Source organism: Ranitomeya imitator, chromosome 3 (genome assembly GCF_032444005.1).
Source record: "Ranitomeya imitator isolate aRanImi1 chromosome 3, aRanImi1.pri, whole genome shotgun sequence".
NCBI classification, from domain to species: domain Eukaryota; kingdom Metazoa; phylum Chordata; class Amphibia; order Anura; family Dendrobatidae; genus Ranitomeya; species Ranitomeya imitator.
This window is the reverse complement of record NC_091284.1, coordinates 311,274,057-311,346,145: the sequence shown is the minus strand read 5'-3', so window position 1 is coordinate 311,346,145 and position 72,089 is coordinate 311,274,057.

The window sequence follows — 72,089 nt, the reverse complement described above, 5'->3', positions numbered from 1 at the left end:
TACCCCCACATATTGGGTATCAGCGTACTCAGGAGAAATTGCACAACAACTTTTGTGGTCTAATTTCTCCTGTTACCCTTGTGAAAATAAAAATTTGTGGGCAAAAAGATCATTTTTGTAGAAAAAATGCGATTTTTTTTTTCACGGCTCTACGTTATAAACTTCTGTGAAGCACATGGGGGTTCAAAGTGCTCGCCACACATCTAGATAAGTTCCTTAAGGGGTCTAGTTTCCAAATTGGTGTCACTTGTGGGGGGTTTCCACTGTTTAGGCACATCAGGGGCTCTCCAAATGCGACATGGCGTCCAATCTCAATTCCAGCCAATTCTACATTGAAAAAGTAAAACGGCGCTCCTTCACTTCCAAGCTCTGCGGTGCGCCCAAACAGTGGTTTACCCTCACATATGGGGTATCGACGTATTCAGGAGAAATCGCACAACAACTTTTGTGGTCTAATTTCTCCTGTTACCCTTGTGAAAATAAGAATTTGTGGGCAAAAAGATCATTTTTGTGTAAACAAAAGCGATTTTTTTATTTTCACGGCTCTACGTTATAAACTTCTGTGAAGCACTTGGGGGTTCAAAGTGCTCACCACACATCTAGATAAGTTCCTTAAGGGGTCTAGTTTCCAAAATGGTGTCACTTGTGGGGGGTTTCCACTGTTTAGGCACATCAGGGGCTCTCCAAACGCGACATGGCATCCAATCTCAATTCCAGCCAATTCAACATTGAAAAAGTAAAACGGCGCTCCTTCACTTCTAAGTTCTGCGGTGCGCCCTAACAGTGGTTTACCCCCACATATGGGGTATTGGAGTATTCAGGAGAAATTGCATAACAAAATTTATGGTTACATTTCTGTTTTTACACTTGTGAAAATAAAAAAAATGGTTCTGAATTAAGATGTTTGCAAAAAAAAGTTAAATGTTCATTTTTTCCTTCCACATTGTTTCAGTTCCTGTGAAGCACGTAAAGGGTTAATAAACTTCTTGAATGTGGTTTTGAGAACCTTGAGGGGTGTAGTTTTTAGAATGGTGTCACACTTCATTATTTTCTATCATATAGACCCCTCAAAATGACTTCAAATGTGATGTGGTCCCTAAAAAAAAATGGTGTTGTAAAAATGAGAAATTGCTGGTCAACTTTTAACCCTTATAACTCCCTAACAAAAAAAAATTTTGTTTCCAAAATTGTGCTGATGTAAAGTAGACATGTGGGAAATGTTATTTATTAACTATTTTTCGTGACATATCTCTCTGATTTAAGGGCATAAAAATACAAAGTTTGAAAATTGCAAAATTTTAAAAATTTTCGCCATATTTCCGTTTTTTTCATAAATAATCGCAAGTAATATCGAAGAAATGTTACCACTAACATGAAGTACAATATGTCACGAAAAAACAATCTCAGAATCAGCGGGATCCGTTGAAGCGTTCCAGAGTTATAACCTCATAAAGTGACAGTGGTCAGAATTGCAAAAATTGGCTCGGTCATTAAGTACCAAATTGGCTCTGTCACTAAGGGGTTAAAAAGCAAAAACGATGCCAATTAAAAAGCATGAGAAACGAGATCAGAGGAATGGGGCAAAACTTAGAGTCTCGTTGAGACCATGGGGTTGCATCGTCTGAAGTTTCCAAATCCAACGTGATTCCCTCTGCGCCAAAAGGCGACTCAAATTGCCACCCCGTAAATTAACAAGCAAGCGGTCTATGCCTTTGATCCTGAATCCAGAAGGTTCACAAGTGTGGTGTACCTTAAAGTGCCTGGGAACAGTTTTAAGACTGTCCACATTGTCTTCTTTTGCTGCCGCCAAAATGTCCCGAACATGTTCACGTGCCCTAATTTTCAGGGCACACGTTGTAAGCCCAATATAAATTTTGTTACAGGGGCATGTCCCATGATACACCACCATGGTGGTCAAGCAGTTAATTGTATGAGTGATAGAAAACTCACGACCATCTGATATATGAAAATGGGTTGCATGCTCAATATTCGGAAAGGCTATACAACTACCACAAGGTTTGCAGCCCCACCGTGGGCGATCAGTCCTTGATCCATTTGAAATAATTGGAGGGGGGTTAATGGGAGGCAAGTAACTCCTCACCAAATGATCACCTAAGTTCTTTGATCTGCGGGCCGTGACAGAGGGGTGAGAAGGCAAATATTGCTTCAAAACACGGTCGGCAAGCAGTATAGGCCAATGCTTAGCCATAATGTCTGACATTTCCCTCCACCTAGAGTGATATTGAGTGACCAATCTCACCTGATTAGTAGCTTTAGTTTGTTTAGATGAAAAGAGAAGTTGATGGCGATCAGAATGTTTGTTGTACGCCTTCTTAACGCTCCTTTTACTGTATCCGCGATCCAAGAAGCTGTTTTCCAAGTCATCAGCCTGTATTTCAAATGTTTCTTTAGAGGAGCAGATAATTTTAAGATGGAGGAATTGGCCGGTGGGAACAGCTCCAATCACATGGGGTGGGTGGGAAGAAGACGCGTGTAAGACTGCGTTAACAGCTGTCTCCTTACGGAAAACACTGGTCGTCAATAAGCCATCAGCCCCTCTCTCCACCATGGCGTCTAGAAAATCAATACGGGTGAAATGGAACTTTCACGTAAGATGTATGTTCAAATCATTATTGTTAAGTTCCCGAACAAAAGACTGTAACTCAAGAGGTGTGCCGCACCAGATCAAAAATATATCGTCGATGAAGCGGGCCCTTAATACGACCCGCTCTATCGACATACAGTGGTCTGACATGAAAAAATCCCTCTCCCACAGCCCCAGGAACAGGTTGGCATAAGAAGGCACACAGGCCGCACCCATTGCTGTTCCCTGGAGCTGCAGGAAGAAGGATCCGTTAAAAATGAAAAAATTATGTGTCAAAAGAAAATTCAAAAGGTGAGACAAAAATTTGACGTCATTAGGAGAGACTGGTCATAGAGAGGAAGTATGAGACGGCTCTCAAACCATCCTGGTGGCGAATGTTGGTATAAAGAGACTCTACATCACATGTGACGAGGAGCATGTCCTCGTCAACATGGATGGAGTCAATCTTTTGGAGAAAATCAGATGTGTCTTTAAGATAAGACGGTATGGTTTCCACCAGGGGCTTGAGAAAGAAGTCAATATAGTAACATAGTAACATAGTTAGTAAGGCCGAAAAAAGACATTTGTCCATCCAGTTCAGCCTATATTCCATCATAATAAATCCCCAGATCTACGTCCTTCTACAGAACCTAATAATTGTATGATACAATATTGTTCTGCTCCAGGAAGACATCCAGGCCTCTCTTGACATCCAGGCCTCTCTTTCTCTACTTCCCAATGTTTTCTGTGAGTCCACGCACCCCAAAGATTATGGGCCTACCTGGAGGTGTTTGGGGATGCTTGTGGACCTTAGGCAACAGGTACAGAGTTGGAAGGCGATGGTCCTTCCACATCAAAATATCACGAACCTGTGTGGTAATCACACCATCAAGGAGAGCCTTCTGTAGGATCCTATTTAGATCTTCTTTGAATGAGATCAAATGATTAAACGTTAGCCTTTTGTAGCAAACAGGATCCCTAAGTAACCGCTGTGCTTCAGCCAAATACAGTTTTGTTGGCCAGATTACAATATTCCCCCCCCTTGTCTGCTGGTTTAATAACTACATCCCTAAGTTGTTTTAACCTTTTTAAGGCTTGTACCTCAGTAAATGATAAATTGCCATACTTAATCGACTTAGAAATGTGATCAAAATCTTGAGAAACCAATTTGACAAAGATGTCTACACTAGGACATAGAGACAAGGAGGGGAATTTTCTAGATTTTGGAAGCAAGGAGGAAGGTACCTTACCCAGTGACGGATTCAAATGCTCACGGGCCAATTCCTCCAAATCCTGTAACGCCATCTGCTCCTCAGGGAGTGGGAATGCTTGCTGGATTTCCCTGTTATGATGCCACTTCTTGAACAATAATGAACGCGCAAACATATGTAGATACTTTAGTGCGAGGAAGGGATCAAACTGCATGCTGAGTGAGAAGGTTAAACCTTTAGTGAGAAGGGATAATTCCCCAGCACTAAAAACATGATCCGAGAGGTTAATTACCTTAAGAGTATCTTTGTGGGAAAAGAAATTTTGACCACGTTTGTTAGCAGGAGTCTTCCGTTCCCATTTCCTTTTACCAGTATTCCCAAACCGAGTTTGCATAGAATGCTGGGAGGAATGAGATACATACCCTGAAGAAGATGTCGATGACACCGAAGGTGACCTGTGTCTTTTACCCACAGGATGTACACGTCTCCATCTATACATTGTTTTATTTTGAAAGTCCGTTGTGTCCCGAAGTAACTTTTTAGCATGGGTTGTTTTTGATCTCAGACTACCATTTACCCGAACATTTGTCCATAGAGGTACTGAATGCAGTGGTCACATCAGCACTAGCAATATTCTTGAACTTGGAATAAAGGTCATCAATTTCAGTCTCTAATCCCAAAAGGGATTTTTTTTCCAAATTCACAAGAAGCTCCATAAATTGAATAGACGCCTTAGTACACACCTCCTCCCATCCCGTAATGAATTGCTCATCAGACACTGGAAAGGATGGAAATATCTCTATGCGCAAACCCCGTGGAATAAGGTTCTTTCGGAGATAATTCTCCAGGCAAGCCTGGTTCCACCATAATGTAGTGCGTTTATGTAATAGTCTTTTAATCTGTACTTTTAAATTGTTAATATCACTCTGATCATCAGTAATCATGCTGGGTGAGTCCTTGTCAAAAACCTGAGCAACCACTGTCTGCCAGGTTGCATCTCTAGTACGGTAATCCATCCTGATAGACGAATGAAAGACAGCTGTGGAAACCACAGTATAAAGTTTAAATCAAAAGTATCAAACCACAAGTGCACCCACAATGAAGTAACACAGGGTGCCAGGAAGTACTTAAATGGTTAAGTGCAGCAATATATGTAAACCAAAGCGAAAAGAATAGCACCAAAAAACCAAGAAATATAAAAGTACTAGCTGAAGAGCCCGGCGTTGCCTGGGCATAGTAAATATCTGTGGTTAGTTATAGCACCTCACTTCTCTTATTTTCCCATCACACCTCTCATTTTCCCAATCACATCTTTCATTTTCCTCCTCACATCTCTCATTTTCTCCCTCACACCTCTCATTTTCTCCCTCACTCCTCTCATTCCCCCCTAACACTTGTCATTTTGACCTCACATCTGTCATTTTCCGATCACTCCACTATTTTCCCTCACTCCTCTCATTTTGCACTCACACCTTTTCATTTTCACCTCGCACCTCTCATTTTCACCTCAGTATATACATGTTTGTCATCTCCCTTATATATAGTATACACCTGTATGTCATCTCCTGTATATAGTATATACCTGTATGTAATCTCCCCTGTATATAGTATATACCTGCTGTGTGTCATCTCCTCTGTATATAGTATATACCTGTATGTCATCTCCTTCTATATATAGTATATACCTGTATGTCATCTCCTCCTGTATATAGTATATACCTGTGTGTCATCTCCCCTGTATATAGTATATATCTGTGTGTAATCTCCTACTGTATATAGTATATACCTGTATGTCATCTTCTATATATAGCATATACCTGTATGTCATCTCCTCCTGTATATAGTATATACCTGTAGGTCATCTGCTCCTGTATATAGTATATACCTGTGTGTCATCTCCTCCTGTATATAGTATATACCTGTATGTCATCTCATCCTGTATATAGTATGTACCTGTATGTCATCTCCTCCTCTATATAGTATATACCTGTGTGTCATCTCCTCCTGTATTAGACCTCGTTCACATGTTATTTGCTCAGTATTTTTACCTCAGTATTTGTAAGCTAATTTGGCAGCCTGATAAATCCCCAGCCAACAGGAAGCCCTCCCCCTGGCAGTATATATTAGCTCACACATACACATAATAGACAGGTCATGTGACTGACAGCTGCCGTATTTCCTATATGGTACATTTGTTGCTCTTGTAGTTTGTCTGCTTATTAATCAGATTTTTATTTTTGAAGGATAATACCAGACTTGTGTGTGTTTTAGGGCGAGTTTCGTTTGTCAAGTTGTGTGTGTTGAGTTGCGTGTGGTGACATGCATGTAGCGACTTTTGTGAGATGAGTTTTGTGTGGCAACATGCGTGTAGCAACTTTTTGTGTGTCGAGTTGCATGTGACAGGTTAGTGTAGCAAGTTGTGTGCAGCAAGTTTTGCGCATGGCGAGTTTTGCGCGTGGCGAGTTTTATGTGTGGTGCCTTTTGAGTATGTGCAAGTTTTGTGTGAGGCAACTTTTGCATGTGTTGCAACTTTTGTACATGTGGCAATTTTTCCGTGTGTGCAAGTTTTGCGTGTGGCGAGTTTTCCATGAGGTGAGTTTTGCACTTGTGGCGAGTTTTGCAAGAGCCTAGTTTTTGCATGTGGCGAGTTCTGCGCGTGGCGAGTTTTGAGCGGCGACTTTTGTGTTTCGACTTTTATGTGGCGAGGTTGGTGTATTTGTGGTGAAATGTGTGCTGAGGGTAATATGTGTTCAAGCACGTGGTAGTGTGTGGCGCATTTTGTGTGTGTTCATATCCCCGTGTGTGGTGAGTATCCCATGTCGGGGCCCCACCTTAGCAACTGTGCGGTATATACTTTGGCGCCATCGCTCTCATTCTTTAAGTCCCCCTTGTTCACATCTGGCAGCTGTCAATTTGCCTCCTACACTTTTCCTTTCATTTTTTCCCATTATGTAGATAGGGGCAAAATTGTTTGGTGAATTGGAAAGCGCGGGGTTAAAATTTCACCTCACAACATAGCCTATGACGCTCTCGGGGTCCAGACGTGTGACTGTGCAAAATTTTGTGGCTGTAGCTACGACGCCTCCAACACTTTTCCTTTCACTTTTTTCCCCATTATGTAGATAGGGGCAAAATTGTTTGGTGAATTGGAACGCGCGGGGTTAAAATTTCACCTCACAACATAGCCTATGACGCTCTCGGGGTCCAGACGTGTGACTGTGCAAAATTTTGTGGCTGTAGCTGCGACGGTGCAGATGCCAATCCCGGACATACATACATACATACATGCACACACACACACACACATTCAGCTTTATATAGTAGATATAAATGTTATTAAATCAAAAACATGACCATAGTTAAAAATAGAGAGGTACAGGGAAATAACAGGGAATCTCACCAATGAAAGATGGCAGAGCGGTCCCGAACAGGCAATGAATTAGCATTGAACGGTAAAAAGCCAACTGTTGCTAAAGTGCATAGACTGCAAGAGGATATCAGTGGGAACATACCCATATATATATAAAGTGCATCATTAAGTAAAAGGTATACCAGGTGCCAAAGAGCCTCATGCAGAAAAAATTGTAAGCAGCACACAGAACATAGTGGCGCATCAGCGGTAGCTGTAGCTCATAATTACCTTCGGGACCACGATGCCATCCACCCCAACGCGCGTTTCGGCAATGTGCCTTCTTCCGGGGGCATGGCATCATGGGATATGGTGGGTAATATAAAGGGTACCGCATCCAATCAGCGCAAAGGAAGCGCACAACCCTCATAGCGGCGCATGCGCAGTCGGTCTGCATCCAGGAGCTGGGACAACACCAAGGGCATCAGACGAGGAGGAGAGACGCGTCATCAGGACCGCCCACATGATGACACGTTACCGGCAAAGATGGTGCCGACTCCCCCAAGCTGAAAAGACGCCTCCAATATTGCCCTGCAACGGAGCGCCGACGCGCATGCGCACCGGGTTAGGTAAGTAAACAACGATACAGCGGCAGAACAATAAATGGAAACATACATCGAACAAAAAATAAGGAAAGAACGGACTGTAAGGAGATGGCATATTAGAAAAATAACCAATACTAAAAGTGCAAAAGTGGCAATCACATATCAATAAGCAAAGCTGAAAATTGTGATTATTGCATGATATACATATATCCCTGAAAGGGAATACAATGTGAAATACAAGGATCATATAAATATAAAATATATATGAAAGAGACAATATGCATAATATGGTAATAAAACCAAGTGAAAGTATAAATATAAAAATATAAAAATTACAGTGAAAAACAGTGCAAGGAAGACAATATCTAGTGCAGTCCACATATACGAAGGTCATGTGATAATTCTGTTAAGTGGTAATCCTTCAAAAGTCCAAAGCAGTCTAAAATACCTGCCAAAACAGATCAAGACACGGAAAACCTATAAAAATTATATTACTCACCATATCCCATGATGCGATGCCCCCGGAAGAAGGCACATTGCCGAAACGCGGGTTGGGGTGGATGGCATCGTGGTCCCGCAGGTAATTATGAGCTACAGCTACCGCTGATGCTCCACTATGTTCTGTGTGCGGCTTACATTTTTTTCTGCATGAGGCTCTTTGGCACCTGGTATACCTTTTACTTAATGATGCACTATATATATATATGGGTATGTTCCCACTGATATCCTCTTGCAGTCTATGCACTTTAGCACGAGTTGGCTTTTTACCATTCAATGCTAATTCATTGCCTGTTTGGGACCGCTCTGCCATCTTTCATTGGTGAGATTCCCTGTCATTTCCCTGTACCTCTCTATTTTTAACTATGGTCATGTTTTTGATTTAATAAAATTTATATACTTTTATATTTCTTGGTTTTTTGGTGCTATTCTTTTCGCTTTGGTTTACATATATCGCTGCACTTAACCACTTAAGTACTTCCTGGCACCCTGTGTTTCTTCATTGTGGGTGCACTTGTGGTTTGATACTTTTGACTTCTACAGTCTTAGTTGATGGGCATATGGAGTTCGAAGTGCAACATATTGTGGACTCCAGGAGGGTTCGAGTTGTGAGTTCTATTTTTGGGCTCCCTCTGGTGGTTACTGATGGTACTGGGTGACTTGTCTTTCCTGGGTTTCTGGGTTCCACCTGTTCCATCAGCATATGGGAGTTTCCTATTTAACCTGGCTTTGCTGGCATTTCCTCGCCGGTTATCAATGTATCCAGTGTGTCTTGTTACCTCTGCTCCCTGCTCCTAGAACCTTCTGGACAAGCCAAGTTTGGATTTTCCTGTTTTGTGTTTTGCTTAATTTGGTTTTTAGTCCAGCCTGCAGATATGTGATTCTCTGCTGCTGGTTGCTCTAGTGGGCTGAAATTGCTTTTCATGTACCATGAGTTGGCACATGAGTTCAAGTAATTTCAGGATGGTTTTTTGAAGGGTTTTTCGCTGACCGCGCAGTTCACTTTTGTATCCTCTGCTATCTAGCTTTAGCGGGCCTCATTTTGCTGAAACTGTTTTCATACTACGTATGTGCTTTCCTCTCATTTCACCGTCATTATATGTGGGGGGCTGCTATTTGCTGTGGGGTATTTCTCTGGAGGCAAGAGAGGTCTGTGTTTCTTCTGATAGGGGAAGTTAGATCTTCGGCTGGAGCGAGACGTCTAGGATCATCGTAGGCACGTTCCCCGGCTACTTTTATTTGTGTGTTAGGTTCAGGGTCGCGGTCAGCTCAGGTTCCATCGCCCTAGAGCTTGTTTGTATCTGTGCTTGTCCTTTTTGTGATCCCCTGCCATTGGGATCATGACAGTATAACCGGCCCACAAAGTGTTAATTGTATTGGCTGAAGTAGGAGGATAAGTAGTCTGAGGAAGTTTTTTTTTTTTTTTTTTTTCCCCTCAGAGTTTGCTGCCTAGCCTTATTGCAGCCTGGCTACTTCCTCCTCCTCTTAATCTTTGAATGGCTCTGATCTCAGCTGTTTATCATGGACGTCCAGAGTTTGGCTTCCAGCCTGAATAATCTTGCCACTAAGGTTCAAAATATACAGGATTTTGTTGTACATGCTCCTATGTCTGAACCTAGAATTCCTGTCCCAGAGTTTTTTTCTGGAGATAGATCTCGTTTTCTGAATTTTAGGAACAATTGCAAGTTGTTTCTTTCTTTGAAATCTCGCTCCTCTGGAGACCCTGCTCAGCAAGTCAAGATAATTATATCTTTCCTGCGGGGTGACCCTCAGGATTGGGCATTTGCATTGGCACCAGGGGACCCTGCGTTGCTTAATGCAGATGCGTTTTTTCTGGCATTGGGTTTGCTCTATGAGGAACCTAACCAAGAGATTCAGGCTGAAAAAGCTTTGTTGGCCCTCTCTCAGGGGCAAGATGAAGCAGAAATTTATTGTCAAAAATTTTGGAAGTGGTCGGTACTTACTCAGTGGAATGAGTGCGCTCTGGCTGCAAAGTTTAGAGATGGCCTTTCTGAGGCCATTAAAGATGTTATGGTGGGGTTCCCTGCGCCTGCTGGTCTGAATGAGTCTATGACTATGGCTGTTCAGATTGATCGGCGTTTACGGGAGCGCAAACCTGTGCATCATTTGGCGGTGTCGTCTGAACCGTCACCTGAGATAATGCAATGTGATAGAATTCAGTCCAGAAGTGAACGGCAAAAGTATAGGCGGAAAAAAGGGTTGTGCTTTTATTGTGGTGATTCAGCTCATGTTATATCAGCATGCTCTAAACGCACAAAAAAGGTTGATAAGTCTGTTGCCATTAGTACTTTACAGTCTAAGTTCATTCTGTCTGTGACTCTGATTTGTTCATTATCATCCATTTCCGTCGATGCCTATGTGGATTCAGGCGCTGCCCTGAGTCTTATGGATTGGTCATTTGCCAATCGCTGTGGGTTTAGTCTGGAGCCTCTGGAAGTCCCTATTCCTTTGAAGGGAATTGACTCTACACCTTTGGCTATGAATAAACCTCAGTACTGGACACAAGTGACCATGCGTATGACTCCCGTTCATCAGGAGGTGATTCGCTTCCTGGTACTGTATAATTTGCATGATGTTCTAGTACTTGGTCTGCCATGGTTACAAACTCATAATCCAGTCCTTGACTGGAAATCAGTGTCTGTGTTAAGCTGGGGTTGTCAGGGGGTTCATGATGATGCACCTCCGATTTCTATCGCTTCATCTACTCCTTCTGAGATTCCTGTGTTTTTGTCTGACTATCGGGATGTTTTTGAGGAGCCTAAGCTCAGTTCGCTTCCTCCTCACAGGGATTGCGATTGTGCTATAAATTTAATTCCGGGCAGTAAATTTCCTAAAGGTCGTTTGTTCAATCTGTCAGTGCCAGAGCATACTGCTATGCGGGATTATGTTAAGGAGTCCTTGGAAAAGCGACATATCCGTCCATCTTTGTCCCCTTTGGGAGCAGGTTTTTTTTTCGTGGCCAAGAAAGATGGTTCCTTGAGGCCTTGTATAGATTATCGTCTTTTGAATAAGATTACCGTAAAATATCAGTATCCTTTGCCATTGTTGACTGATTTGTTTGCTCGCATTAAGGGGGCTAAATGGTTCACTAAGATTGATCTTCGGGGTGCGTATAATCTTATACGAATAAAGCAAGGTGATGAGTGGAAAACCGCATTTAATACGCCTGAGGGCCATTTTGAGTATTTGGTAATGCCTTTCGGACTTTCTAATGCTCCTTCAGTCTTCCAGTCCTTTATGCACGATATTTTCCGTGAATATCTGGATAAATTTATGATTGTGTATTTGGATGATATTTTGTTTTTTTCTGATGACTGGGAGTCTCATGTTCAGCAGGTCAGGAAGGTGTTTCAGGTCCAATTCCTTGTTTGTAAAAGGCTTAAAGTGTCTCTTTGGAGTCCAGAAGATTTCTTTCTTGGGGTATATTTTTTCCCCTTCTACTATTGAGATGGATCCCGTCAAGGTTCAGGCTATTTGTGACTGGACGCAGCCTACATCTCTTAAGAGTCTACAGAAGTTCTTGGGCTTTGCTAATTTCTATCGTCGTTTTATAACTAATTTTTCTAGTGTTGTTAAGCCTTTGACGGATTTGACTAAGAAGGGTGCTGATGTTGCTAATTGGTCTCCTGCGGCTGTGGAGGCCTTTCAGGAACTTAAGCGCCGGTTTTCTTCTGCTCCTGTGTTGCGTCAGCCAGATGTTTCGCTCCCTTTTCAGGTTGAGGTTGATGCTTCCGAGATTGGAGCGGGGGCGGTTTTGTCACAGAGAAGCTCCGATGGCTCAGTGATGAAGCCATGCGCGTTTTTTTCTAGAAAGTTTTCGCCGGCTGAGCGGAATTATGATGTTGGTAATCGGGAACTTTTGGCCATGAAGTGGGCATTTGAGGAGTGGCGTCATTGGCTAGAGGGTGCTAGACATCGTGTGGTGGTCTTGACTGATCACAAAAATTTGATTTACCTTGAGTCTGCCAGGCGTCTGAATCCTAGACAGGCTCGTTGGTCACTGTTTTTCTCTCGTTTCAATTTTGTGGTTTCATACCTGCCAGGTTCAAAGAATGTGAAGGCGGATGCTCTTTCTAGGAGTTTTGTGCCTGACTCCCTTGGAAATTCTGAGCCCTCTGGTATCCTTAGGGATGGGGTGATTTTGTCTGCTGTCTCCCCAGACTTGCGACGTGCTTTGCAGGAGTTTCAGGTGGCTAAACCTGATCGTTGTCCGCCTGAGAGACTGTTTGTTCCGGATAATTGGACCAGTAGAGTCATCTCCGAGGTCCATTCTTCTGCGTTGGCAGGTCATCCTGGAATATTTGGTACTAGAGACTTGGTGGCCAGGTCTTTTTGGTGGCCTTCCTTGTCGAGGGATGTGCGTTCTTTTGTGCAGTCTTGTGAGGTTTGTGCTCGGGCTAAGCCTTGCTGTTCTCGGGCCAGTGGATTGTTGTCACCTTTGCCTATCCCGAAGAGGCCTTGGACGCACATTTCCATGGACTTTATTTCGGATCTCCCTGTCTCTCAAAAAATGTCCGTCATCTGGGTTGTGTGTGATCGCTTTTCTAAAATGGTTCATCTGGTACCCTTGCCTAAGTTGCCTTCCTCCTCTGAGTTGGTCCCTCTGTTTTTTCAGAATGTGGTTCGTTTGCATGGGATTCCTGAGAACATCGTTTCTGACAGGGGATCCCAGTTTGTGTCTAGATTTTGGCGGACTTTCTGTGCTAAGATGGGCATTGATTTGTCCTTTTCGTCTGCATTCCATCCTCAGACGAATGGCCAGACTGAACGAACTAATCAGACCTTGGAAACTTATTTAAGGTGTTTTGTTTCTGCTGATCAGGATGACTGGGTTACCTTTTTGCCGCTGGCCGAGTTTGCGCTTAATAATCGGGCTAGTTCTGCTACCTTGGTTTCTCCTTTCTTTTGTAATTCGGGGTTTCATCCTCGTTTTTCCTCTGGTCAGGTGGAACCTTCTGATTGTCCTGGAGTGGACATGCTGGTGGATAGGTTGCATCGGATTTGGAGTCATGTGGTGGACAATTTGAAGTTGTCCCAGGAGAAGGCTCAGCAGTTTGCTAATCGCCGTCGCCGCGTGGGTCCTCGACTTCTTGTTGGTGACTTGGTGTGGTTGTCTTCTCGTTTTGTTCCTATGAAGGTCTCTTCTCCTAAGTTCAAGCCTCGGTTCATCGGTCCCTATAGGATCTTGGAAATTCTTAACCCTGTGTCGTTTCGTTTGGATCTCCCGGCATCGTTTGCTATTCATAATGTGTTTCATCGGTCGTTGTTGCGGAAGTATGAGGTACCTGTTGTTCCTTCTCTTGAGCCTCCTGCTCCAGTGCTGGTGGAGGGAGAATTGGAGTATGTTGTGGAGAAGATCTTGGATTCCCGTGTTTCCAGACGGAAACTCCAGTATTTGGTCAAGTGGAAGGGTTATGGTCAGGAGGATAATTCTTGGGTGGTTGCCTCGGATGTTCATGCTGATGATTTGGTTCGCGCTTTTCATAGGGCTCATCCTGGTCGCCCTGGTGGTTCTCGTGAGGGTTCGGTGACCCCTCCTCAAGGGGGGGGTACTGTTGTGAGTTCTGTTTTTGGGCTCCCTCTGGTGGTTACTGATGGTACTGGGTGACTTGTCTTTCCTGGGTTTCTGGGTTCCACCTGTTCCATCAGCATATGGGAGTTTCCTATTTAACCTGGCTTTGCTGGCATTTCCTCGCCGGTTATCAATGTATCCAGTGTGTCTTGTTACCTCTGCTCCCTGCTCCTAGAACCTTCTGGACAAGCTAAGTTTGGATTTTCCTGTTTTGTGTTTTGCTTAATTTGGTTTTTAGTCCAGCCTGCAGATATGTGATTCTCTGCTGCTGGTTGCTCTAGTGGGCTGAAATTGCTTTTTATGTACCATGAGTTGGAACATGAGTTCAAGTAATTTCAGGATGGTTTTTTGAAGGGTTTTTCGCTGACCGCGCAGTTCACTTTTGTATCCTCTGCTATCTAGCTTTAGCGGGCCTCATTTTGCTGAAACTGTTTTCATACTACGTATGTGCTTTCCTCTCATTTCACCGTCATTATATGTGGGGGGCTGCTATTTGCTGTGGGGTATTTCTCTGGAGGCAAGAGAGGTCTGTGTTTCTTCTGATAGGGGAAGTTAGATCTTCGGCTGGAGCGAGACGTCTAGGATCATCGTAGGCACGTTCCCCGGCTACTTTTATTTGTGTGTTAGGTTCAGGGTCGCGGTCAGCTCAGGTTCCATCGCCCTAGAGCTTGTTTGTATCTGTGCTTGTCCTTTTTGTGATCCCCTGCCATTGGGATCATGACAGGTTCGGGAGTCTTTGCAATATCTGGTACATTGGAGGGGGTACTGTTATGATCTGGTGGTTTAGGAGCAACATGGGACGAGCTCTGAAGGAAGTGGTACCTGTACTGACCGCAGTTCCTAAGCTCAACACAACACTAGAAGTAGCCGTGGGATGCTCCTGACACTCCCTAGGCACCTCGTCACAGCCTGAGAACTAACTACCCCTAAAGATAGAAACAGGAAAACTATCTTGCCTCAGAGAAAATCCCCAAAGGATAGATAGCCCCCCACAAGTAATGACTGTGAGTGGAGAGGGAAAAGACATACACAGAATGAAACCAGGATGAGCACAGGAGCCCAGTCTAGCTAGATAGATAGGACAGGATGGAATACTGTGCGGTCAGTATAAAACACTACAAAAAATCCACACAGTGTTTACAAAAATCTCCACACCTGACTAAAGGTGTGGAGGGTAAATCTGCTTCCCAGAGCTTCCAGGTACACAGAATTAATTCATACTGACAAGCTGGGCAAACATAGAAAGCACAGAACGGATAAGTCCACAACCTGTGGACAGAAAAGAGCAAGCAAGGACTTAGCTTTGCTGAACTGGTCAGGATAACAGGGAAATCCAAAGAGATGTGAATCCAACCAGGAACCATTGACAAGTGGCACTGGCTGAAGAGAGAGCCAGGCATAAATAGCCGAGCAGAAAGACAGTCAGTGGAAGCAGCTGCAGACTGCTAAATCCAAGGAGCAGCCATACCACTTAAAACCACCGGAGGGAGCCCAAGAACGGAATTCACAACAGTACCCCCCCCCTTGAGGAGGGGTCACCGAACCCTCACCAGAGCCCCCAGGCCGATCAGGACGAGCCAAGTGAAAAGCACGAACCAAATCGGCGGCATGGACATCGGAGGCAACAACCCAAGAATTATCCTCCTGGCCATAACCCTTCCACTTGACAAGATACTGAAGCCTCCGCCTCGAAAAACGAGAATCCAAAATCTTCTCAACCTCATATTCCAACTCTCCCTCAACCAACACCGGGGCAGGAGGATCAACCGAGGGAACAACGGGCACCACATATCTCCGCAACAAAGATCTATGGAAAACATTATGAATGGCAAAAGAGGCTGGAAGAGCCAAACGAAAAGACACCGGATTGATAATTTCAGAAATCTTATAAGGACCAATAAACCGAGGCTTAAACTTAGGAGAAGAAACCTTCATAGGAACATGACGAGAAGACAACCAAACCAAATCCCCCACACGAAGCCGGGAACCAACACGCCGACGGCGATTAGCAGAACGTTGAGCCTTTTCCTGAGACAACGTCAAATTGTCCACCACATGAGTTCAAATCTGCTGCAGCCTGTCCACCACAGAATCCACACCAGGACAATCAGAAAGCTCAACCTGCCCCGAAGAAAAACGAGGATGAAAACCAAAATTACAAAAGAAAGGTGAAACCAAAGTAGCCGAACTAGCCCGATTATTAAGGGCAAACTCCGCCAACGGCAAGAAAGCCACCCAATCATCCTGATCAGCAGACACAAAGCATCTCAAATAGGTTTCCAAGGTCTGATTAGTTCGCTCAGTTTGGCCATTAGTCTGAGGATGAAACGCCGAAGAAAAAGACAAATCAATGCCCATCCTAGCACAAAAGGCCCGCCAAAACCTAGAGACAAACTGAGAACCTCTGTCAGACACAATATTCTCCGGAATGCCATGCAAACGAACCACATGCTGAAAAAATAATGGAACCAAATCTGAGGAGGAAGGCAACTTAGGCAAAGGTACCAGATGGACCATTTTAGAGAACCGGTCACAAACAACCCAGATAACAGACAGCTTCTGGGAAACAGGAAGATCCGAAATAAAATCCATGGAAATATGCGTCCAGGGCCTCTCAGGGACCGGCAAAGGCAAAAGCAACCCACTAGCGTGGGAACAGCAAGGCTTGGCCCAGGCGCAAGTCCCACAGGACTGCACAAAAGCACGCACATCGAGCGACAAGGAAGGCCACCAAAAGGACCTAGCAACCAAATCTCTGGTACCAAAAATCCCAGGATGACCAGCCAACACTGAACAATGAACCTCAGAAATCACCTTACTTGTCCATCCATCAGGAACAAACAGCTTCCCCACTGGACAGCGGTCAGGCCTATCAGCCTGAAATTCCCGAAGCACCCGCCGCAAATCAGGGGAGATGGCAGAAAGAATCACCCCTTCCTTAAGAATGCCAACCGGCTCAAGGACTCCAGGAGAATCAGGTGAAAAACTCCTAGAGAGGGCATCAGCCTTAACATTCTTAGATCCCGGAAGATACGAGACCACAAAATCGAAACGGGAGAAAAACAGGGACCATCGAGCCTGTCTAAGATTCAGCCGCTTGGCCGACTCGAGGTAAATCAGATTCTTATGATCATTCAAGACCACAACGCGGTGCTTAGCTCCCTCAAGCCAATGTCACCACTCCTCAAACGCCCACTTCATAGCCAACAACTCCCGATTGCCGACATCATAATTGCGTTCCGCAGGCGAAAACTTTTTGGAAAAAAAAGCACACGGTTTCATCAAAGAACCATCAGAATCTCTCTGAGACAAAATGGCCCCTGCCCCAATCTCAGAAGCGTCAACCTCAACCTGAAAACGAAGAGAAACATCCGGCTGACGCAACACAGGGGCAGAAGTAAATCGGCGTTTAAGCTCCCGAAAGGCCTCAACAGCCGCAGAGGACCAATTCGTCACATCAGCGCCTTTCTTCGTCAAATCAGTAAGGGGCTTAACCACACTGGAAAAGTTGGCAATGAAACGGCGATAGAAATTAGCAAAGCCCAAAAATTTTTTAAGGCTCTTCACAGATGTGGGTTGAATCCAGTCATGAATAGCTTGGACCTTAACAGGATCCATTTCCATAGACGAGGGAGAAAAAATAAAACCCAAAAAAGAGACCTTCTGAACTCCGAATAGGCACTTAGACCCCTTCACAAATAAAGCATTATCATGAAGGATCTGGAACACCATCCTGACCTGCTTCACATGAGACTCCCAATCATCGGAAAAAATCAAAATATCATCCAAATATACAACCATGAATTTATCAAGATAATTGCGGAAAATATCATGCATGAAGGATTGGAACACAGATGGAGCATTAGAGAGCCCGAATGGCATCACAAGGTATTCAAAATGGCCTTCGGGCGTATTAAATGCAGTTTTCCATTCGTCACCCTGTTTAATACGAACAAGATTATATGCCCCTTGGAGGTCAATCTTAGTAAACCAACTAGCCCCCTTAATCTGAGCAAACAAATCAGAAAGCAAAGGCAAGGGGTATTGGAATTTGACCGTGATCTTATTAAGAAGATGATAATCTATACAGGGTCTAAAGGAGCCATCCTTCTTAGCAACAAAAAAGAAACCCGCTCCCAATGGTGACGAAGACGGCCGAATATGCCCCTTCTCCAAAGATTCCTTAACATAGCTCCGCATGGCGGCATGCTCTGGCACAGACAGATTGAAAAGTCGGCCCTTAGGAATCAAGTTAATAGCACAATCACAGTCCCTATGTGGAGGAAGGGAACTGGACTTGGGCTCATCAAATACATCCTGGAAATCCGACAAAAACTCAGAGACCTCAGAAGAGGGGGAAGAGGAAATTGACATCAAAGGAACGTCACTATGTACCCCTTGACAACCCCAACTAGTCACAGACATAGTTTTCCAATCCAGCACCTGATTATGTTCCTGTAACCATGGAAAACCCAGTACAAAAACATCATGCAGGTTATGCAACACCAGAAAACGGCAATTTTCCTGATGTGCAGGAGCCATGTACATGGTCATCTGCGTCCAGTACTGAGGTTTATCCTTGGCCAATGGTGTAGCATCAATGCCCCTCAAAGGAATAGGGCTCTGCAAAGGCTGCAAGGAAAAACCACAGCGTCTGGCGAATTCTAAGTCCATTAAGTTCAGGGCAGCGCCTGAATCCACAAATGCCATGACAGAAAAGGACAACAATGAGCAAATCAGGGTCACAGATAAAAGAAATTTAGGCTGTACAGTACTAATGGTAACAGACCTAGCGACCCTCCTAGTACTTTTAGGGCAAACAGAAATAACATGAGCAGAATCACCACAGAAAAAACACAGCCTATTCTGACGTCTGAATTCCTGCCGTTCTGTTCTAGTCAAAATCTTATCACATTGCATAGGTTCAGGACTCTGCTCAGAGGACACTGCCATATGGTGCATAGCTTTGCGCTTGCGCAGACGCCGATCAGTCTGAATGGCTAGAGACATAGATTTGCTCAAACCAGTAGGCGTAAGGAAGCCCACCATAACATCTTTAAGGGCTTCAGAAAGACCTTTTCTGAAAATAGCAGCCAGAGCATCCTCATTCCATTTAGTGAGCACAGACCATTTCCTAAATTTCTGGCAGTATAATTCTGCCGCTTCCTGACCTTGACACAGGGCCAACAGGGTTTTTTCTGCATGATCCACAGAATTAGGTTCGTCATACAATAATCCGAGCGCTTGAAAAAATGCGTCTACATTCAGCAATGCCGGATTCCCTGATTCAAGGGAGAATGCCCAGTCCTGAGGGTCACCACGCAGCAAGGATATGATGATTTTAACTTGCTGAATGGGATCACCAGAAGAACGGGGTTTCAAAGCAAAAAACAATTTGCAGTTATTCTTAAAGTTCAAAAACTTGGATCTGTCCCCAAAAAACAAATCAGGAGTAGGAATTCTAGGCTCCAAAGCCGGAGTCTGGACAACATAATCTTGGATACTCTGTACTCTTGCAGCAAGTTGATCCACACGAGAAAACAAACCCTGAACATCCATGCCAGAGCATAAATCCTGAACCACCCAGAGATCAAGAGGAAAAAGAGAAAGAACAGAGCACAGAAAAAAAAATGGCTCAGAATTTTTTCCTTCTGTTGAGATGCATTTAATTCATTTTTGGCCACTTGTACTGTTATGATCTGGTGGTTTAGGAGCAACATGGGACGAGCTCTGAAGGAAGTGGTACCTGTACTGACCGCAGTCCCTAAGCTCAACACAACACTAGAAGTAGCCGTGGGATGCTCCTGACACTCCCTAGGCACCTCGTCACAGCCTGAGAACTAACTACCCCTAAAGATAGAAACAGGAAAACTATCTTGCCTCAGAGAAAATCCCCAAAGGATAGATAGCCCCCCACAAGTAATGACTGTGAGTGGAGAGGGAAAAGACATACACAGAATGAAACCAGGATGAGCACAGGAGCCCAGTCTAGCTAGATAGATAGGACAGGATGGAATACTGTGCGGTCAGTATAAAACACTACAAAAAATCCACACAGAGTTTACAAAAATCTCCACACCTGACTAAAGGTGTGGAGGGTAAATCTGCTTCCCAGAGCTTCCAGCTACACAGAATTAATTCATACTGACAAGCTGGACAAACATAGAAAGCACAGAACGGATAAGTCCACAACCTGTGGACAGAAAAGAGCAAGCAAGGACTTAGCTTTGCTGAACTGGTCAGGATAACAGGGAAATCCAAAGAGATGTGAATCCGACCAGGAACCATTGACAAGTGGCACTGGCTGAAGAGAGAGCCAGGCATAAATAGCCGAGCAGAAAAACAATCAGTGGAAGCAGCTGCAGACTGCTAAATCCAAGGAGCAGCCATACCACTTAAAACCACCGGAGGGAGCCCAAGAGCAGAACTCACAAAAGTGCCACTTACAACCACTGGAGGGAGCCCAAGAGCGGAATTCACAACAGGGTACGGTCCGGAGGATCAGTCTTGGATACCAGCCAGATCCGTACACGCTGACTGCCTGGTGCGTGCATTCCATGCCCAGCACCCTCAGAAACCTGGGGGTCCGGAGGCCCCTCATTAAAAGGGGGGTACTGTCATGGTCTGCTAAGTTTCTGGGGTTAGGTGGTGTTAGGGTAAAAATGCATGGCCTCACTCTGGGATTCTGGGAGGCTTCATATAGCCTCACTTTGGAGCCATTCCATGTCGCTTATACTCTGATCCTAGGCCGAGTGTGTGTTGACCCTGTTGTGGTTTGTGCTTGTGCTTCATTACGTCTGTCTGGTTCTCAGTGAGCAAGTGCAGTGTAGTGTTCCTGACACCACCTCCTTGCTTGACAGTGGGGACAGTGTTCTTTGGGTCATAGGCAGCATTTCTCTTCCACCAAACACGGCTAGTTGAGTTAATGCCAAAGACCTCAATTTTTGTCTCATCTGACCACAGCACCTTCTCACAATCACTCACAGAATCATCCAGGTGTTCATTAGTAAGCTTCAGAAGAGCCTGCACATGTGCCTTCTTGACCAGGGGGACCTTGTGGGCACTGCAGGATTTTAAACCTTTACGGCGTAATGTGTTACCAATGGTTTTCTTGGTGACTGTGGTCCCAGCTGCCTTGAGATCATTAACAAGTTCCCCCTGTTTAGTTTTAGGCTGATCTCTCACCTTCCTCATGATCAAGGATACCCCATGAGGTGACACTTTGCATGGCGCCCCAGATCAATGTCGATTGACAGTCATTTTGCATTTCTTCCATTTTCTTACTATTGCACTAACAGTTGTCTCCTTCTCACTCAGCGTCTTATGGTTTTGTAGCCCATTCCAACCTTGTGCAGGTCTATGATCTTGTCCTTGACATCCTTGTAAAGCTCTTTGGTCTTACCCATGTTGTAGAGGTTAGAGTCTGACTGATTAATTGAGTCTGTGGACAGGAGTCTTTTATAAAGGTGACCATGTAAGACAGCTGTCTTCAATGCAGGTAACAAGTTCATTAGGAGCGTCTAACTGATCTGTAGGAGCCAGAACTCTTAGTGGTTGGTAGGGGATCAAATAATTATTTCTCACTGCAAAATGCAAATAAATTTATATAATTTATACAGTGTGATTTTCTTGATTTTACTTTTGATATTCCACGTACTATATTGCCCAACCCACGTAGTATATTACCCAGCCATGTAGTATATTGCCCAGCCACGTAGTATATTGCCCAGCCACTTAGTATATTGCCCATCGACGTAGTATATTGCCCAGCCACGTAGTATATTGCCCAGCCACGTAGTATATTGCCCAGCCACTTAGTATATTGCCCAGCCACTTAGTATATTGCCCAGCCACATAGTATATTGCCCAGCCACGTAGTATATTGCCCAGCCACGTAGTATATTGCCTAGACACGTAGTATATTGCCCAGCGACGTAGTATATTACCCAGCCACATAGTATATTGCCCAGCCATGTAGTATATTGCCCAGCCACATAGTATATTGCCCAGCCACATAGTATATTGCCCAGCCACGTAGTATATTGCCCAGCCACGTAGTATATTGCCCAGCCACGTAGTATATTGCCCAGCCACTTAGTATATTGCCCAGCCACTTAGTATATTGCCCAGCCACATAGTATATTGTCCATCCACGTAGTATATTGCCCAGCCACGTAGTATATTGCCTAGACACGTAGTATATTGCCCAGCGACGTAGTATATTTCCCAGCCACGTAGTATATTGCCCAGCCATGTAGTATATTGCCTAGCCACATAGTATATTGCCCAGCCACATAGTATATTGCCCAGGCACGTAGTATATTGCTCAGCCACCTAGTATATTGCCCAGCAACGTAGTATATTGCCCAGCCACGTAGTATATTGTCCAGCCACGTAGTATATTGTCCAGACAAGTAGTATATTGTCCAGTGACGTAGTATACAGCACAGAGCCACGTAGTATATTGCACAGGCACATATTATATTGCCCAGCGACAAAGTATATAGCCCAGCCACGTAGTATATAGCCCAGCCACGTAGTATATTGCCCAGCTACGTAGCATATTGCCCAGCCACGTAGTATATTGCCCAGTGACATAGTATATTGCCCAGTTACGTAGTATATGGCACAGAGCCACGTAGTATATTGCACAGTGACGTAGTATATTGCCCAGCCACGTAGTATATTGCCCAGTGACGTAGTATATTGCCCAGTGACGTAGTATACAGCACAGAGCCATGTAGTATATTGCCCAGTGACGTAGTATACAGCACAGAGCCACATAGAATATTGCACAGCCACGTAGTATATTGCCCAGTGACATAGTATATTTTCCAGTTACTTAGTATATTGCCCAGTGACGTAGTATATTGCACAGTGACGTAGTATATTGTCCAGCCACATAGTATATTACCCAGCCACGTAGTATATTGTCCAGCCACGTAGTATATTGTCCAGCCACGTAGTATATTGTCCAGTGACATAGTATACAGCACAGAGCCACGTAGTATATTGCACAGCCACATAGTATATTGCCCAGTGACGTAGTATATAGCCCAGCCACGTAGTATATAGCCCAGCCACGTAGTATATTGCCCAGCAACGTAGTATATTGCCCAGCCACGTAGTATATTGCCCAGTGCCATAGTATATTGCCCAGTTACGTAGTATACGGCACAGAGCCACGTAGTATATTGCACAGTGACGTAGTATATTGCCCAGCCACGTAGTATATTGCCCAGTGACGTAGTATATTGCCCAGTGATGTAGTATACAGCACAGAGCCACGTAGTATATTGCCCAGTGACGTAGTATATTTTCCAGTTACGTAGTATATTGCCCAGTGACGTAGTATATTGCACAGCGACGTAGTATATTGCCCAGCCATGTAGTATATTGCCCAGTGACGTAGTATGTTGCCCAGTTACATAGTATACAGCACAGAGCCACGTAGTATATTGCCCAGCCACGTAGTATATTGCCCAGGGACGTAGTATACAGCACAGAGCCACGTAGTATATTGCCCAATGACTTAGTATACAGCACAGAGCCATGTAGTATATTGCACAGCCACGTAGTATATTGCCCAGTGACATAGTATATTGCCCAGCCACGTAGTATATTGCCCAGTGACGTAGTATACAGCACAGAGCCACGTAGTATATTGCCCAGTAATGTAGTATATTGCCCAGTGACGTAGTATACAGCACAGAGCCACGTAGTATATTGCACAGCGACGTAGTATATTGGCCAGTGACGTAGTATATTGCCCAGCCACGTACTGTATGTCACAGGTTAAAAAATAAAAAATAAACATACTCACCTAACGATCCGAGGGCCCCTTGTATTTTAACATACTCACCATTCTTGTCGCCCGTCTCTCGGCCTCCTGGGATCCAACGGTGCTGTGCCGATGGGGCGCGCGGCTGCCGCCATCTTACGTTCCCAGGATGCATTGTTAAATTACCCATATGACTTAGCAGTCTCGCGAGACCGCTAGGTCTTCTGGGTAATTTCGCAAAGCATTGCTGGGAAAGGAAGATGGCGGCAGGCACGAGCGCCTCAGCGGACAACGGAGGGTCAGTATAGCAGGTTTTTTGTTTTTTAAACATTACTTTTTTTTACTATTGATGCCTGCATAGGCAGCATCAATAGTAAAAGGTTGGGGACACACAGGGTTAATAGCAGCGGTAACGGAGTGTGTTACCCCCAGCATAACGCGGTCCGTTACCGCCGGCATTAACCCTGTGTTAGCTTTGACCAGAGGGGAGTATGGAGCTGGAGCCGGGGACAGTGACTGCGGGGAGCATGGAGCGGAGCGCCGGGGACACTGACTGCAGGGAGTATGGAGCGGAGCGCCGGGGACACTGCGGGGAGTATGGAGCGGAGTGCCAGGGACACTGCGGGGAGTATGGAGCGGAGCGCCAGGGACACTGTGCGGGGAATATGGAGCGGGCACCGGGGACACTGCGGGGAGCTGGGAGTATGGAGCGGGTGCCAGCCACAGACTGCGGGGAGTAAGGAGCGGCCATTTTCTTCCAGACTGTGCCCGTCGCCGATTGGTCGTGGCTGTTTTGTGGCGACCAATCAGCGACTTGGATTTCCATTATAGACAGAGGCCACAACCAATGAATATCTGTGACAGACAGACAGACAGAAGTACAGACGGAAGTACCCCTTAGACAATTATATAGTAGATATATATATATATATATATATATATATATATATATATATATATATATATACACACTATAGACTACAGCTGAAAAGTAGATGGATGAGGCATCTTCTCCAAAGATTTGATTGTCTTATGCACCAGTGATCTGTGAAGATAAAAGAAAAAGCATGTAAGAAAAAAATATAAAAAATCTTTAAAGAAAAAGAGAAAACACTCAAACTGTACTGCCTCCCCGCCCATGACCGTGATGGACATCGGCAGCTGATCCAGCAACACCAGGAGAGAGCTGAGCGAGAGGCCCAGCGAGAGGCTGAGAAAGCAGAGCGGGAGGCTAAGAGAGCCGAGCGCCAAGCCCAGCGAGAACATGAACGGGAGATGCTCCGGCAGGGGGTGATGCCCTCCACCGCCTGGAGCCGTGAGCCCAGCAGCGCTCAGATACCGAAGCCCCGGCCCCATCACTTTCCTGTTATGGAAAAGGACGGGGACTTGGACACTTTTCTGCGGGCCTTTGAGAAAGCCTGCAGACAGTACCAGCTGCCTGCAGATGAATGGGCATGATACCTGACCCCAGGGCTGAGAGGCAAAGCTCTGGAGGCATTTGCTGCTCTCCCACAAGAACATGATGTTGACTATGAGGCCATCAAGCAGGCTCTGATAGCCAAGTACCAGCTTACACCCGAGGTGTACCATAGAAAGTTCCGGAACCTCCAACGTGGCCCACACGACAGTTACAGTGATGTGGCACATGGACTGGGGGCCCACTTTGACCCGTGGACCCAAGGACTGTCAGTGACCACCTTTGCACAGCTGCGAGACCTGATGATCAAAGACCAGTTCTTACATCTTTGCCCAGCTGAGGTGCGACAGTTCGTGATGGACAGAGAACCCAAAGACATGACGAAAGCAGCGCAGATTGCCGAAGCTTTGGGAGTGGATGGGGAGGTAGGGCTCATAGCAGCACCGGCTGATGGGTCTGTTGTTATGATACGGTGGTTTTTAAATTGTTTGTCACCAATAAAGTTGTCTTTTTTTATACTATTTATGGGTGTTGTGCAGATATTTTTGTAGTGGCTTCTTTTCTTCTTTTTTAGTATGTTTGTTTTGGCCACTTTCTTTTGCACCCCCCGTGATTTATGGGATATATGTTATATATTGAGTAGTGCGCCAGCTATTCTGGTATCTTGTATAGGTTGGTACAAAACACCTCTTTGGTGTTTTTTTCTTGCTTGGCAGCACACGGTCTATTGGGACCTGGTTTGGTTGTTATTTTTCAACTGATTTTTATTTTTGGTATATATTTGTTTTGGTGTTTAGGTGAGCGCCGGTACGGTGTGGTATCATGGATTGGGAAACCAGAGAGGCCGCATGGAGGGTTTCTGCCTCTGCAGCCTTTATGGACCAGGAACCAAGTTGTCCGGAATCTGAATTTACACGGGTAACTACCAGACTTTTGGCAGCTCAGAAACAGGGGATTAAGCTGCTTTGGAATATCCGTTGCTTAGAGGAGTACCTTAAGTTGAAGTTGGTTCCAAGGGGACTGAGAATTTCTATCTTCCCCGCTTGGGAACCCTCGGACAATTTCCGGGCCATTTGGGAGGGGGGCCTCCTTCAGTGTTCACATATTCTAATTAATCTATTAATTACACATGACAGAGAATTACTCAGTCATGTTAAAACAGAGATCAAGGAGCTGGAGAATGACCTCAGTAAGTTTGATGAGGCATCACAGATCCAGCCCTTTAAAAGCAAACTGAAGGAGGTCCTAGACAAACATGACAAGGATATCAAGGACAAAAAGAGGTCTAAATTTTTGAGAGACAAATCGGACTTTGACCGCCAGATAGTATTCAACTGGAGGCACCAGGGGAATCAAAGACGGGGCAGGAACACCAATACGAGTGCTGGTGACGGGGCCAATAACAGCTTAGCCAAGGACGGGCAATTGTCAAGCGATTTTTTATCCTCTACGGAAAGCGAACCAGAAGGAGGCGCAGGACTAGGCGAGGGCGGAGGAGACGGAGGCCTCTTTTCACATGTGACCAGGAATCGAAATCACAAACCTGTATATTCCCATCAACGGAGGAAGAACCACAAGTAGCCCTTCAGTCCATCCATGATGCCCGTGAGTATAATAGCTCCTTCCATGATGATTCCTTGCAGATTATTAATCTATCTGAATACCAGCTGAGCACGACGGAGACGTCAGTACTCATGAGGGGGTTGACGTTCTCACCATCACAGGGTATGGATAAGTTTACACTGTTTAAGGATCTTTTTCTTTTTTGTAGAAAAATTATTCTACAGGTCCTGTACAATCAGCCACATTCCCTGTCAGCACCTGATCAAACAGAACAGAGAACACTTCAGGACCTTTTGGACCTGCTGGATGAAGGGGATTCCCCCAGAGGTAGGCCACGTTTTACACATAAAAACAGATCAATGGTGTGCCCCCCCATTTCTACGGTTCCAGCAGTGAAAATCTTTTTCGAATTGGTCAAACGGGACATTGAGGCACTATCCGTGAGATCTGGTGGTGGTGTCAATCTTACTAGTCAGGAGCGTAAAGCCCTATTTGACCTGAGCAACAATCAGGAATTCGTAATTAGGGAGGCGGACAAGGGGGGCAACATTGTCCTGTGGCCCCACCGTATGTATCTGGAGGAGGCTCATAGGCAATTAAAGAACGTACGCTTTTACCGCAGACTTCCTTCGGATCCCACGGGGGTATATTCTACCAGGTTGAGAGCTCTGCTGGACAAAACCTTTGAGTTAGGGATTATCAATGGGCATGAGCGGGATTTCATTTGGGTAGAACAACCCATTACGCCAACTTTTTACATGCTACCCAAAGTCCACAAAAGTACCATCAGGCCCCCTGGTCGTCCCATAGTCTCAAGCATTGGCAGCCTGTGCGAAAAGGCGTGTTCTTACATTGATTTTTTCATGCAGCCCCTTGTGATTACACTTCCGTCATATATAAGAGATTCCTCGCACTTCATTACGATTTACAAAGGGGTGACTCTGGCTCCGGGAGACCTCATGGTCACGTGCGATGTTGAGTCGCTTTATTCTAATATCAACCATGACCATGGGATGCAGGCGGTTTTATTCTTCCTTGACCAACAGGTAAATTCAGACAGATTGCATGATTCTTTCATTTTTGATTTGCTTGATTTTGTTTTGAGGCACAATTTCTTTTTGTTTGATCGTACATATTATTTACAGGCATCTGGTGTGGCGATGGGGGCACGTTGTGCCCCCTCTTTTGCTAATCTTTTTTTGGGGTGGTGGGAAGCAACTGTGGTCTTTGTTTCTGATTCCTTCAAAAATAAGGTGCGGCATTGGTCGCGCTTTATTGATATTTTTTTTATTTGGTCTGGTTCAGTGGAGGAGTTATCTCTATTTTTGGATTGTCTTAATCAGAATTCATTCAAAATTTTGTTGACTCATCAGTTTTCTTCCGTTGCAGTCACTTTTTTGGATCTGGAGGTCAAGAGTCAGGAGGGGACACTATCCACATGCCTGTATCGGAAGCCCTGGATTTCTCGACTATCGGAGCTTTCATCCCAAACACACCAGGGATGGAATCCCCACGGGCCAATTCCTTAGGGCCAGACGGAATTGTTCCCAGGACTCCGATTTTAGGAGGGAGGCCCAGGAGCTGACGGCCAAATTTAGAACTCGGAACTACCCCAAAAAATGTATCTCCCGGGCCTATCAGAGGGCGAGGGGGCAGACACAGGATTCTCTATTGGTTACCAACAGGAGGAGGCCCGATGTTTATGCGCGTTTTATCACGGGTTACCATACCCACTGGTCTCAGGTGAGCAGGATTTTCAATAATCATTGGAGGATACTGACCACTGATATACAGACATCTCAGGTCATCAGCGCTCGGCCGTTGATTACGGCAAGGAGGGCACCCAATTTTAGAGACATACTCACCCAGAGCCATTACAGGAGGCCTACGTCTAGGCTCAATAGGGGAATGGTGTTGAAGGGCTCTTTTCCTTGTGGAGAATGCAGCATTTGTCCATATATGCATCCTATTGTGAAGAGCAGAACAAAAATGATTACCTCAATGAACAAAAATAAAAAAAAAGAATTTGTGATAAATATTGACCTGTCCATTCAAGGACATTTTAGCTATAGTATGAAATCCTGTTTTTCTTGTCTGTGGAATTGCCTTTGTACTGTTTGTTGTGAAACTGCCGCCCACGAAACTGTTTTCTTTTCTTTTCTTTCTTTCCTGTATTGTCTCTTTGTTTAAACATGCAAAACTTGTATAACCACTAAACCTACTGAAACAACTATATAAAGAAGGGATAGCACCATTGAAGGCAGGCGTGCTTCAGAGACTTCCCAGTGATACACTATACAAGACGTGTCTTGTGTATTATTTCTGGTGATCCCCCACTTCCAAAGGCTGCTCCGACTGAGTGTGATCCCGACATTTCCTGGCGCCCGAACAGGGACCCGAGGTCTGTGTATTCCTTCAAGAACACCGGCAGAATACGAACGAAAAGAGAATCTGGGATAATGGACGGCAGATGAACAAAAACCTGGCCAGGTAAGAGACACTGTTAGATCTCTTATATCTGCCCTGCACTGTCCGTAAGATTTTCTGTGTCGTGTTCTTTAGCGGGTAGTTCTAGTAGAGGAGGATACCTATAGCTCGGGTTCTTGAACTATTTAGGAATTGATCACCTCACGGACTACGGCATTGAATGAGAGTGAATGTGAATAGAAGGTGTGTGGAAGTTGGGAATAGCCCTATAAGCCGCCCAGGGGGTTGAAACAGAAGAAGTGACTGTCCCACTGGGCAACGTGGTTGCGTCCTTTCGGGGAGACCTCCGCGCCTATGTTCAATCTCTGATCCTGTCTTTGACAAAAACCTGGTGACGGATAAGTGTATGATAGTATGAGCCCAGGACAGATAAATTAGCCTGGGACAAGAATACGTTGTATGTGATAGTATAAGCCCAGGACAGATAAATTAGCCTGGGACAAGATACGTTGTATGTTCTTTTTCTTTTTCTGTCTGGTTGCATTTGTGTTGTTTGCTATAGGTGTAGGAATCAGGATTTTCTTACATCAACACAGTTTAAACATCCTAGCTCCTTAGGAAGAAGGTAACGAGGTATTCTCATACCCAAACGCCACCTAGGGCAAGAAAAAGACATCCTAGCTCCTTAGGAAGAAGGTAACGAGGTATTCTCATACCCAAACGCCACCTAGGGCAAGAAAGCTCAGGATAAGAAAATGGGGAATAAGCAAACAAAGTCGGAACCAGAAGAATTAGATATCTATACTATCATAAAGGAGAGAAGTGGTGAAGATGCCACTAAGGGGCTGAAAAAGATTTTTAGTAAGTTTGGAGTTACTAGGGCAGAAGCTTTTAGTAGAAAACTATGGGAAGGAATTCAGGAAAGGAAAAAAGGCATAATCAGAGACAAGAAATGGATAGATCAGATCCAAGCATTGATTGATGTCTCTAGGGTAGCAGAAAATGAGGGATGGACATATAATCAACAGAGTAAAAAGTGGTCTATTAGACCCACAGGCTGTGGAGAAAAACAAAATGTGGAATCTAAAAATACCCCACCCCCATACCTTAACCCACATGCCCCATCTTTTCTCCAAACACCACCTCAAAGTTTAGCCGGACCAGGAGGATGGGTATGTCCGCACTGTGGACAACAAAATCCAGACTGGAGAAATGATTGCCTAGCCTGTGGTACACCTAGACATGGCGCTGTACTTGCCCCTGTTAGGGTAGTACCAAGACCCTTTAGGGAACCTGGTGCTGACGGAGTAATGGGAACTAGATATCACCAAACTCGACAATATTTCCCTTGGTCCCCCGCTGAAGGCATGTCTCTCTTGCATAACGCACCAGATCCCACCCAGTGTCCAGTTAGATTTGCACAATATATACAGCAAATTATGCAGACTCACGCTGGAGTTTGGGCAGATGGAGAAGAATTATGTAGAATGAAAATGACTCCTGGACTCTTCCAGGAGCTATTAGCAAATCTACAGGTACATAGGCCCCAAGCAGGAGATGGTGCCTTACAAACGATAGAATCAGGTACACAATTTGTAGATCACTTAATGGTTTTCATGAGGGAGAGACAGAGGCAGAGAGGAACAATGGGAGTGGTGGCTCAGAAATCTGGACAATCAGTAGACGAATATTATCTAAGTGTAGAAAATAATTTCAGAGATGAAGGCATGGATCTAACCGCTCCAGGAATGATGAGGTTAGTTACAAAAACCTTAATAGATGGATTGTCTCCAAAAGTGAAGGAAAAGCTTAAGGCCGCAACCCCTGATTGGAGAACCTTGGAAGACCCACACCTGGCTAGACAGAAAGCTGTAGGGATAGAAATGGACTTAAGAGAAAATTCTAAGCCAGTAAGAATTGCACAGGCTAATACTAGCTCTGCTAATCAAAAGTTTACTTGTCATTACTGTAAGAAGCCAGGACATTTCCAAAGGGAATGTAGGAAGAGAAAAGCAGATATAGATTCAGGAACCTTTGTACCCAAAAATAGGATAAATAACCCAGTGCCTGATCAAACAGACAGCTCAGAATGACTGAAAGTTATGCAGGTCTCTCTTCCTTCTAGAAGACCAATAATACAAGTTGAAGTTGAGGGTAAAAATGTACCTTTTCTGATAGATACGGGAGCAACATCCTCCATTTTAAATCAGGACTTTTTACCATATCCTGACAATATATCCTCAAAGGTTACATATGCAGAAGGGTATGATGGTAAAATTCAGGCGTTGCCCTTTACAAAACCTTTAAATGTGAGCTTTGGCCCTAAAACTTTTGTATCCAAATTTTTATTTGCTAAAGGTGCACCTACCTGCTTGTTGGGTACTGATGTCTTAAGTAAAATGCATGCAAACATCCATTTTAGAGAAGATGGCACAGTTATGCTGACCATCCCTGAAGATGCAGAAACTCTGGAACCATATGTTAGAATACAGGCAATGGAGGATTTTCCCGAAATTTACACTCAACAAGCAAAAATTGACTTGTCTCGGGTTCCTGACAGCCTATGGGCAAAAGGAGACACTGATGTAGGATTTTTATCAGTAGCTCCTATACTGTTAGAAACTGCCCCGGGAACCATATTACCTCAGCTTAGGCAATACCCCATCAGCGCCCAGCAAGAACAGGCGATTTCTCAACAAATTCAGGATTATGTGTTACAAGGTGTTTTGGTAGAAATCAGGTCACCCGCCAATACACCCTTATATCCTGTTAAAAAGAAAGTGTCCTCCAAAGAAACTATGGTGAAATATCGCATGGTGCACGACTTACGGGAAATCAATAAGGTTTTGGCACCGGTCACCCCTGTGGTACCGAATCCTCATACCTTACTGTCTCAAATTCCCAGCACTGCTGCATATTTTACGGTAATTGACTTATCAAACGCATTTTTTTCTGTGCCACTACATAAGAACTGTTGGCATTTGTTTGCCTTTACATTCAAGGGTAAACAATTAGCATGGACAAGATTGCCACAAGGTATGGTACACTCACAAACTTTGTACTCTGAAGCAATGCAGACCGTGCTAAAAAATTTCATCCCAGAACCAGGAGTAGTCATTCTACAGTATGTAGATGACTTACTTATTTGTTGCCCTGATGAGCAGACGGCAGTTACCTCAACTGTTAATTTCTTAATTTTCCTAGCGCAAGAAGGCTGTAAAGTAAATAGACAGAAACTCCAGGCTTGTCAACAAACAGTCGTGTTTTTAGGTCACTGCATATCACAGGGCATCAGACACCTCACACCTCAACGTACGGAAGCCATACGTAACATGCTTGAACCCAGGAATCACAAACAGCTGCGTGCTTTCCTAGGTATTGTTTCACACTGTAGACAGTGGATCATACATGCAAGTCAATTCATGCAGCCTTTATATGACTGTATTGCCAACACACCATATTCACTCAGTGAAGAGGCTAAACAGTCATTTTCCTCTTTGAAAACAGCACTGGTATCAGCTCCGGCTTTGGGACTCCCAGACTACACTAAACCTTTTCAATTGATGGCAGCTGAGATATCCTCACATGCTACAGGGGTGCTCACACAAAAACATGGAAACAAACAGAGACCTGTGGCATACATATCAGCTCATCTGGACCCTGTAGCTAGAGCCGCACCTTCTTGTGTAAGAGTAGTAGCCGCAATTTCACTGTTATTAGATAAAGCTTCTGAGATTGTTCTTGATCACCCACTTCTAGTTCAGACCACTCATGATGTACATGGCATTCTTAACCAGGTCCAACCTAAACATATTTCAATGGCCAGACACCTCCGTCTCCAATGTTCCCTACTACTGCCGCCCAACATTTCCTTTGCCAGGATTCAGACTCTTAATCTCGCGTCTTTGCTCCCTTTAGAGTCTGAGGGGGGTACCATACCTGAGGAAACTGCAACTGCACTCTCCAACTCCTTTGACCCATCAAAGTCAATGCATGATTGTGTACAATTAATGGAACAAGAGACTCAGGGCTTATGTAATGTACGTGACAAGCCACTCTGTAATGCTACATTTGAACTTTTCATAGATGGCAGTAGATATGCAGATATGAATGGACAATTTCATACAGGTTATGCGGTAGTAACTCAGCATGAAGTGCTGAAAGCAGAACCTCTCCCTGCTAATCAGTCTGCACAAGAAGCAGAACTTACGGCATTAGTTGAAGCTCTAAAAATAGCCAAAGATCAGACAGCAAACATATACACTGATTCTAGATATGCACATGGCATTATTTTCGATTTTGGCGTAATATGGAGAGCCAGAGGTTATATGACTGCTTCAGGCCAACCTGTTAAACATGCCTCCCTCATTAGACAGATTCTGGAGGCAGCACAAGAAACTAAAGAAATAGCGGTGATAAAGGTAGCTGCACATGTGAGACTCGACACCGAGGAAGCCAGGGGTAACGATAAAGCCGATAAGGCAGCAAAACAGGCAGCACGTAAACCCTTACATCATGCCCACACACTAGATAGCTCTGAAGATGATGAGGAAAGATTGAAGGAAGCCCAGAAACAGGTAGACGACGAAGAACGAGGGCAGTGGCAGAAAAAAGGGGCAGAAGATCAGCAAGGATTATGGAAAAAAGGAACTTTGTTGTGTTTACCCAGAGCCTGGTACCCCGCAGTGGCAAGTGACCTCCACCTACCCACGCATGTGTCGGCAAATGGTATGACGCTCAAGGTAAAAGAAAGGTGGTTGGCTCCAGGTTTTGGTAATTTTGCTCGGAACATGTGTGCTGCATGCGCTATATGCCTGGCACACAATCCAGGTCAGGCCATTAAAACCCCAACCAAGCATCATGTAAGACCACTGTATCCCTTTCAAAGACTCCAGATCGACTACATCCAACTTCCTAGGTACAATGGATACGAATATGTGCTTGTGTGTGTGGACATGTTCTCAGGGTGGCCAGAGGCTTATCCAGTTCGTAAAGCCTCAGCAAAAACTACTGCCATTAAAATAGCACATGAACTGATACCCCGTTACGGCATGCCTGAGGTGATCGAGTCAGATAGGGGTACCCATTTTACTGGGGAAATATTCCAGAATGTTATGAAAATGTTGGGAGTAGAAAACCAGTTTCACACTCCATATCATCCACAGAGTTCAGGTAAAGTGGAAAGATTAAATGGGACAATAAAATTAAAAATCCAGAAGGCCATGGCAGAAACAGGAAAGCCTTGGACCGAGTGTCTACCACTTGCCCTGTATTCCATCCGAAACACCCCAAGGGGGAAGGCTAAGCTGTCACCACATGAGATTCTTTTTGGTAGAGCAGCAAATTTGGGTTGTTATTTTCCACAACAACTGATGTTGAATACTGAGACTTTAACTGCTTATGTACAAGAATTACAAAAACGTTTAACTAAAGTGCATTCGCAAGTTTTTGCTTCCCTTCCAGATCCAGAAAATCTCGAAGGAGGCCACAAGTTGGAACCTGGTGATCAAGTCTACGTGAAAAGACACACCAGAAAGACTCTGGAACCGAGATTTGACGGACCTTTCCAAGTCCTGTTAACAACTCCAACAGCAGTCAAGCTTGAAGGAAAGGCATCATGGATACATGCAAGCCATTGCAAAAAAGCAGTATAAGACTCATGATATTGATGTTAATAATGTTAACCTCAACGGAGGCATGGGAAAGACTGAATTCTCTAGCCCCTTTGAACAATAGATTCGTACAACATCATAGAAAATTAGTGCATGACTTGTTAAATAATACGCAACCCCTGGCAGATTGTTGGATCTGTACCCATTCACCAGTATCAGCCACAAGTATACCTTTTCTAGCAGTTCCCGTGTAAGCTGAAGAAATATTCGCTTGGCCTAATTGTTCAGACAACCTGGCCAACAACCAACCTGGCAATACTAGACTATGGAATACTACAATCGCCATACCAATTGTGGGATGGGTAGAATTTCCTTGGTGGCAGGGCAATCTTACAGGAAAAATAGACAACTTACAATATTTAGCATTCAAGGGAGGAAAATGGGTACCTAGGAATAAGACTGGATTAACTGATTTAGGACAGGTCCCCACTGAAAATCTACAGCTCAGTTTCAGTACAACCACCCCTTCCTCTGATGCTTTCAAACTTACAGTATTGGAAAGATACATACATAATAGAAAATGGGAACATTCTGAGTTGTTCCCCCAAGGTGATGCAAACAGTTGTACAAGTAAGCCGGGGAACCTGGTTTGTAATGAATCCAATGAGTATGTCAACGGAATGCATGTATGTGGGAATCCCGCAGCCGGGTACTGTAGCCCCTTGGGACAAAAACCCTCTTGGTGTATGCTTCAGAATGTATCTAGTTTTGTGGATTTGGCTCACAGATTGGTATTGCAGCACTCAGCTTTGTGGGATCTGCCTGAGGGTACATTTTGAATATGCGGAGAAGGAGCATATAAATGGCTTCCCGTAGGTATAAAGGGTACTTGTACATTAGGACGCCTAACCCCGGCTACTTTCATAATTTCAAATAAACAAGTGAATATGCAAGCCGTGCCCAAGCACACACTGTATAAAAGAGCTGCAGATAACTCACCACGTCCCTCGGGGAGGCCGCATATAGTACAAATGGGAATTCCCAACAAAATTGCTAGTACCATTTTTATTTATCCTATGTTAACACAAATGTGGGATAAATTAGTTAGAGCCACGGATTATCTAGATGATCAGATTTGGGATATAATGGACATATTAAATACTAGTATAGCTGTACAGAATCAGCTTATAATAGTCACTAACCAACATACCCTGGTATTGGATTACCTAACTGCCTCACAAGGGGGTATGTGTCAAATCATCGGACCCACCTGCTGTCATTATATAGACCCGAATAGTACTATGAGTATGAGATTTAAATTAAAAGACGTACAACGACTCAGGGATCAGTATGACAAAGACAATGACCAAAATAAGGATAGCTGGTGGTCAGATACCTTTTCTTTTCTTAACCCGGCCAATTGGTTCAGAGGGATCGGTGGGTGGGTTACCGGGATTATGCAAAGCCTAATACATACAGTTATGGTTATTGTAATTATATATGTATTATTCAAGGTTGTACTCAAGGGTATCTCGGTATGCACAAATAAATTTTGTGTAATGGATGCGAGAATATAAAGTTTTTTTTTTTGTAATATCACAAAAAGAATGACTAAAATGATCGACAAGGTTTTGAATGGAATATGTCAAAGGGGGGATTGTGAAGAGCAGAACAAAAATGATTACCTCAATGAACAAAAATAAAAAAAAAGAATTTGTGATAAATATTGACCTGTCCATTCAAGGACATTTTAGCTATAGTATGAAATCCTGTTTTTCTTGTCTGTGGAATTGCCTTTGTACTGTTTGTTGTGAAACTGCCGCCCACGAAACTGTTTTCTTTTCTTTTCTTTCTTTCCTGTTTTGTCTCTTTGTTTAAACATGCAAAACTTGTATAACCACTAAACCTACTGAAACAACTATATAAAGAAGGGATAGCACCATTGAAGGCAGGCGTGCTTCAGAGACTTCCCAGTGATACACTATACAAGACGTGTCTTGTGTATTATTTCTGGTGATCCCCCACTTCCAAAGGCTGCTCCGACTGAGTGTGATCCCGACACTATCCGTGAAGTATTTTGCAATCCCGTTTACCAAATACAACACAAGCTTAAGACTTATATCAACTGTAAATCGTCTCATGTGATTTATGCTCTGATCTGTTCCTGTCCTTATATTTATGTAGGCCAGACCTCGCAACAATTGCGACGGAGAATGCAAAGTCACCTCTCTACTATTAATATGGTGAATGTGGACAGTCGGAAAGGCAAGACGCTCAGTACAGTGGCTTCACATTTTTTGCTCCATCATGGGGGTAGATGTGATAACATCAGGATAGTCGGCTTGGAGCAGGTTAGGAGCTCTGAAAGAGATGGCTCCCTACATAAACGACTCCTACAAGTGGAATCTCGTTGGATATACTTGCTCCATTCCACCGCCCCCCAAGGCATTAATGAGGATCTACATTTTACCGGTTTTTTGGGCTGATTGGGCTACTTGTGGCTACAAGCAATTACTATCTGGATTTCTTGCAAGTGGACGTAACATATCTTTGGAGATGGGAACATATGGCTGCTGTATTTTATGGTCATGGAACGATATTTATGAAGGACTAGAATTGTTTGGCTGATTCTGTATGTGGGCATATTGTTGTAACAGCCCCTGTATGACCTTATATTATATCCTTTAGGTCTCTTTCCATTATGGGTTATGCTATAACTGCTTTTATTGTAGATCATGCGTCTTTTGGACCCAGAATGTTTTTCTGTACACATAATATTATCATGTGGCATTCAGATTGTGGTCTAGAGTTTATTTGTAATAATATGCATAAATGTATAACCTTATATTTATATATATATATATATATATTTTTTTTGCAGTGATAGTGTGTCCCTTGCTCTTTCCACACCGTGGTTGTCCATGGAGTACCATCTTGCCCTTATACGTTTGAGCACAATTTAGGTCTGGGGCTGGTGACCATTATGGGATTATGAACAGGCTGCTATTTCCTTCATTTTTTGTCCCCCTGGTCCTTGTATTTGGTCACCACTTTTACTTTTATTCTTACTTTTTTCTTTTTTCTTTTTCGAGCGGGCTTGGGCACCTTATCCTGGTCCTCCCTGGTCTCAATGTACACAATTATTTATGTTTCTATGTGGACCGCCGGTTATATTACCGGCGCGTGCGCATTGAAACTGTGTGGGCAGAGACGTCTGCCCACTTCTAGCTAGTTGTCCCCTCTGCGCAGGCGCCAGCGGCTTAAAGGGACACTGTCACCTGAATTTGGAGGGAACAATCTTCAGCCATGGAGGCGGGGTTTTTGTGTTTTTGATTCACCCTTTCCTTACCCGCTGGCTGCATGCTGGCTGCAATATTGGATTGAAGTTCATTCTCTGTCCTCCGTAGTACATGCCTGCACAAGGTAATATTGCCTTGCGCAGGCGTGAACTATGGAGGACAGAAAATGAACTTCAATCCAATATTGCAGCCAGCGGGTAAGGAAAAGGTGAATCAAAAACACAAAACCCCCGCCTCCATGGCTGAAGATTGTTCCCTCCAAATTCAGGTGACAGTGTCCCTTTAATGCCTCTTACCATGGTTTCTTGCTGCATTATCCTGCGGCTTCCGGTTCCGGTCCAGCGCTACACAGGTGTCGGCGTTCACCTCTCATCGTATTTTGTATATAAAGACGTGGCTTAATGTGGTGAGTACTTCCCCTGATGAAGCGGTCCTTGTAACCGCGACACGTGTCGGGATCTCCTGCCTCACGATCCTTTTCTTTATTTGGCTGCTCGGTTACCCTCCTCTTTACAGGTGATTTGGGGGTTACCAGGTGCATACTGCCCCCCTTTGGGCTCTGCTACATTTAGTGACTTTTTATTTCTTGCCCGCGTTCAGTTGCAGGTGCATTGGAACATTATGTTCTTAGGGTTTTCCTGTGGACGGTTCTATGCATGCCAGCAGTGACCATACTGACTTATTTTGCGGGGGGATAGGTTTGTCTTTCCCCCCCCCCTTCTTTGTCCCTATTGTGGGCTTAGGTGTTACTTCTGCTGACTGCATTGTTTAGAGTTAAATTGGATGTGCTTTTGTGGTGCAATCTGGTCATTGGGGTAGCATGCAGTATGTTTTATCATTACCTGTGCAGCCATTTATTTTCATATCTTTGAATGGATCGGATGGGGGAGTTTTGTTTGTATTTTAACTGTTTTTAAATTGTTTGTCACCAATAAAGTTGTCTTTTTTGATACTATTTATGGGTGGTGTGCAGATATTTTTGTAGTGGCTTCTTTTCTTCTTTTTTAGTATGATACGGTGGTCTAGGAGCAACATGGAACGAGCTCTGAAGGAAGTGGTAACTGTACTGACCGCAGTCCCTAAGCTCAACACAACACTAGAAGTAGCCGTGAAATGCTCCTAACTCTCCCTAGGCATCTCTTAACAGCCTAAGAGCTAACTACCCCTCAAGATAGAAGCAGGAAAGCTATCTTGCCTCAGAGAAAATCCCCAAAGGATAGATTAGCCCCCCACAAATAATGACTGTGAGTGGAGAGGGAAAAGACATACACAGAATGAAACCAGGATGAGCACAGGAGGCCAGTCTAACTAAATAGATAGGACAGGATGGAATACTGTGCGGTCAGTATAAAACACTAAAAAAATCCACGCAGAGTTTACAAAAAATCTCCACACCTGACTAAAGGTGTGGAGGGCAAATCTGCCTCCCAGAGCTTCCAGCAAGACAGAATTAATTCACACTGATAAGCTGGACAAACATAGAAAGCACAGAATGGATAAGTCCACAATCTATGGACAGAAAAGGGCAAGCAAAAACTTAGCTTAGCTGAACTGGTCAGGATAACAGGGAACTCCAAAGAGATGTGAATCCAACCAGGAACCATTTACAAGTGGCACTGGCTGAAGATAGAGCCAGACTTAAGTAGCCGAGCAGAAGAGACAATAAGTGGAGGCAGCTGATGACAGCTAACTCCAAGGAGCAGCCATACCACTAGAAACCACAAGAGGGAGCCCAAGAGCAGAACTCACAAAAGTGCCACTTACAACCACCGGAGGGAGCCCAAGAGCGGAATTCACAACAGTCTGTAGAAATCCCCGTGGAGACAGCCTATGTAGCTTCTGTCACCCGCAGTCAGAGTGCCCGGAACGCAGATAACTGTCTGTCTTCCGGACCCTCCTCAGTCATCATTATGACTGAACCAGAGGTGGACCCAGAGCAGGTCCGAGAGGACCCTGACATTTCTTCTGGCTTCCCCTAGCCAGGAGTTTCAGGCTGCTCTGCGCACAGATGCGAGCCTAGAGAGTTTGAGAGAACTCGCCGAGATGCCCACCTCCGTGACTGGTAAGGAGAGGGTGTTCTGGGAACTAGGAAGGTTATGCTGGGAGACAGTACCCAGAGAATCGCAAAAGGAGTGGTTGAGGGAAAGACAGCTGGTCGTCCCGCAGCAATTCCGGGGTGAGTTGTTACGGATTGCCCATGAGATCCCGCTAGCTGGACACTTGGGGATCAGCAAAACTAAGGCCCGGCTGTCTCAACACTTCTATTGGCCTAAGATGGGGACAGATGTGTCAAACTACTGCCGCTCCTGTATCACTTGTCAAAGAGTGGGGAAGGTGGGGCCTGCTCTTAAGGCTCCCCTGATCCCTTTGCCAGTGATAGAAGAGCCTTTCCAGAGGATCACGGTGGACATTGTGGGCCCGTTGGCCGTCCCCAGCAGCCCTGGAAAGCAATACATCCTTACTGTGGTAGACTATGCTACCCGGTACCCAGAGGCAGTAGCTCTGACGTCAATTAGGGCAGATTGTTATGTCAGCTAATGACAGGTGTTATGAAGGCAATCCAGAAACACAGTGTGCTTAGCGATCAGAGCGCACACAGTGATCTGACAAATACCCAAAAATACAAGAACGAGCTCTGAGACGTGGAAACTCTGTAGACTGCACACCTGATCCTATTCTAAACACAACTAAAAGCGGCTGTGGATTGCGCCTAACAACTACCTAGGCAACTCGGCACAGCCTAAGAAACTAGCTAGCCTGAAGATAGAAAAATAGGCCTGACTTGCCCCAGAGAAATTCCCCAAAGGAAAAGGCAGTCCCCCACATATAATGACTGTGAGTAAGATGAAAAGACAAAACGTAGGGATGAAATAGATTCAGCAAAGTGGGGCCCGATATTCTAGGACAGAGCGAGGACAGTAAAGCGAACTTTGCAGTCTACAAAAAACCCTAAAGCAAAACCACGCAAAGGGGGCAAAAAAAACCCACCGTGCCGAACTAACGGCACGGCGGTACACCCTTTGCGTCTCAGAGCTTCCAGCAAAACAAAAGACAAGCTGGACAGAAAAAAAGCAACAAAAAAACAAAAAGCACTTAGCTATACAGAGCAGCAGGTCACAGGAACAATCAGGAGAAGCTCAGATCCAACACTGAAACATTGACAAGGAGCAAGGATAGCAGCATCAGGCGGAGTTAAGTAATGAAGCAGTTAACGAGCTCACCAGAACACCTGAGGGAGGAAGCTCAGAAGCTGCAGTACCACTTGTGACCACAGGAGTGAATTCAGCCACAGAATTCACAACAGTCCCCATCCTGTCATGCGCTGCTCCATCCTGCGTCCCCATACTGTTATGTGCTGCTCCATCCTGCGTCCCCATCCTGTCATGCGCTGCTCCATCCTGCGTCCCCATCCTTATGTGCTGCTCCATCCTGCGTCCCCATCCTTATGTGCTGCTGCATCCTGCGTCCCCATACTGTTATGTGCTGCTCCATCCTGCGTCCCCATCCTTATGTGCTGCTGCATCCTGCGTCCCCATCCTTATGTGCTGCTCCATCCTGCGTCCCCATCCTGCCATGTGCTGCTCCATCCTGCATCCCCATCCTGTCATGTGTTGCTCCCATCCTGCGTCCCCTGTTATGTTTGCTAATGACAGGTGTTATGAAGGCAATCCAGAAACACAGTGTGCTTAGCGATCAGAGCGCACACAGTGATCTGACAAATACCCAAAAATACAAGAACGAGCTCTGAGACGTGGAAACTCTGTAGACTGCACACCTGATCCTATCCTAAACACAACTAAAAGCGGCTGTGGATTGCGCCTAACAACTACCTAGGCAACTCGGCACAGCCTAAGAAACTAGCTAGCCTGAAGATAGAAAAATAGGCCTGACTTGCCCCAGAGAAATTCCCCAAAGGAAAAGGCAGCCCCCCACATATAATGACTGTGAGTAAGATGAAAAGACAAAACGTAGGGATGAAATAGATTCAGCAAAGTGGGGCCCGATATTCTAGGACAGAGCGAGGACAGTAAAGCGAACTTTGCAGTCTACAAAAAACCCTAAAGCAAAACCACGCAAAGGGGGCAAAAAAAACCCACCGTGCCGAACTAACGGCACGGCGGTACACCCTTTGCGTCTCAGAGCTTCCAGCAAAACAAAAGACAAGCTGGACAGAAAAAAAGCAACAAAAAAACAAAAAGCACTTAGCTATACAGAGCAGCAGGTCACAGGAACAATCAGGAGAAGCTCAGATCCAACACTGAAACATTGACAAGGAGCAAGGATAGCAGCATCAGGCGGAGTTAAGTAATGAAGCAGTTAACGAGCTCACCAGAACACCTGAGGGAGGAAGCTCAGAAGCTGCAGTACCACTTGTGACCACAGGAGTGAATTCAGCCACAGAATTCACAACAGTCCCCATCCTGTCATGCGCTGCTCCATCCTGCGTCCCCATACTGTTATGTGCTGCTCCATCCTGCGTCCCCATCCTGTCATGCGCTGCTCCATCCTGCGTCCCCATCCTTATGTGCTGCTCCATCCTGCGTCCCCATCCTTATGTGCTGCTGCATCCTGCGTCCCCATACTGTTATGTGCTGCTCCATCCTGCGTCCCCATCCTTATGTGCTGCTGCATCCTGCGTCCCCATCCTTATGTGCTGCTCCATCCTGCGTCCCCATCCTGCCATGTGCTGCTCCATCCTGCATCCCCATCCTGTCATGTGCTGCTCCCATCCTGCGTCCCCTGTTATGTTTGCTAATGACAGGTGTTATGAAGGCAATCCAGAAACACAGTGTGCTTAGCGATCAGAGCGCACACAGTGATCTGACAAATACCCAAAAATACAAGAACGAGCTCTGAGACGTGGAAACTCTGTAGACTGCACACCTGATCCTATCCTAAACACAACTAAAAGCAGCTGTGGATTGCGCCTAACAACTACCTAGGCAACTCGGCACAGCCTAAGAAACTAGCTAGCCTGAAGATAGAAAAATAGGCCTGACTTGCCCCAGAGAAATTCCCCAAAGGAAAAGGCAGCCCCCCACATATAATGACTGTGAGTAAGATGAAAAGACAAAACGTAGGGATGAAATAGATTCAGCAAAGTGGGGCCCGATATTCTAGGACAGAGCGAGGACAGTAAAGCGAACTTTGCAGTCTACAAAAAACCCTAAAGCAAAACCACGCAAAGGGGGCAAAAAAAACCCACCGTGCCGAACTAACGGCACGGCGGTACACCCTTTGCGTCTCAGAGCTTCCAGCAAAACAAAAGACAAGCTGGACAGAAAAAAAGCAACAAAAAAACAAAAAGCACTTAGCTATACAGAGCAGCAGGTCACAGGAACAATCATGAGAAGCTCAGATCCAACATTGAAACATTGACAAGGAGCAAGGATAGCAGCATCAGGCGGAGTTAAGTAATGAAGCAGTTAACGAGCTCACCAGAACACCTGAGGGAGGAAGCTCAGAAGCTGCAGTACCACTTGTGACCACAGGAGTGAATTCAGCCACAGAATTCACAACAGTACCCCCCCCTTGAGGAGGGGTCACCGAACCCTCACCAGAGCCCCCAGGCCGACCAGGATGAGCCGCATGAAAGGCACGAACAAGATCGGAAGCATGAACATCAGAGGCAAAAACCCAGCAATTATCTTCCTGAGCATAACCCTTCCATTTAACCAGATACTGGAGTTTCCGTCTAGAAACACGAGAATCCAAAATCTTCTCCACAATATACTCCAATTCCCCCTCCACCAAAACCGGGGCAGGAGGCTCAACAGATGGAACCATAGGTGCCACGTATCTCCGCAACAACGACCTATGGAATACATTATGTATGGAAAAGGAGTCTGGGAGGGTCAAACGAAAAGACACAGGATTGAGAACCTCAGAAATCCTATACGGACCAATAAAACGAGGTTTAAATTTAGGAGAGGAAACCTTCATAGGAATATGACGAGAAGATAACCAAACCAGATCCCCAACACGAAGTCGGGGACCCACACGGCGTCTGCGATTAGCGAAAAGTTGAGCTTTCTCCTGGGACAAGATCAAATTGTCCACTACCTGAGTCCAGATCTGCTGCAACCTATCCACCACAGAATCCACACCAGGACAGTCCGAAGACTCAACCTGTCCTGAAGAGAAACGAGGATGGAACCCAGAATTGCAAAAAAATGGAGAAACCAAGGTAGCCGAGCTGGCCCGATTATTAAGGGCGAACTCAGCCAACGGCAAAAAGGACACCCAATCATCCTGGTCTGCAGAAACAAAACATCTCAGATATGTTTCCAAGGTCTGATTGGTTCGTTCGGTCTGGCCATTAGTCTGAGGATGGAAAGCCGAGGAAAAGGATAGGTCAATGCCCATCCTACCACAAAAGGCTCGCCAAAACCTTGAAACAAACTGGGAACCTCTGTCAGAAACAATATTCTCAGGAATGCCATGCAACCGAATGACATGCTGAAAGAACAAAGGTACCAAATCAGAGGAGGAAGGCAATTTAGCCAAGGGCACCAGATGGACCATTTTAGAAAAGCGATCACAGACCACCCAAATGACTGACATCTTTTGAGAAACGGGAAGGTCAGAAATGAAATCCATCGAAATATGTGTCCAAGGCCTCTTTGGGACCGGCAAGGGCAAAAGCAACCCACTGGCACGAGAACAGCAGGGCTTAGCCCTAGCACAAATCCCACAGGACTGCACAAAAGTACGCACATCCCGTGACAGAGATGGCCACCAGAAGGATCTAGCCACTAACTCTCTGGTACCAAAGATTCCAGGATGACCAGCCAACACCGAACAGTGAAGTTCAGAGATAAGTTTATTAGTCCACCTATCAGGGACGAACAGTTTCTCTGCTGGACAACGATCAGGTTGATTCGCCTGAAATTTTTGCAGCACCCGCCGCAAATCAGGGGAGATGGCAGACACAATGACTCCTTCCTTGAGGATACCCGCTGGCTCAGATAAACCCGGAGAGTCGGGCACAAAATTCCTAGACAGAGCATCCGCCTTCACATTTTTAGAGCCCGGAAGGTACGAAATCACAAAGTCGAAGCGGGCAAAAAATAACGACCAACGGGCCTGTCTAGGATTCAAGCGCTTGGCAGACTCGAGATAAGTCAAGTTCTTATGATCAGTCAATACCACCACGCGATGCTTAGCTCCTTCAAGCCAATGACGCCACTCCTCGAATGCCCACTTCATGGCCAGCAACTCTCGATTGCCCACATCATAATTACGCTCAGCGGGGGAAAACTTCCTGGAAAAGAAAGCACATGGTTTCATCACTGAGCAATCAGAACCTCTCTGTGACAAAACCGCCCCTGCTCCAATCTCAGAAGCATCAACCTCGACCTGGAACGGAAGAGAAACATCTGGCTGACACAACACAGGGGCAGAACAAAAACGACGCTTCAACTCCTGAAAAGCTTCCACAGCAGCAGAAGACCAATTAACCAAATCAGCACCCTTCTTGGTCAAATCGGTCAATGGTTTGGCAATGCTAGAAAAATTACAGATGAAGCGACGATAAAAATTAGCAAAGCCCAGGAACTTTTGCAGACTTTTCAGAGATGTCGGCTGAATCCAATCCTGGATGGCTTGGACCTTAACTGGATCCATCTCGATAGTAGAAGGGGTAAAGATGAACCCCAAAAATGAAACTTTCTGCACACCGAAGAGACACTTTGATCCCTTCACAAACAAAGAGTTAGCACGCAGGACCTGAAAAACCATTCTGACCTGCTTCACATGAGACTCCCAATCATCTGAGAAGATCAAAATGTCATCCAAGTAAACAATCAGGAATTTATCCAGATACTCACGGAAGATGTCATGCATAAAAGACTGAAACACAGATGGAGCATTGGCAAGTCTGAACGGCATCACTAGATACTCAAAATGACCCTCGGGCGTATTGAATGCAGTTTTCCATTCATCTCCTTGCCTGATTCTCACCAGATTATACGCACCACGAAGATCTATCTTAGTGAACCAACTAGCCCCCTTAATCCGAGCAAACAAGTCAGATAACAATGGCAAGGGATACTGAAATTTAACAGTGATCTTATTAAGAAGGCGGTAATCAATACACGGTCTCAGCGAACCATCCTTCTTGGCTACAAAGAAGAACCCTGCTCCCAGTGGTGATGACGATGGGCGAATATGTCCCTTCTCCAGGGATTCCTTCACATAACTGCGCATAGCGGCGTGTTCGGGCACGGATAAATTAAATAATCGACCTTTAGGGAATTTACTACCAGGAATCAAATTGATAGCACAATCACAATCCCTATGCGGAGGTAGAGCATCGGACTTGGGCTCTTCAAATACATCCTGATAATCAGACAAGAACTCTGGGACCTCAGAAGGGGTGGATGACGAAATCGACAAAAATGGAACATCACCATGTACCCCCTGACAACCCCAGCTGGATACCGACATGGAATTCCAATCCAATACTGGATTATGGGTTTGTAGCCATGGCAACCCCAACACGACCACATCATGCAGATTATGCAACACCAGAAAGCGAATAACTTCCTGATGTGCAGGAGCCATGCACATGGTCAGCTGGGCCCTGTATTGAGGTTTATTCTTGGCCAAAGGTGTAGCATCAATTCCTCTCAATGGAATAGGACACCGCAAAGGCTCCAAGAAAAACCCACAACGTTTAGCATAATCCAAATCCATCAGATTCAGGGCAGCGCCCGAATCCACAAACGCCATGACAGAAAACGACGACAAAGAGGATATCAAGGTAATGGACAGAAGGAATTTGGACTGTACAGTACCAATGACGGCAGACCTAGCGGACCGCTTAGTGCACTTAGGACAATCAGAAATAGCATGAGTGGAATCACCACAGTAGAAACACAGACCATTCAGACGTCTGTATTCCTGCCGTTCAACTCTAGTCATAGTCCTATCGCACTGCATAGGCTCAGGTTTAATCTCAGGTAATACCGCCAAATGGTGCACAGATTTACGCTCACGCAAGCGTCGACCGATCTGAATGGCCAAAGACTCATTCAAACCAGCAGGCATAGGAAATCCCACCATGACATCCTTAAGAGCCTCAGAGAGACCCTTTCTGAACAAAGCTGCCAGCGCAGATTCATTCCACTGAGTGAGTACTGACCATTTCCTAAATTTCTGACAATATACTTCTATATCATCCTGACCCTGGCACAAAGCCAGCAAATTTTTCTCAGCCTGATCCACTGAATTAGGCTCATCGTACAGCAATCCGAGCGCCAGGAAAAACGCATCGACACTACTCAATGCAGGGTCTCCTGGCGCAAGAGAAAATGCCCAGTCTTGAGGGTCGCCGCGCAAAAAAGAAATAATAATCAAAACCTGTTGAATAGGATTACCAGAAGAATGAGGTTTCAAGGCCAGAAATAGCTTACAATTATTTTTGAAACTTAGAAACTTAGTTCTATCTCCAAAAAACAAATCAGGAATAGGAATTCTTGGTTCTAACATAGATTTCTGATCAATAGTATCTTGAATTTTTTGTACATTTATAACGAGATTATCCATTGAAGAGCACAGACCCTGAATATCCATGTCCACACCTGTGTCCAGAATCACCCAAATGCCTAGGGGAAAAAAAAAAGTGAACACAGAGCAGAAAAAAAAAAAAAAAAAATGATGTCAGAACTTTTTCTTTCCCTCTATTGAGAATCATTAGTTTGGCTCCTTGTACTGTTATGTCAGCTAATGACAGGTGTTATGAAGGCAATCCAGAAACACAGTGTGCTTAGCGATCAGAGCGCACACAGTGATCTGACAAATACCCAAAAATACAAGAACGAGCTCTGAGACGTGGAAACTCTGTAGACTGCACACCTGATCCTATCCTAAACACAACTAAAAGCGGCTGTGGATTGCGCCTAACAACTACCTAGGCAACTCGGCACAGCCTAAGAAACTAGCTAGCCTGAAGATAGAAAAATAGGCCTGACTTGCCCCAGAGAAATTCCCCAAAGGAAAAGGCAGCCCCCCACATATAATGACTGTGAGTAAGATGAAAAGACAAAACGTAGGGATGAAATAGATTCAGCAAAGTGGGGCCCGATATTCTAGGACAGAGCGAGGACAGTAAAGCGAACTTTGCAGTCTACAAAAAACCCTAAAGCAAAACCACGCAAAGGGGGCAAAAAAACCCCACCGTGCCGAACTAACGGCACGGCGGTACACCCTTTGCGTCTCAGAGCTTCCAGCAAAACAAAAGACAAGCTGGACAGAAAAAAGCAACAAAAAAACAAAAAGCACTTAGCTATACAGAGCAGCAGGTCACAGGAACAATCAGGAGAAGCTCAGATCCAACACTGAAACATTGACAAGGAGCAAGGATAGCAGCATCAGGCGGAGTTAAGTAATGAAGCAGTTAACGAGCTCACCAGAACACCTGAGGGAGGAAGCTCAGAAGCTGCAATACCACTTGTGACCACAGGAGTGAATTCAGCCACAGAATTCACAACAGCAGATAAGGTGGCGGATGCCCTGTTGGATATCTTTTCACGTGTAGGATTTCCCAGGGAGATGCTTACTAATCAAGGGACCCAATTCATGTCTCACCTAATGGAGGCTCTCTGTAAGAGAATGCAGGTGAAGCACCTGGTATTGAGTGCGTATCACCCACAGACCAATGGCTTGTGTGAACGCTTCAATGGTACCCTCAAACAGATGCTACACATGCTGGTTGAGACCCAAGGGCGTGACTGGGAGCGGTACCTCCCACACCTGCTATTTGCTTACCGAGAAGTTCCGCAGGCCTCGACGGGGTTCTCTCCCTTCGAGCTTCTGTATGGCAGGCGAGTCCGGGGACCCCTTGGGTTGGTAAAAGAATCCTGGGAAGGGAAGCTGAACCCTTCTGAAGTGTCCATAGTGGAGTATGTCATGCGCTTCCGTGACAAGATGCAGACCTTGACGCAGTTGGTGCATGACAACATGACGCAGGCTCAGGCTGACCAGAAGCACTGGTACAACCAGAACGCCCGGGAGCGGACCTACCACATGGGTCAAAAGGTGTGGGTGATGGTCCCGGTGCCAACGGATAAGCTTCAGGCAGCCTGGGAGGGCCCATACGTCGTCCACCAACAGCTCAACCCGGCAACTTACGTGGTTACACTTGACCACGCTTGGGATAGGCGAAAGGCCTTTCACGTCAACATGATGAAGGCTCATCACGAACGTGAACCTTTCGTCCTACCGGTCTGCAGCTTGCCCGAAGATGGGAAGGAAGACACCCTCCTGGACATACTGGCCCAAGCAAAGGCCGGTGGGTCCATCGAGGATGTGGAGGTAAGCGCCTCACTAACTGAACCCCAGCGGTCGCAGTTGCGGACCAAGCTGAAACCCTTCCGGGCCGTGTTCTCTAACCGTCCTGGAAGGACTGAGTTAGCCATCCACGAGGTGGACACTGGAAATCATGCCCCACTACGGCGAACACCTTATCGAATCTCCGACCAGGTGCAGCAGGTTATGCGCCAGGAGATCGATGAGATGTTACAGCTGGGGGTGATTCGACGGTCAAAGAGTGCGTGGGCCTCACCTGTAGTTCTCGTGCCAAAAAAGGATCGGACCACCCGGTTCTGCGTGGACTACAGGGAGCTCAACGCCATCACAGCCTCTGACGTGCACCCAATGCCGCGCATCGAGGAGCTGCTTGAGAGGTGTTACAGCTGGGGGTGATTCGATGGTCAAAGAGTGCGTGGGCCTCACCTGTAGTTCTCGTGCCAAAAAAGGATTGGACCACCCGGTTCTGCGTGGACTACAGGGGGCTCAACGCCATCACAGCCTCTGACGTGCACCCAATGCCGCGCATCGAGGAGCTGCTTGAGAGGTTAGCTGGCGCAAAATACCTGACATTAATGGATCTGAGTCGAGGATACTGACAGATTCTCCTGAGCCCCGAGGCGCAGGAGAAGTCTGCCTTTATCACACCCTTTGGACTGTACGAGTCCACGGTCATGCCCTTCGGCATGAAGAATGCCCCTGCCACTTTCCAGCGGATGGTCAACCTCCTGCTTCAGGGACTGGAGGAGTATGCAGTGGCATACTTGGATGACATTGCCATCTTCAGTTCCTCCTGGGATGAAAACCTGCAGCATATCGAGGAGGTGCTCAGGCGAATTCACCGAGCAGGACTGACTATCAAGCCGGGAAAGTGCCAGATGGGCATGAGTGAGGTCCACTACCTGGGGCACCGGGTAGGCGGAGGCACCCTAAAGCCAGAGCCTGAGAAAGTGGGAGCGATCGTGAACCTGTTGAGGTGCGCATGGAGGAGCACTGAGTGGTCCTGCCTCCGTAGCGCACACCAGAAGGGGGAGGTGTGAGGAAAATGTATAATATAAATATTAGTTTCTCTTGCTAGCCCATGCTGTGGGCTAACCCGCCCCCCCTTCTCTCTCTGGCTCCCTTTGTTTTAGGGCTTGTTTTCACTTGCGAGGAACACGTCCGTGTCTCGCATGTGGAAACGAAGCTCTGGTGCCGGCACTGTGGAGCGGAGCGTGCGGCCGCATAGCAACACATGGAGCCGCACGCTCCGCTCCGGAGTGCTGGCACCAGAGCTTCGTTTCCACATGCGAGACACGGACGTGTTCTTCGCAAGTGAAAACAAGCCCTTAATGTGTGAGTGGAGCTTTTCTTCTCAATGCTCGGCATTTCCCCCAAGCCAGAAATGTCTATTGCGCTGGTGGCAGTCCAAAGCTCCCTCCAGCTGAAACTGGTCTGATTATCCTTCTCAAAGATATGCGGTTCTTTGTTCGGTTATAGTAAGATATTGGGTCACCGATTTGGGCGAGAAAAATAATACGGATATATTGTGAATCTCCATCGACGGATTTATCCGCCATTATAAGCACTAGCCTCTAATTCCACCAGGTAAAAAAGTATGGATTTCTCAGGAACTGCATGTCCCAACCAGCCCAAATTTGGTTTCCTTAGAAAGCCAATCTTAAAATAAGCTGAATGAGGGGTGTGTGTCTTCTGAAGGGAATTACACTACTGTTTTGGGTTAGCTTCGGACCCGTTTAATCGAAGCTGGTGGCAGCATACCGTGTGCGGGGCCTTTGGGTGTCGTTGTAGCGACTGCGGCATTGCTAATTATTGTTCCTGCCTGAGCAGGAGTAATTATCGCCTCGTTGCAGGGTGCCCAATAGCCAGTACATAGCAGGCAGCCTTTCTGGCGACTAATTACCCTAGGTGCAGTACCTGATCTGACCTGAGAGTAAGAGGGGTGCCAGAGAGCTGCAAGTTTCAAGTGGAACTGTAAGCGGGATATACATAAATCCTTGCAGTTCGTGGTATATTGAAGAGCAGTGGGATACCTAGAATAAGCCCCTGCTGTAAACTAAGAGGTCAATAGCCTCGTGTGTGTTTTTTCATCACATTGTAGCAGTGGAGGGATAACTAAGATAAGCCCCCCTGCACATGTGATAGCCGTCTGTTGGCCTAAAGTCGCCGTGATCCGTCATGTGGGGGTGACGGTCACGGTGTGAATTGTGACACTGTGGCAGGCACATTTGAGAGCAGAGTGTGCGGATTCAGCACAATTGGAGTTTCAAACACCGTGGCGTCATTCACGTCTCTCAGGTCATGTACCATTTTGAACTTGGTTGGCTCTCCTTTTACAGTCTTTTTCTTGACCGGGAAAAGCAGGGTATTGCAAGGCGATGTGCAAGGAACAATGATTCCTCTTTCCAGGTAGATCTTCAGTTGGTCAGAGACAGCTTGACTCTAGGCAATGGACAGGGGATGCTGGACCTTACGAGGGTATGGGGTACCTGGCTTGAGTGACACCCATACTGGTGCAACTTGAGGTTTTCCCACGTCCTGGGGTCCCTTAGACCATAGACTTTCTGGTACTACACTGTGTTCCGAATTATTATGCAAATTGGATTTAAGTGTCATAAAGATTTAATTGTTTTGTTTTTCAAATAAACTTGTGGATGATATTGTGTCTCAGGGCTCAATAGTAGTGTTGAGCGATACCGTCCGATATTTGAAAGTATCGGTATCGGATGGTATCGGCCGATATCTGAAAAATATCGGATATCGCCGATACCGATATCCGATACCAATACAAGTCAATGGGACACAAATATCAGAAGGTATCCTGTAATGGATCCCAGGGTCTGAAGGAGAGGAAACTTTCCTTCAGGCCCTGGGATCCATATTCATGTGTAAAATAAAGGCCCTTTACGCGCTCATTCTTCGGAACGAAAGCAAGGCGGTTGCAGCGGTGACGACCAGGGCATGTCAGAGGGCAAGTATATCAATATTTTTAATTTTTATTCTTTATTTTACACATTAATCTTAATCCCGATACCGATTCCCGATATCACAAAATTATCGGAACTCGGTATCGGAATTCCGATACCGCAAATATCGGCCGATACCCGATACTTGCGGTATCGGAATGCTCAACACTACTCAATAGATAACTGAAATCAATCTTAAACACATGTGATAATTAGTTTTCCAGGTGATTGTAATTAAAGGAAAACTACTTAAAAATGATGTTCCACATTATTAAGCAGGCCAAAGGTTTCAAGCAATATGAGAAATAAAAAGGATCTCTCTGCTGCTGAAAAGCGTTAAATAGTGCAATGCCTTGGACAAGGTATGAAAACATTAGATACTTCACAAAAAGTTTGTGATCATCATACTGTGAAGAGATTTGTGACTGAAACAGAGCACAGACAGAGTTCATGCAGATAAAGGCATAATGAGGAAGGTTTCTGCCAGACAAATTAATTGGATTACGAGAGCAGCTCCCAAAATACCATTACAAAACAGCAAACAGTTATTTGAAGCTGCTGGTGCCTCTGGAGTCCCTTGAACCTCAAGGTGTATGATCCTTCAAAGGCTTGCTGTGGTGCATAAACCTATTTGGCCACCCCTAAACAGTGTTCATGAGCAGAAATGGTTGCAGTGGGCCCAGACATACATGAAGACTAATTTTCAAACAGTCTTGTTTACTGATGAGTGTCGAGCAGTCCTGGATGGTCCAGATGGATGGAGAAGTGGATGGTTGTGGATGGCCACCATGTTGCAACAAGGCTGCAACGTCAGCAAGGAGGTGGAGAAATCATGTTTTGGGCCGGAATCATGGGGAAACAGCTGGTGGGGCCCTTTAAGGTTCCTGAAGATGTGAAAATGACCTCTGTAAAGTAAATAGCGTTTCTGACTGACAACTTTCTTCCATGGTATAAAAAGCAGAAACGTGCCTTCAGGAGCAAAAACATCTTCATGCATGACAATGCCCCATCTCATAATACCTCTGAGTCATTGGCTGCTATGGGCATAAAAGGAGATAAACTCATGGTGTGGCCACCATCTTCCCCTGACCTCAACCCTATAGAAAACCTTTGGAGTATCATCCAGCACAAAATCTATGAGGGTTGGAGGCAGTTCACATCAAAACAGCAGCTCTGGGAAGCTATTCTGACTTCATGCAAAGGCGTACAAGCAGAAACTCTCCAAAAACTCAAGAATGCAAGAATTGTGAAGGTGATATCAAAGAAAGGGTCCTATGTAATGTAACTTGGCCTGTTAGGATGTTTTGGAGTTAAATAGCTTTTTTGTTCAGTGAATGTGACCTCCTAATGCTGCAAATTCCACAAATGAGCATTTTCAGCTCTTTAAAACATATGACATGTTTAGAAATTCTACTGTGCCTAATAATTTGGAACAGTGCATTTTGAGTTTTTATTCATTTTGGAGATTATACTGTTATCATTGGGAGGTTTCTTCAATAAAATTCGATGTATACTCTAACGGGTGACGACTTTTATTAGACTGACTGTCATTTGCACCGACCATTTAGGAAAATCCGAGAAAAATGTCATCTGCATAATAATTTGGAACATAGTGTACATCCAGTACCTCCTTGGGTAGGCCTCCATCGGTTGTTTGAGGTTCTTGTAGGGCCGCCAGCATGATTCTTCTTGGGTCAGGGATGAAGAATGAGTCACAGTCCCATCTTCCTGGAACACTGTGGTTGCCTTCAGCTTCTGCAGTAGGTCCGCTTCCAGCTGATTAAGTGGCATGTCCCTGACACCACAAACTGGGACAGGATAGAGTGTCCTGGCTGAGTGCACACGCTCAGAGGCTTTGTAAGCTGAGAATGTCTGACTTGACCATCAATGCCCATGCGAGACACAGAGGATTATAGTAGGCAGGTGGGATCAGGGAGATCCACAGATGTCATCACACTTCTGGCTGCACCGGTGTGCAGAAGAAAAGATCTGACAACGCCACTTTCAGAGTAATTTGAGGTATTGGTCCTGCAGATGAGGTTTTACATGTCAGGAGCGTAGTGTCTTGCAGACCTGGCTTGCTTGCCCCTGTCCTATGGACGGGGTACTTCACTGCCTTCTGTACTTCTTCCTTGACCTGTTTCTCTGGACCAACGCTTGGGTTGTATGGGTGCTCTGCACTGGTTCCGGAAATGGCCAAACTTGCCACAGTTGCAACACTTGACACTTCTTCTGTCTTTGTAGGGTGGTTGTGCTTCCAGGTCAGTGGTCACCATGAGAGGGGCCGTCTTCTGCACTCCTGGTTGGGACTCAATCCCTTTGGCTACTCTGGACAATGGCATGATGGGCACTGTAGCTTCAGTGGGGTCCGGCCTGCTGATTGAAGCTGTGGGCCCTGCGGAGCCTGGTGGTAAGATGGGGCCTGCAGGTGCGTCCGTGGTGAGGCCCGCATCTGCCACCACTTCTTCCCCCTGGTTTGACATAGCTTTTCCCCTTTGCTAACCTTATTCAGGTCGGTGTCTCCTCTCCGGAGTCTGCAGCGGTTCTTCTGGTGTGTCGCTCGGCACTTTGCAGCGTCTTCACTTCTGGCTCCCCTTCCGGCGTTCTCAGCAGCGCGGCACCCATTTCCTTGTTCACGCTCTTTGTGGCGCTATGATGGCGGCAGTTTTGGCGACAATCGGCAATAAACAGTCTCCTAGGTGCACATAACCCGTTTTGCTGGGTCAGTCCACTGCTATTGACCTGTTCTCGGGCCTAGCCACTATCAGTGGTTTCCTGATTGGCTGTCTCAGTCCATGCACAAAGGCCTGTGCCAACAAGCCCAAGTCTTGGAATACTTGCATTAATCTGCCATGAAACTTCTTTACAGACTCTGTCTTGTCTTGGCTCATGTCATGTAAGCTGAGGGCTTGTCCTGCCAATCTGCCTTTGGCCCACTCTCTGAGCTGTTCAGTTAGCTGTGGCCCTGACTCCCAAGCATGTACATCTAATTCTGCTGGAAGTTTGAATTCTTCCTTCATGATTGGCCAGAGTGCATCACCCGCTTTTATTTCCATTTATGGCCCAGAGATCATTCCAGGTGGCTGCATATGTTCGATGGTTCTGCTACATTCTTCGGTAAAATGGCATGGGATGCATCCCTGGGTCTGGAAGATTGTTGAGAATGCTGGTCACCTGACTTGGGGTGAAGTGCACATAGTGTAATAGTGGTGCCTCTATCTGCCCCTGCATTCTTGGTGCCTGTGGGTTTCTTTTCCTAGTACTGGGCAGCATGTATGATGTTCCCTCCTCATCTTCATCAGAAGAATACTTGTGATAGCATGTGCTGGGGTCATACACTGGCTGATTTTTGGACTTAGAAGTTGCCTTTATATGGGAGGATGTCTCCCCCCTTGCTGAAGCTGTGGCTTATAGTTTTATTTTGATGTGAATGTAGGCAGCTCTGACCTGTGCTGAAGTTGTACATTATCAGCAGATGATGATGATTTCAGTCCTCCCCCTCTGCACCCAGGGCTGAGCTGTCTGCTGTGTCTCGGGGCTGCCTACTGCATTGTGTGTAGGGGGATTTTCACCTTCTTCCCCTGATATCACAACTGGCAATGGCTGGACTGTGCCAGGGACATAGAAGGGGTGCCTTGTGCTGTAAGCACCACATTGTTTCAATTGGGCGTTGGCCCAGCCAGCAACACAGAAGAAGAAGAGTCTGAAATACGAGGAGATGTATGGGCAGGGCCGGCGTCAGCACCCGGCAAAGCGGGCAAATGCCGGGGCCCTGGGGAGAGAGGGGGGCCCACTCACGCTGTCATAGATACAGCTGGGAGAGCAGAGCAGGAGATAACATGCTCTCTCCGCCTACAAAGTCACTGTTGGCTGTGTTCTCTTAACCCCTATGCGCCAGCTCTGACACAAGCATCTTATCACTCAGTGAGTTGCAGCCAGGCAGGCACACATAGGGGTTAAGAGAAGGCAGCCAGCATGACATTGTTTGTGGGGGAAGAGAGCACGTTCTCTGCTCTGATCTCCGCCCCTGGCTGGCTGCCGTGCTGCTGAAGTTATGAGGCAGATTCAGGAGGAGCTCCTAGTCCTACCAGTGCATGAGTGAGTGGCGCTGCTATATACTATGTGGGCTGCTATATGCTACGTGGGCTGCTATATACTACATGAGCTGCTATATACTACATGGGCTGCTATATACTACGTGGGCAGTGTTATATACTACATGGCTTTGTTTATATGCGATCATGAATCGGGGTATGTGTTCAAGGGGGGGGCCCACTGAGACTCTTTCGCCCGGGGCCCTCAAAAACCTGGAGCCGGCCCTGTGTATGGGGCAGAGAAAAAGAGATCCAGCACAGAAGAAGGAGGAGATGAAGAAGAAGGAGGGACTAATGAAAGGTGTATAGGAGAAGGAGGTGAGGAGTGAGGGAAAAGGAACAGAGGGAGGAGAAGATGGGAGGTGTGGAGGAGAGAGAAGAGGAGGAGAAGAGAGGCGTGGAGATGGGTGTGCAGAAGGAAGAACAGGAGGAGATAGTGTGTGGTGGGGGAGTGAAGAAGGAGGAGAGAAAAAGGGTGAGTGAAGGAGGAAAGAGGTGTGGAGAAGAAGGAGAAGGAGGAGTAGAGGAGAGAGATAGAGAGAGGGAGAGAGAGAAAAGAAAAGTGTGGAGAAAGAGGAGAGGAAAGGAGAGTGAGAGAGAAGGAGGAGGAGAGAAAGAGTGACAGAGAAAAAGGGGGATAGAGAAGAGAATTCCCTATACCATGGATTCCAGCTAAAACTCCGTATACCATGGATTCTAGCAAAAACTCCCTATACCATGGATTCTGCTGAGAGCAGACTGCACAGATCTAATATCTGGGGAGGCGCTTATGGCTTAATACCTTTCCCCATTTTATACACATAAAAATCACTTCCTGGTTTGCTCACATATCTTTCTGTACCACCTAAACGATGTAAGCTCTGCTGCTACTTTATACCATGTATTAGTATTCAGCAATTTACCATCAGCTAACTTCCCTTATTTTCCTTTCTACGTCATCCCATTCCGCAGCTTGAAGTCTGCCATTCTTATGGATTTCACATACGTTATACTTCCTAAAATTCTTCACATACTTAACACCTTTGTGTTTTGCCACTCTCTGGGGGGCCGTTTTCTCATCAGGAAGTAAAAGACCCTCCTGTTGCTTGGCCACCTTAGTCCGCATGGCAAAAACAAAAATGAAAAACAAACAAAAAGGAAAAAGAAAACAGCAAAAATACTTTAAAAAAAATTGGAATATAAAAGCACAAAAATCAAAATGGAAAGAAAACCTTCAAAAAACTGGTACAAAAAGTTGAAACCAAAAGAAAAGAAAACCATCAAAAACTTGGTACACAACCAAAATGTTAAAATTTTGATACAAAAGGAAAAGCTTTAAAAAAGTAAAGAGACAGAAAGGAAAACGTTGGAAAACTTAAAAAAAATGTAAAAAAACTTTCAAATGAAAAAGACAGAAGGAAAACCTTCAAAAGAGTAAAAAGTTAAAACGTTTTTTCCCTCTGTGCTCAAACAAAGTCAGATACACACACTTCCCCTTTTCTCATGCTGCTGTATCTAAAGCCGCTAAAATCACGTATCTGAAAAGAAGTATGTCACAGCAAAAATGATAGATACCATTTAGTTTCACCTCTTCAAAAGTAGCTACACCATAGCCAGCACTGCAGAAACAGGAAACTTAGCGAAAAAAACAGATGTGACAGTGTGATTTACCATGCATATATCTTTGCTATAGCAGAAGGGGAAGGAAAAAGAGAAAAAAAACTTCTCTATACAATTGTATGCTCTTAAAGCAGCAATACGTGACTCGAACAGAACAGATGCAGATGTCCGGGAGATGCCCTTTTTATTATTTTGTGACACGTGCAGGTTGCGCTGGGAACAGACTACTGCCAATCGCACTGGGCACACCTGTGCCCGGGCCACCTGAGTGAGAAACACAACAAGCGGGAAATCTACCACCCCGGTCCGGTCGTCCTCATTGGCTCACCAGCACTACGGGAATCTGCCGTAGCCCTCTAAGTTATCGCTACCCTAGCCTGGAACATGGGACTACCTGCCCCGGGACTACCTGTCCCTCCTATGCATGGGAATCCTGCAATAACTTATCGAGCGATTTGACCTCCTGCGGTCTGTTACCCAGCAACCACAAGCAAAACAGTCACCGTTCCAACTTTCTCCCAGATCTTACACAAACGTGGAACACATACATGGCACACAGCAGACACCTTGACTTATATCCCAGGGTTTGTTGGATACGGGCTTGGACTTTTTACACTACCTGGGAATGCGTTGGTGACCACACCTGACCGGCAAGAGGTATAGACACCTGGTGCACAGGGGACTTTCAGGTAAGATGATAACATTTTCTTACCTTACTAATGGAGCTGCGCAGTCTCCGTCCCGTGAACCAAGGCCGTGGCCAACACCTCCGTCTCTCCGGTCAGCAGGGTCCCCGTGTGTTTTTCGTCCATTGCCTCACAGTAGGCGCCAGATGTTATGGAAATTTGGTTTGGATAAATCTATCCCTGTGTGTGTTAGGGGTCGAGTTCCCGCTTCTGCACAGGGGGAATCTCGAGCCATCTCCGCTGCGGTCTCCCATTCTTATCCAGCCGCAGTGGAGTCTGCTCAGCAAAGACGTCGGTCCCAGCGTCTTGCTCATTCTCACTCTGTTCTGAGAGTTACTGCTGCTTTAAAGTCAGTGCTGGTCAGCAGCGAGCGGACTTCTCTGGGACTAAGTCCTTGTCTGCACGTACTGAGCATGCCCAGGGTAAGATCTCCCGTTGGAGATCGAGGGTCATGTGCTCAGGCTCTGCAGCACATTCCATTGGTCCTTTTGACAGGTCTTGGAAGAGCAAAAGTGCTGTGGCCACTTCCTGTGCTGCAACTATATAAACTGCGCATGACCGCACGGCCAGGCGCTAGTATTGTCTTATAATGATTTATGTGTGTGTGTAGATGGATGTATGTCGATGGATGAAAGCTCCTAAGTATCCCTCCCTAGAGTTGTTGTCTGCTCGCGGATGTTGGAAGCTATCTAGCGCCCGACTAATCATCTGCACGATACACACATTACAGCGTCCTCTTGCTGTGTCCGCCTGTACGGCGCCTTGCGCTTTCCATACCCAAGCCTGGGTGGTTGGTGGCGTCTGTCAGTGCGGCATTGCTCGCACTCCTGTGCATTTATATATTTCTATTTAGTTTCCTTTCACGCCCAGTAGCGGTGTAGTGCCAGCAAGGGTCTAATCGGACTTCAATCCCGGCTGGGGTTAAGTACGCTGACTACTTGCTCGCTTTAGGTGCGGTACCGCGGTCCTGTGACTTAACAGGATTGCTTCTTTCACGCTGGGTGAGGTTTAACCCACGTGTGTATACTTTAGTGTACCGCCATATAGTCTGCAAATTGCTAGCAGCAGGTTTTCACCTGCACGGTGGACCCCGGACTGCGAACGCATCTATATCATCTGTCTTGGTGCGTTCCGCCAGTCCTAACAGAATACTAGCGCCAGGGTCTGGCTAGTAAAATGGCGGACGACCAGCGTTTACAGAGGTACATCCAGCAGCTGGAGGGAAGGTTGGCGGCTCTTCAGCGTACAACCTCAGCTGTGGATGTCACTGCTGTAGCTGTTCAGGCTGCAAGTGTAGCCGCAGCCAGTTTGTCCGCTGCCACCCCTGCTCCGACTTTATCCCATCTCCCGCTTCCTGACAAGTTTGCTGGTGACAGTAAACATTGTCGCGGATTCGTGAGCCAGTGCTCTATACATCTTGAGCTCCTGGCGTCACGTTTTCCTACGGAGCGGGCGAGAGTGGGATTTATCCTATCTCTCTTGTCGGGCAGGGCGTTGGAGTGGGCAACGCCACTCTGGGAGCGAGATGATCGTGTGGTACAGAGTGCTCCTCTCTTCTTGGACACTCTGAAGCAGGTCTTTTTAGGGCCTCGGGTTACCCACGACACCGCACTCCAATTGTTGTCTATTACACAGGGTACGTCCGTGGTCAGCCAGTTTGCCATCCAGTTCCGGACTCTAGCTACAGAGTTAGAGTGGCCAGACAAAGTTCTTATTCCGGTGTTCTGGAGGGGACTGGCAGACCATGTGAAGGACGCCTTGGCCACTAGGGAGATACCGGCCACACTGGAGGAACTTATTTCTGTGTCTACCCGCATCGACCTCCGTTTTCACGAGTGGAGGTTGGAGCGGACCCAGTGTAGGCAGAGGTTTCGGCTGGCTCCAACTTTCGCCAGACCTCTGGAATCCCCTGTCTTGGCGTCAGATTCCCATGAGGCCATGGAGGTTTCTCGAGCGGGACCTAAATCTCTAGCCGCTCGAGTACCCGTGGTTTGTAATAACTGTCAACAACATGGACATTACGCCAATAAATGTCCGCGGCGGTCGGGAAACGATCGCGTCTAGTAACCATTGGGGGAGGTTCACTTGACACAGCTGCATTCTCCTCCAAACTGTCCTTTAAGGGGACAATCCTGTTAGGCTCCTCTACTCTAACAGTCGAGCTTTGTGTGGATTCTGGAGCAGAGGGAAACTTCATGTCCTCTGCTTTTGCTACACGTCATGCTATACCACTAGTCATGCTCGCCAAACCAGTAACGGTTAGAGTTGTGAATGGGGCGACACTCCCACTGCAAATCACACACCAGACAGTTCCGTTCTCGCTGTCCATATCTCCTTCCCACCAGGAGATTATTTCCCTTCTTGTCCTTCCTGAGGGAATGGATGAGATTTTGCTGGGAATACCCTGGCTCCGTTTCCACTCCCCACATATTGAGTGGTCCTCAGGGAGAATATTGGGTTGGAGTAAGTCTTGTTTGGGCAGGTGTGTGAGTGAGTGTGTACAGGTCTCTACTACCGAGGTACCCGCAGATCTTTCATCACTTCCCAGGTATTATTGGTGTTATGCAGACGTGTTCTCTAAGAAGGCTGCTGAGACTCAACCGCCTCATCGCCCTTACGACTGTCCTATCGACCTCTTGCCTGGAGCCGAACCTCCTCGGGGAAGGGTATATCCCCTCTCTCTCCCTGAGACGGAGGCTTTGTCTCAATACATTCAGGAGAATTTGGCTAAAGGGTTTATAAGGAAGTCAGTGTCTCCGGCAGGGGCGGGATTCTTCTTCGTGCAGAAGAAGAACGGGGAGTTACGTCCTTGCATCGATTACAGGGGTCTCAATGCTATCACTATTAAGAATAAATACCCGTTGCCCCTGATATCGGAGCTCTTTGACAGATTAAGGGGAGCTAAAATATTCACCAAATTAGATCTACGGGGTGCCTACAATCTGATTCGCATCCGTGAGGGGGACGAATGGAAAACGGCTTTCAATACCAGGGATGGGCACTATGAGTACCTGGTGATGCCTTTCGGGCTCTGTAATGCCCCAGCCGTTTTTCAGGACTTTGTCAACGATATCTTCCGGGATATGCTTTCTACCTCGGTCGTAGTCTATCTGGATGATATTCTCATCTTCTCTCCAGATATTGACTCCCACCGGAGAGATGTTGGCAGAGTCTTCGAACTCTTACGGGCGAATTCCTTATATGCAAAGTTGGAGAAGTGTGTGTTTGAGCAGGAGTCCTTGCCTTTCCTGGGCTATATCATCTCGGCCCAGGGATTGGCTATGGATCCTGCCAAACTACAAGCAGTGATGGACTGGCAGGAACCCCATTCTCTTAAAGCGGTGCAGCGCTTTATGGGGTTCATAAATTACTATCGCCAGTTCATTCCCCACTTCTCAACTTTGGTAGCTCCCTTGGTATCCCTCACCAAGAAGGGAGCGAATCCCAAATCGTGGTCCGAAGGGGTCTCCAAGGCCTTCACTTCTATAAAGTCCCATTTTGCTAGCGCTCCCATCTTACATCGTCCCGATGTGGGTAAGCCATTCCTTTTGGAAGTGGATGCCTCATCCGTTGGTGCTGGAGCAGTCCTCTATCAAAAGAATGCTCAGCGTCGGAAGCACCCATGCTTCTTTTTCTCTAAGACCTTCACACCAGCGGAGAGAAATTACTCCATCGGGGATAGGGAGTTGCTGGCAATGAAGTTGGCCTTTTCGGAGTGGAGACATCTCTTGGAGGGTGCTCGGTTCCCATTCCAAGTTTTCACGGCTCACAAGAATTTGGTCTATTTACAAACAGCCCAGCGGCTGAATTCTCGTCAGGCCAGATGGTCCTTGTATTTCTCCCGGTTCCACTCTACCCTACATTATCTCGCCGGGGAGAAGAACATTCATGCTGACGCTCTCTCTCGCTCCTTCGTGTCAGCTGAGGAGGAGGAGGACGAGCCTCGGCTTATTGTCCCTTCGGAGAGTCTGAGAACTGTAGCTCTGGTTTCGCTAGAGTCTGTGCCCCCGGGCAAGACTTTTGTTCCCATCAATTTGCGTCCGGAGGTTCTCTCTTGGGCTCATTCGTCCAGAGTGGGTGGACACTTTGGGGCAAAAAGGACATCTGAGTTACTGGCGAGAATGTAGTGGTGGCCACATATGGTTCGTGACGTCGGAGACTACGTTCAGGCATGTGTCTCTTGTGCCAAGAATAAGTCTTCCCGACAACGGCCAGCTGGTTTGTTATACCCTCTGCCGGTGGCAGACAGGCCCTGGGAGATGGTCGGGATGGATTTTGTTGTGGGTCTGCCCAAGTCTCGTGGCTGTACCATTATTTCTAAAATGGTGCATTTGGTGCCGCTTCCCCGGTTACCTTCTGCACGGGCCTTGGCAGCGTTGTTTGTCAAACACATCTTTCGTCTTCACGGTATGCCAGACAAAATTGTCAGGGACCGAGGTCCCCAGTTTGCGTCTCGGTTCTGGAGAGAGCTTTGTCGTCTTCTCAGTATCGAGTTGAATCTCTCTTCGGCTTATCATCCCGAGACGAATGGGTTGGTAGAGAGAGCCAACCAGACCTTGGTCACATATCTGCGACATTTTGTTTCTGCTAAGCAGGATGACTGGGCATCTTTGCTACCGTGGGCGGAGTTTGCTCTTAATAATGCTGTCGCTGATTCCACTGGACAGACTCCATTCCTCCTTAACTATGGTCAGCATCCGCGGGTACCTGTGCCCATGCCCGTGTCTTCCGCCGATTCCAGGGTGGCAGACTGGGCTGTGGAGGCACGGGACATTTGGGATCGCACTCAGGATGCCATTCGGGCTTCCAAGGAGAGAATGAGGTCATTCGCCGATGCACATCGGCGCCCCGCTCCAACCTTTGCTCCTGGCGATTTGGTGTGGCTCTCCGCCCGTAATATCAGGTTGCGAGTGGAGTCTACCAAGTTTGCACCTCGCTACTTAGGCCCTTTTAAGGTCCTCGAACGGGTTAATCCTGTGGTTTACCGCCTGGCCCTTCCTCCACGCCTTGGTATCACTGACACCTTTCATGTGTCCCTCCTTAAGCCCGTCTACATGTCCCGGTTTTCTGAGTTCTCTACTGGGACGTCGGGTTCGTCTACGGTCGATTATGAGGTGAACGCTATCCTGGGCTTCAAGCTGGTTCGTGGCAAAAAATTTTATTTGGTGGACTGGAGGGGTTGCGGTTCTGAGGATAGATCCTGGGAGCCTGCTGAGCACATCCGGGCTCCGCAGCTCATTGCTGCCTTCGAACGTAGCGAGGCCCTAGGAGGGGGGGGTAATGTTAGGGGTCGAGTTCCCCCTTCTGCACAGGGGGAATCTCGAACCACCTCCGCTGCGGTCTCCCTTTCTTATCCAGCCGCAGTGGAGTCTGCTCAGCAAAGACGTCGGTCCCAGCGTCTTGCTCATTCTCACTCTGTTCTGAGAGTTACTGCTGCTTCTCCTGTCTCTGCCATTAAAGTCAGTGCTGGTCAGCAGCGAGCGGACTTCTCTGGGACTAAGTCTTTGTCTGCACGTACTGAGCATGCCCAGGGTAAGATCTCCCGTTGGAGATCGAGGGTCATGTGCTCAGGCTCTGCAGCACAATCCATTGGTCCTTTTGGCAGGTCTTGGAAGGGCAAAAGTGCTGTGGCCACTTCCTGTGCTGCAACTATATAAACTGTGCATGACCGCACGGCCAGGCGCTAGTATTGTCTTATAATGATTTATGTGTGTGTGTAGATGGATGTATGTCGATGGATGAAAGCTCCTAAGTATCCCTCCCTAGAGTTGTTGTCTGCTCGCGGATGTTGGTAGCTATCTAGCGCCCGACTAATCATCTGCACGATACACACATTACAGCGTCCTCTTGCTGTGTCCGCCTGTACGGCGCCTTGCGCTTGCCTTGCGCTTTCCATACCCAAGCCTGGGTGGTTGGTGGCGTCTGTCAGTGTGGCATTGCTCGCACTCCTGTGCATTTATATATTTCTATTTAGTTTCCTTTCACGCCCAGTAGCGGTGTAGTGCCAGCAAGGGTCTAATCGGACTTCAATCCCGGCTGGGTTAAGTACGCTAACTACTTGCTCGCGCTTTAGGTGCGGTACCGCGGTCCTGTGACTTAACAGGATTGCTTCTTTCACGCTGGGTGAGGTTTAACCCACGTGTGTATACTTTAGTGTACCGCCATATAGTCTGCAAATTGCTAGCAGCAGGTTTTCACCTGCACGGTGGACCCCGGACTGCGAACGCATCTATATCATCTGTCTTGGTGCGTTCCGCCAGTCCTAACAGAGTGTGCTGCGGCTGTTCCCAATAAGACTGAGTATTTTGAGCGCTCATCAAGAATGGACTGTACACCATTGTGACAGAAAAGCATTCCATCAATACTGATGATTTATTGTACATACATAGTTTTATAATCGCATATAGAAAGGAGTGGTTAGGGGTGGTTAGTTAATTACCATATTGTCTAGCTCCTCTGTTATTGGTTATCTAAATATATATGGAATATTCTGATTAATGCACATATGAATGCTGATTAAGCAACTAAAATGCAGCTCTCTGCAACTAGGACAAAGTTGAGACATCTCATCAGCACTTAATACATCTGGCGTTGTTCTGCTTTTGCCTAGAAAACCCCATAAAGTCTGTCTGGCTTACATCAGTTTATGTCAGCCATTTTAAGCAATTGATTATAGTGTATATATGATTATAGAGGAGTATACATGCAAGTGAGATCTACATGATATATATATTTCTATCACAGTCTTCGATTACGGATAACGGAAATAGGGGACTGAGGAAGTGGGATATGGGGGCAGTTAGCTGACAGGTAGGGCAGGATCGAGAGAAATTAACAATGTCCCACCCAGGGGACACCCAGGCCAGTAAAACCTCTGAAGCACTTGTTCTTGGGTCCTATCTACACCTAGGTGCACCCCCAAGACATGAGCATGGGCCAGATCTTGTACCCTACGTCTATAGGATCCCGTGACTAAAAGCTGCTCTAATATTTCCCCTCTCTGTTTAGTGACCCAATATAGCAACTCCCCATTGACCGAAAAGTACGTGAACCTCACCCCTCTCCTCAGTAGCTTCTCCAATAACCAACTCTCCTTACCTCAGCAATGTCTGTGTCTAATTCCCCCCACATACCTGGCTCCGCCCACCTCTTCCCTTTCTTGCTTATTGCCATGGAGTCTGTGCACCACTCTGCACAAACAGGGAAACTTCTCTTGTCCCTGGAGCTGAAGAGGAGGTCCAGGAAGCGGTGAGGAGGAGCTCACAGCCAATCACAGACACGCACTGTGCAGGGCAGTGTTTGTACATCCTGCACTGTGGGTGGCTGTGTGTTAGCAAAGAAAGATAATATAAACTGTGCAGGAGGTGTGGGTTAAATCTGCGTTGCCTTAACCCCTTCACCCCAAAGCCTGTTTTCACCTAAGTGACAGGGCCAATTTTTACAATGCTGACCACTGTCACTTTATGAGGTCATAACTCTGAAATGCTTCAACAGATCCTGGTGATTCTGAAACTGTTTTCTCGTGACATATTGTACTTCATGATAGTGGTAAAACTTCTTCGATATGACTTGCATTTATTTGTGAAAAAAACAAAAATTTGTCGGAAATTATGAAAATTTAGCAATTTTCAAACTTTTAGTTTTTATGCCCTTAAATTAGAGATTTATATCACATAATATAGTTAATAAACAACATTTCCCACATGTCTGCTTTACATCAGCACAATTTTGGAAACATAATTTTTTTTGTTAGGGAGTTATAAGGGTTAAAGGTTGACCAGCGATTTCTCATTTTTGCAACAAAATTTGCAAAACAATTTTTTTTACGAACCACCTCACACTTGAAGTGACTTTGAGGGGTCTATATGACAGAAAATGCCCAAAAGTGACACGATTCTAAAAACTGCACCCCTCAAGGTACTCAAAACCACATTCAAAAAGTTTATTAACCCTTCAGGTGCTTCACAGGAATTATTTGAATGTTTAAAAAAAATTGAACATTTAACTTTTTTTTCACAAAATTTTTAATTCAGGTCCAATTTGTTTCATTTTACCAAGGGTAACAGGAGAAATTGGACCACAAATGTCGTTGTACAATTTGTCCTGAGTACGCCGATACCCCATATGTGGGGGTAAACCACTGTTTGGCACATGGCAGAGCTCATAATAATAATAATTTTCACAAAAAATGATCTTTTTGCCCCCAATTTTTTTTCCCAAGGGTAACTGGATAAATTGGACCCCAAAAGTTATTGTGCAATTTGTCCTGAGTACGCTGATACTTCATATATGGGGATAAACCACTGTTTGAGCGCATGGCAGAGCTTGGAAGGGAAGGAGCGCCATTTGACTTTTCAATGCAAAATTGGCTGGAATTGAGATCGGAACCCATGTCGCATTTGGAGAGCCCATGACGTGCCTTAACAGTGGAAACCCCCACAAGTGACCCCATTTTGGAAAGAAGACCCCCTAAGGAACTTATCTAGATGTGTGGTGAGCACTTTTAACCCCCAATTGTTTCACTAAAGTTTAGAATGTAGCGGTGTGAAAATTAAAAAATCATTTTTTCTTTCCACAAAATGATGTTTTAGCCCGCAATTTTTTTTCCCCAAGGGTAACAGGAGAAATTGGACCACAAAAGTTATTGTCCAATTTGTCCTGAGTACGCTGATACCCCATATGAGGGGCGAAACCACCGTTTGAGTGCATGGCAGAGCTTGGAAGGGAAGGAGCTCCATTTGAAATGCAGACTTAGATGGATTGGTCTGCAGGTGTCATGTTGCATTTGCAGAGCCCCGATGTACCTAAACAGTAGAAACCCCCCACAAGTGACCCCATATTGGAAACTAGATCCCCCAAGGAACTTATCTAGATGTGTTGTGAGAGCTTTGAACAAACAAGTGTTTCACTACAGTTTATAACGCAGAGCCGTGAAAATAAAAAATATTTTTTTTCCATGAAAATGATATTTTAGCCCCCACGTTTTTATTTTCCCAAGGGTAACAGGACAAAAAAGACCCCAAAGTTGTTGTCCAACTTGTCCTGAGAACGCTGATACCCCATATGTTGGGGGGAACCACTGTTTGGGTGCACGGCAGAGCTTGGAAGGGAAGGAGCGCCGTTTGAAATGCAGACTTAGATGGATTGGTCTGCAGGCGTTATGTTGCATTTGCAGAGCCCCTGATGTACCTAAACAGTAGAAACCCCCCACCAGTGACCCCATATTGGAAACTAGATGCCCCAAGGAACTTATCTAGATGTGTTGTGAGAACTTTGAACCAACAAGTGTTTCACTACAGTTTATAACGCAGAGCCGTGAAAATGAAAAATATTTTTTTCCCACGAAAATTATATTTTAGCCCCCACGTTTTTATTTTCCCAAGGGTAACAGGACAAATTGGACCCCAAAACTTGTTGTCCAACTTGTCCTGAGAACGCTGATACCCCATATGTTGGGGGGAACCACTATTTGGGCGCACAGGAGAACTCGGAAGGGAAGGAGCACTGTTTTAGTTTTGGAATTGGCTGGAATTGAGATCGGACGCCATGTCGCGTTTAGAGAGCCCCTGATGTGCCGAAATAGTGGAAACTCCCCAATTCTAACTGAAACCCTAATCTAAACACACCCCTAACCCTAATCCCAACGGTAAGCCTAACCCCATCCCTAACCCTAGCCCCAACCCTAACCCTAACCCTAGCCCTAACCCTAGTCCTAACCCTAGCCCTAACCCTAACCCTAATGGGAAAATGGAAATAAATACATTTTTTTACATTTTATTATTTTTCCCTAACTAAGGGGGTGATAAAGGGGGGTTTGATTTACTTTTATAGCATTTTTTTGGCAGATTTTTAGGGTTGGCAGCTGTCACACACTAAAAGACGCTTTTTATTGCAAAAAATAGTTTTTGCATCACCACATTTTGAGAGCTATAATTTATCCATATTTTGGCCCACAGAGTCATGTGAGACCTTGTTTTTTGCGGGACGAGTTGACGTTTTTATTGGTACTATTTTCGGGCAGTTGACATTTTTTGATCGCTTTTTATTCCGATTTTTGTGAGGCGGTGTTAGGGCTAGCGGAACGCACCGAGTAAATAGAGATGTTTATTGATTTTGGTGCGTTCGCAGCCCGGGGTCCACCGTGCAGGAGTACCTGCTGCTAGCAAACGGCGGAGCTATAAGGCGGTATAGACTAACTCAGTTAATTCACTGAGTAGCCGTGAAAGGAAAGCACTGTGCCCTGTTAGACTCCACAGAGGCACAGGCTAACTGCCCAAACAGAGAGCAGTCAGTGGTCACACAAACACACAAAACTCCTCGCCGGAGGAGCCAGCATTCTAGGGGCTTATTTCAGCCGGGTCCCTGAATACACTCAGACTCAATCTCCTCGCCGGAGGAGCCAGCATTCTAGGGGCTTATTTCAGCCGGGTCCCTGAACACACATACATGTGACCACACTGGCGCAAAGCACATAACATAAGACAATACTAGCGCATGGCCGTGCAGTCATGCGCAGTTTATATAGTTGCAGCACAGGAAGCTGCTACTGAAGTTTTTGCCCTTTCAGGACCTTCCAGAAGGACCAATGGAAAGTGCTGCAGTACCTGAGCATGTTTTGCCCTTTCAAGACCTTCCAGAAGGACCAATGGAATGTACTGCAGCACCTGAGCATGTGACCGAACATGTGGCCCTCGACCTCCAATGGGAGACCCTGCCCTGGGCATGCTCAGTGTGAGTAAACAAGGACTTAGTCCCAGAGAGGCACGCTCGCCGCAGATCAGTGCAGGGTACCATAGGAAAGCCAGAAAAGGCAGTAGTGACCCTATGCACCGAATCAGCCCCAGCGAGACGCTGGGAGCGACGTCTCCGCTGAGCAGAGCCCACTGCGGCCGAAGCAGAATGGGAGACCGCAGCAGACACGGATCGAGATTCCCCCTGTGCAGCAGAGGAAACTCGACTCCTAACATTACCCCCCCCTCCTGGGGCCCCCCCTCCTTGAGCCTCACTACGCTCAAAAGCTGCGATAAGCAGCGGAGCCCGGATGTGCTCCACAGGCTCCCAGGTTCTATCCTCTGGGCCGTGACCCTTCCAGTCCACCAGATAAAATTTCTTGCCACGTACCACCTTGCACCCCACAATAGCATTCACCTCAAACTCATCCGTGGATGAACCCGATGTCCCAGCAGATGACTCGGAAAACCGGGACAAATGAACGGGCTTTAAGAGGGAAACGTGGAAAGTATCGGTGATACCAAGGCGTGGAGGAATAGCCAAACGGTAGACCACAGGGTTGACCTGTTCCAGAACCTTAAACGGGCCAATGTAGTGAGGAGCAAATTTAGTGGACTCAACTCGCAGCCTGATGTTACGGGCGGAGAGCCACACTAAGCCGCCAGGAGCAAAGACCGGAGCGGGGCGCCGGTGTGTATCAGCCGAAACCCTCATTCCCTCCTTGGAGGCCCGGATGGCATCCTGTGTGCGGTCCCAGATGTCAAGTGCCTCCACCGCCCAGTCTGCCACTCGGTGGATGACACGGGCATGGGCACAGGGACACGCGGATGCTGGCCGTAATTAAGGAGAAAAGGAGTTTGACCAGTGGAATCGGCTACGGCGTTGTTCAGGGCAAATTCCGCCCAAGGTAGCAAAGATGCCCAGTCATCCTGCCTAGCAGAGACGAAATGTCGCAAATATGTCACCAGAGTCTGGTTGGTTCTCTCCATCAACCCATTCGTCTCGGGATGGTATGCAGAGGAGAGGTTTAACTCTATGCTGAGTAAACGGCAGAGCTCTTTCCAAAACCGAGATGCGAACTGGGGACCCCGATCGCTGACAATCTTATCAGGCATACCATGCAATCGGAAAACGTGTTTAATGAACAACACCGCCAAGGCCCGTGCTGAGGGTAACCGAGGAAGCGGCACCAAATGCACCATCTTGGAGAAATGGTCGGTGACAACCCAAATAATGGAGCAGCCACGCGACTTGGGTAGACCCACCACAAAGTCCATCCCGACCATCTCCCAGGGCCTGTCTGCCATCGGTAGAGGGTAAAGCAACCCAGCAGGCCGTTGCCGAGGAGACCGATTCTGGGCGCAAGAAACGCACGCCTGAATATAGTCCTTGACATCTCGGGCCATATGCGGCCACCAGTATGTTCTCGCCAGAAGCTCAGATGTCCTCTTGGTCCCAAAATGCCCACCCACTCTGGAGGAGTGAGCCCAAGAGAGAACCTCCGGTCGCAAGTTAGCTGGTACGAAAGTCTTGCCCGGGGGCACAGACTCTAGCGAAACCGGAGCTACAGTTCTCAGGTTCTCAGAAGGGACAATAAGCCGAGGCTCCTCCTCCTCCTCCTCCGATGACACCACGGAGCGGGAGAGAGCGTCAGCACGAACGTTCTTCTCCCCGGAGAGGAAATGGAGAGTAAAATGGAACCGGGAGAAGAACAGGGACCATCTAGCCTGGCGAGAATTCAGCCGCTGGGCTGTTTGCAGATACACCAAGTTCTTGTGGTCAGTGAAGACTTGGAAGGGAAAGCGAGCTCCCTCCAAGAGATGTCTCCACTCCGAAAAAGCCAACTTCATGGCCAGCAACTCCCTGTCCCCGATGGAATAATTCCTCTCCGCTGGTGTGAAGGTCTTGGAGAAGAAGAAGCAAGGATGCTTCCGACCTTGAGCATCCTTTTGGAAAAGGACTGCTCCAGCACCAACGGATGAGGCATCCACCTCCAAGATAAATGGCTTATCAACATCGGGGCGATGTAGGATGGGAGCGCTAGCGAAGTGTGACTTGATCGAGAGAAAGGCTTTGGAGACCTCCTCTGACCACAACTTGGGATTTGCTCCCTTCTTGGTGAGGGCAACCAAGGGAGCTACCAAAGTTGAGAAGTGTGGAATGAACTGGCGATAGTAATTAATGAACCTCATAAAGCGCTGCACCGCTTTAAGAGAATGGGGTTCCTGCCAGTCCATTACAGCCTGTAGCTTGGCAGGATCCATAGCCAAACCCTGGGCAGAGATGATATAACCAAGGAAAGGCAAGGACTCCTGCTCAAACACACACTTCTCCAATTTGGCGTAGAGGGAGTTTGCCCGCAAGAGGTCGAAGACTTTGCAAACATCTCTCCGATGGGAGTCAATATCTGGAGAGAAGATGAGAATATCATCCAGATAGACTACGACCGAGGTGGTGAGCATATCCCGGAAGATGTCGTTCACAAAGTCTTGGAAAACGGCTGGGGCATTACAGAGCCCGAAGGGCATCACCAGATATTCATAGTGCCCATCCCTGGTGTTAAAAGCCGTCTTCCATTCATCCCCCTCACGGATGCGAATCAGGTTGTAAGCACCCCGCAGATCTAACTTTGTAAATACCCTCGCTCCCCGTAGCCTATCAAACAGCTCAGATATCAGGGGTAGTGGGTACTTGTTCTTAACGGTGATGGCGTTAAGACCCCTGTAGTCTATGCATGGACGTAAGTCTCCAGTCTTCTTCTGTA